Here is a 72,089-nt window from a genome sequence, read left to right as displayed (position 1 = left end):
TATTTATTTGTACCGATCTCCTATATCCAGACTTTTATTCTGCCTACACACTAGACAAAGTAACAGGTCATTTTCCCCTGAAAACATTTAATGAAAGTGTTGGAGGTTGGTCTGATGCTTGTTACTGGCCCTCAAGATCTGGTTACACCTATCCTTGTTTTGTAAACCTACCTCAGACAAGCCTGATTGGTTGACTAAGTTTCCCAGGCTCGGAGAAGACAGAAGAATTAGGAGGGACAGAGGGATAGGAAGAGAGGCTGAAGGAGGGTTCCATGATGCATTAGTGTGGAGAAAAAGCTATATGGGCCAAGAGGAAGGTCTCCAATAATGGTATGAAAAGACACAGATGAAGAACACAAACAAATATACCATGGGATTATGGATGGAGGTAGAGCAGATGAGGATGATTAAGGTGGATGACATTGGATGGGGACTGGTAGGTGGACGGTGAGGTTACTGAGACGGCATAGGTAAAATATGTGCCTGGTCCAAGGTAAATAAGGCAATTATAAAATCTAACAGGTGCCTGTGTCTTAGTATTTGTGATAGTGGCTTAGATACTACTGCCATGATAATCTTAAGGTTAATAATAAACATTATATAGCCCAAAACACTCATTTTTTTTAATTACAACAACATGAAAGCAAGACTTAAAACAAGGAGTTTTACAGAGCAAAGCGATCTTCAGGGCCTCTCAAACCCCTATTCAGAAGTATCAACTGTCACCCTAATGCCCCACACTTTCACACACACACACACACACAAACACACACCTACTATAATATGTCCTCTGTGCCACCCAAACCTCCTGTGTCTATTAAGGAATCACTATGGACCAGATAGCTAGTTAATAATGAGTTCTGTGTGCCCCTGACCGCATGGCACTTGTCCCCTGACACATGTCCACTTTCCATCCTGCTTTGTCAAGACCAAATCTACTTTCCAAAAAAGCAGCTACCATGAATGTGAACTGTAATGCTACCTGTTCATGTACAACAGTGTGATTGCCTTTCCCCGGGGAATAAATTCACTCCATCAAATGTGGTCTTTGAACAAGGCATTTACTTCAAAGCTTAGTATTAAATGTAAGATTACTAGCAAGGGATGCCCTCAGTCTTCAAATCAGGGTCTGGTCTGTGGCATAGGACACACTTGAATAACAATATTTCCATTTTTACCATTGTTTTGTAAATTCAAAAGATCACAAAATAGATAAGGTTGAAATATTTTTTTAAACCAAATGAATACATTTGAATGACAATTGTCCAGGACAAACTAGAAGTGACATATTAGTCACACTGGCTTAACTTTCTACAGCACAAAAATTTGACCTATATCCTTCTAAAATTTCACAGAAAATTTCAAGCTAATCATTTGAAAATCTATTACACAGATTCTATTTCTGATGATGTATTTTTATTGTTTGACAGTATATACTGACACTCTACTGTCCTGCAGTGACAGTCACACACACACACACACACACACACACACACACACACACACATTTATCCAGTATCACATTTTCTGTGCCTACCCCAGAAGCCTGCACCCAGGAAGGCATCACAGTGGGCCAGTCTGATAGGAAACAAACATCTCCGGTACGCTTAAGCTTACTGAAACTCTTGTGGCCTTTAAATTAATTACTTAATTTTAAATAATAGATCAGACTGCTTTAATATATAAAAGGATGTTTGAATTCAGAATGTTAGTATAGAGAGACATCATACATCATCTTAGTTTTTCTCAACAACATGATCAAAACTATAGAAAAATTCAATTTTAACATCTTCCACTAAAAAGGAAAAGATGTCATTTCAAATAGCACCAGTAAAAAGAAGCATGTTCCCTCTCATTGTGACACTCTTCACAGAGCACAAGTCAATGTGGAGACTGGCTGCTTCCAAAACTTCATATATTTCATAAAATTACTTAGGAAGTTATGTGAGAAAATATTCAGTTGTGATGTAAACATGGTGACCTGGTGGCTATTTAATGCATAGATGCACTGAAGATCTTGACATTTATCTCCTTAGAAGAGTATTTACATCTTGCCTGTTATTTATAACACAGAATAAGGCACATTGTACAACTTGCAAAACATTTTGTATCATTGAGGGAGATTACAAAAGAAGTCATCCAGAGAGGTAGCATGGGTAGGATGTAATGTATTATTACTGGAACCATAGCTGTGGCAACAGTTAAGTCCAAATAAGAGTACTAGGGAAAAACTGAGGGAAGGGGAGGAGCAGTTTACAAGAATCAGAGACGAAAGGCAAGGCATGGAGAATCCTGACATTGTGGAACAATAGAGGCATAAATAAGGGAATTGTAGTAAAATCATAGCGTGGAAATGGAGAGCAGTCCCAAATATGATAGCATCCAGTGAAAAATGCTCATGAACATAACTGCATTTGAGGCTATTTGTTTTACGCTTTTCTCGTTATTTTTTCCATACACATCTAAATAAACATTTTCAACTCTAAAAGGATCTATATGAAGTAAATAATACCTTCATGACCTTCATGATTGTCTGCAGAATTCTTGAGAAACAAATGATTTCCAGGGAAAAGGGAGGTGTTGAAAGATGACTTCAGGTTTAGAGACATTATTGTTCCATTTACGGAAGGAAATATTTATGTATTATTTTTATAATTTAATTTGAGCATATCAGTAAAAATTTTAACCATTAATTTAACCATTAAACCAGAAACATTAATCTCTATAATTTACATATGTTAGGAATAAACAGAAAAGGAAGGATAATGACTATATAGAAAGTATCTTCTTCTCTAGACATCACCTTGCTGGCCAACATCCTGGCCTAGTCAATCATTAAATAAATGGTCACTAACCAACAGTGCACCAGGAGCCACACAGCTATTGGTTCCTTGCTGGCCACTAAGTTTGGGGAAAGATAGGCAATTGCTATTCATCATGGCAAGATATTCTTTTCAGCATATGTTCTGGAGATCTGCATAGAAAAATACAATTTTACCTTTGTAGTAGAAGTTGAGAAGACAGTTTATGCCAGGGGAGGATTTAGAAGGACTTAGCAAAGAAGGAGTCGCCCAAGCTTCCTCAGGTCGGCTACTAGCCATGCAGACTTGAACCAGATCTCATGGAGTTGAACAAAACTTCTAGAAAGTTCTTTAATCTTCTGGGTTCATTGAAATTAGAATTGGTCAAGATGGACCACCATGCCTAGATTATGATGTGGGTCTGGGGGATCAGTCTCATGCTCTGTGTTTGCGTATAAAGCAAAGCAAACTTTACTAACTAAACTCTCTCTTTAGATCCTTACTGAATTTAGTATTCTGTCAGTGTATTTCTTAATTTTCCCATTGACTGAAATGCAGTATAGATTCCCCTACATGAGAAGTCCCTGCCAGATCCCAGAAAATCCTGACCAAAGCAAAGAAAATACTTGAAAATTAATTTGGAACAGAAACTGAGACCGAATATTAACGTGCAGGACTAACAATGTGCCCACAAAATTGTAATATATGGAACTTGGCTTCAGGTTCAATTTCCAGTTTAATGTTTTGTCAGAACCTGCCAATGTTGGAAATGCCTTCCCTCTCTTGGCGGTCTATAACTCATTTGCTTTAATTAGGACCAGATTACAATTATATGTACTTGGGATCAGATGATACTACCAAGTAACCAAGAGGTGGATTCTGGTTAAATATTGTCTCTAGCAAATTTTCCCAATCAAATGTAACATGTCATCAGTGGTATTTTTTCTCTTTCTCTGAAAGAAAACTCCAAATCTTCAAACATTTGACACGTGGAGACTGGATAAGAAGCATCATCAGGAAAACTCTGCCAAAAGGAAGGAGGCTACAGTTGTCTCGTTCTGCAGAAGCCTAAAACGAACAAAATTTTTTTTGGAGGATCTTTTTCATCAGTGGGAATATCTCGCAAATGATGGCAAGATAAAAACAGTCAGAAAACTGGCTTGGATGCAAGACTGAGGATATTCCCATCACCACAAAATTCCACTGAGTCCTCCACAGTGACGCCGTTCTCTCATCTTCTTCACCTACTTGATTCTGACATCATGTGCATATTCTCCATCTCTAGCATTTCAACGTTTCAAGAATATTATGCAATAGGGAGATGGAGGTGTGGCTCAGGTGGCAGCGTGCTGGCGTGAGAAGCATGAAATCCCAGGTTTGATCCTCAGCACAATATAATAGCTGGCATGACCGCACAGTCCCGTCATCCCACAGTTTGAAAGGCAGAGGCAGGATGAGCAAAACTTAAAACCACCTTTGACTAAAGTGTGTTGGAGAACAGCTGAGTTGCTGTCTCAAGACAGACTCTTGAGATAGACTTTTTCTTCACTCAGTATAATTTACTAGAAGTTCATTAAAGATGCTTGTAATATTTAACTCTTTTTTGTTTGTTTGTTTGTTTAAAATTGTTGGAAACTCCTGGATAAGAAATACTGGTTGATGGTTTTTGTTTTTTGTAATATGTTTGTCAGCTTTGCTATCTGAGTAGTATTGGCTTCCTAAAATGAATTGAGCATAGTTTATGATTCTTCTGCCTCGTAAAGACCTTTTGTTAAACTGCTTTTTAAATTTTAATTATTTTTGTTTTTATTAATTATAGTTTATTCACTTTGTATCCCCCTGTACCTCTCTCCCTCCTCCCCTCACAATCCCATCCTCCCTTTTACCCATCCATGTCCCTCTCCCAATCCCCTTCCCTCTGATCCTAGTCTATCAGGTCTCATCAGGGGTGGCTGCATTGTCTTGTTCTGTGGCCTGGTAAGGCTGCTCCCCTCTCAGGGGGAAGTGATCAAAGAGCAGGGCAATCAGTTCATATCAGAGACAGTCCCTGTCCCCAATACTATGGAACCCACTTGGACACTGAACTGCCATAGGCTACCTCCATGCAGGGGTTCCAGGCCATCTCCATGAGTGGTCCCTGGCTGGAGTATCAGTTTCAGAAAAGACCCCTGTGCCCAGACTTTTTGGATCTGTTGCTGTCCTCGTGGAGATCCTGTCCTCTCCAGGTCTTAATATCTCCCCCTTCTTTTATAAGATTCCCTGCACTCTGCCCAAAGTTTGGCTATGAGTGTCAGCATCTGCCTCAATACCCTACAGGGTAGATAGAGCCTTTCAGAAGCCTTCTGTGGTAGGCTCCTGTCCTGTTCCCTGTTTTCTCCATCCTCTTTGCATTTTTCTAAATGGGGATTGAGCATCTTAGCCAAGATGTTTTTAAATTTTAAAGTGGTCAACCTAATTTACTAGATAGTTTATGGTGAGTTTATATTATGGAAACAACACACTAAAAAGACATGATATTCCAGGCTACTTGCCATAACAATGTGCACCTACCATCTACGGGTATGTGGGTATGTCTTCATCTATTGCTTTCCAGTCTAATTGTGAAATAGATTCTCTCACCAAACCTGTAGCTCACTGCCAAGACTGGCTGGCTAGATTTTCCATACTCCTTCTGTATCAGCGTCCTCCCTGCTTGGACTACAGAATCTCATCATCATTCAGCCGTATTTTCTTTTTCATACCTGTTCACTTTGCCTTCCTCTATGAAACCTTCATGGCATAAACGTTGGTCCTCTGCTGTAGTTTATCAGCCCCTGATCTGCTTCCCCTGCCCAACACATTACTTCACCTTGCACAGTGTTATTTATACAGTGTCATTTTAGAACTTAATGACTCTTTCCTCTGGCTCCTGCATCCTTCATCGTGAACATTTACTGAACACTTTTGTTGATAATTAATTTTTTATTAGTTACATTTTCTATTTCTTTGATCAGGCTCAAAACTATTTGAATTGCATACCTGTTTATTGATAAATTTTTATCATAGCTGTCTGAAAATTCTTAATAAATTTTCTAACACCCCTCTTGTTTTTATCAATTGTTAATATTTTACCTATATTCAGTTTTAAATTCATAATATAACTTTTCATTGACTCCTGAGCCTATTTATATTACATTGTCAAATACTGCATCTTCTTTAAACTTTGCTTTGTTGGATTTCCATGACAACTCAAGCAGAGAAAGAAAAGCATGGACCCATTATCACCAGGCAGAAGTTCAGATTTCTTCCACTCAGCTTTAGGGTAAATAAGGACTCACAGATAATTTAGTAAAGAAATAATTATATTATCACAAGTGCTTCCAAAGTACAGTATCATCAGATAAATTTACATATTGATGGACTCTATGGACAAGAAATAAAACACAAATCTGTATCTGTCTATTATATTAACTTACAGCTGCTATATATTCTGTTCTATGACATATACTATGATCTATAATCTGTCGTTTATAACATATATTATAAAGGCAACACACTGGAGTCCCAAGCAGTGATTAGTCTTTCCTGCCTGAAAGGCCTGACATGATTAGTTCTTCCACCTGAGGTGACTATGATACTCTAGCCTAGCAGATCGTAGATAACTTCTTTCAAAGCTTGGTTTAATTTTCCAATAAACATGTGTTTTTAAATATTTTAATTCTTTCTCTTCTGGTACTAAAGTCAAGTTGCTGCCATATAATTTGACCCAGTACATCCTTATGATTGTTTTTCTTACCATTTCTTTTTTATTAAATTATAGATGACAATTACCTGTAACATATTCCTGTCTAGCCCTTTTTCATCACAGTAACTGTGCACAGTGAGCTGACTCATCCCTTCCAGGGCTTGTTAGCCTATTCCTGTGATATAATTCATGGTTACATAAAGCTGTGCTATTCTGTAACATGCACCTAAGCCCCAAATTTAGCTTTGCCCTGGAAGTTATATTTCCTCCCTTCAATTGGGTTAACTGAAACCCACTTATGAAGTACAAAGGATATGGATTAACAACAGGTCCTCATTAGAGCAATTTCCCACCACTCAGATCTTTGCTATCTTCCTTTATTAATGAAAGTGTTAAAGATCTGCTATGACTTAATTACTTATTAATTACTACAAACAGTGGGGGTTTTCAGTAATGATGTATTAATTACCTCCTACTTCAAATGGCTGAATCCCACACATAGACAAAAGCTTATTGCAACCCAGTCCTGCAAAAATTGGATTAAGGAAGGTGTGAGCATGTGACTCAAGTCCTTCCAATCAGAGTCTGTGTCTGAAATTTTTCTATTTTGCTTCATCACCCTTTCCATTGGTGATGAAGCTATCACAAATAGAGCTTGTCATGTCTCATCTACAAACATATAATGCAATGTGATCAGTTCTCTGAGCTAGTATGAAATCACAAAGGAAGGACAAGGGAAGAAAGAAAGAAAAAAGAAAACAAACAAGAAAGGAAGTATTACCTGCAGGTTTGCTCTGCTTCCAGCTGCTCCCAATTGTATTTCTGCACTTCGCTGTTTCAGTAGCTCTCAGTTTATTTAGGAGTGTTCAGAAAAAAAAGTCACAGATATGATTATTGTCACAATGGATCCTCTCCTTCATCTCACACACATATGTTTTTCTACTTATCATTGCATATATTTCATTTATAAATATATGGTATTCATCTTATATGTTATGCCAAGGTTTTAAACATTGTAATCTAAACAAATTCTATGAGTCATAAGTTACCAATGTGGTATGACATTCTATTTATGAACTGAAAACAGTTTATATGTTTTTGAAATTATTATGTGAGAAGGTTGTGTTTATTTTCTTGGTTGTTGGTTCCCCATAGCATTATAGTCACGTAAATTAATATGATTTTATTTCCCTAAAGGGTATCATCTATGCTATTCATTCATTCTGAAACAGAAAAAGTCAAAGAAAAAGGAGTATAATTTTTCACTGTGACTTTCTAGAATTTGCTTAGCATCCTGAATTCTCACATTAGCTTTTTCTCTTCAGTTCCATTTATAGTATTTCAAAACTGCTGAGAAATTATCTTCTCAAAGAAAATAAGTTCATATTCTTAATAGCTATGCTCAGACAAGGATACTAATTTATGCCTCACAGAATTCTTCTAAAGATAAAATGAACTGTCTTGTCTCTCCAATTACTCTGGCAATTCCTTGAGAATAAAAATCCTTCTCTCTGCTCTCTTTCCCTTTACACTGTGCACTGTGCCAGAAAAACAGTTTTCTCATATTTTTTAAATACCTACAAATTGCTGGCAGCCAATGAAAATCAATGCAGGCATCTTCTATTTCTCAACATTTAATTCTTAAATTTTTCAGGGAATAAAACAAGGTAGATGCTACAATGAGGATAGTGAGGGAACGTTTCATTGCTGTGTGGCAGGACTCAGAGTTCAAATAATGTGGAAGGATAACCCTTGTGCTGTATAGAAAGGAGATTGTTCCATGGGGAGAGAGACAAACTGAGCAGGGAAACATGGCATCCATACAGGAAGCAAGAAGAAACAGAGATAGGATGTTGCCTACACACAAGATATTTGACCAAATGAAGGAAAGTAGAGGACCTTGGGAAATGGGATCCATCCCAGATTCAAGACACTGAGAGTACAAGAGAACTCAGAAAGTTGGAAAGTGCACACAGAACAATGGGAAAATTTCAAAAGCCAAAAAAAAAAAAAAAAATCCAGAAAGTAAGAAGGGTTAGTATAACTAATTCAGCCAAGCAAAGACCTGCACCAAGGAAACGGAGGCATCAATGGTTTGGAACATGAAATGAAAGGAGAAGAAGTAACCAGCATTGCAGGTTAATAAAACTATAGGAATAAGGGGAAAGTCTGAAGAAACAGGGTATGATTCTATAATATTACAGAAATACCATAATGCTTATTAATTTTAAAAGGAAAAAACTAATATCTTTTAGGTTTTCTTTGAGACTGGGTTTCTCTGTGTAGCCTCGGTTGTCATGGACTTCCTGTGTAAACCAGTCTGGCCTTGAACTCACAGACATATGCCTGTCTCTGCCTCCCTAAGTGCTGGGATTAAAGGCATGTGCTGCCCTACCCAGCTTGAAGAAGCTAATTTTTAAAATTCACACAATTATATGGATTTAATTATAAGAACCACAATTGTGGAGAAATATTACAACATATCAATCATCCCAAAGGTTATCAAGGTTTTGATGTTAAAGTAAATCCAGAGAAATCAGAAAACTTGGAATGGACATATGGATTGGATATGTCACGTAGCAAGGCAACTTTATGAATTTATCATACTGTCACAAATGCTATACCTATACTTAATGAGATCAAGAACTATTTTTTTTGTATATCAATAAACATTGTTCTTGTTTAATTACTAAAATCAGATCTTCATTGACAATATATTTTGGTAAATACAATTAAAAATTTTGAGTAGAATTTTTACTAATCATTTTTTTTTCAGGTGCTTCTTTTTTTTTTTTTTTTCAATGCAGTTTATTCAGGAACCTTGAACAATCATCTGACCCTGGGGAAAGCCAGCCCACAGCTTAAATAGCCTCTGGGTAGCCAACCCCAGCATGCCATGTGGGCAATGCAGATAGGTCCACATACATGGAAGCAAGCCAGATCTTTGGCCTTAGCCAAATGTGGAATTGTTCGTGACAGAGAGCACTCACCATCGGGAAGGTGGAAGGCGGAAACCAGCTCCATCTTTAAGGCGCAGCATTCCGCAGCTCTCTACAGTTCCCCCTTTTTTGTTTTAGACGCCAATCAGATTATGTCAGAGGCAGTCCCTCTTCACATTACTATGTAACCCAATTGGACTCTGAACTGCCCTGGGCTACATCTGTGCAGGGGTTCTGGGTTATCTCTATGAATAGTCCTTGGTTGGAGTCTGAGTCTCTGGGAAGTTCCCTGTGTTCAAATTTTCTTGTTCTGTTGCTCTCCTTGTGGAGACCCTGTCCTCTCCAGCTCTTACTATTTCCCAGTTCTTACATAAAATTCCATTCATTCAAGAACTATTTTTTACTGTGCGACCCCAACTTTGAAATTGAAGACCCATTTGAGACTCCACTACTAGAGCCTGACATAGGATCTGGGCTTATGCTAAGACAGACTTCAACAATCAAAGCAGATGCTGAGACTTATGGCCAACTGTTGGGCAGAGTGCATGGAATCCTATGCAAGAAGTGAGAAATAGTAAGAGCTGGAGAGGATGTGAACCACACAAGGAGAGCAACAGAACCAGAAAACTTGAACACAGGGAACTTTCCAGAGACTCATACTCCAACCAAGGACTATTCATGGAGATAACCTAGAACCTCTGCACAGATGTAGCACATGATAGTTCAGTGTCCAAGTGGGTTACATAGTAAAGGGAAAAGGGACTGCTTCTGACATATCTGATTGGCCTGCTCTTTGATAACCTCCCCCTGAGGGGGGAGCAGCCTTACCAGGCCACAGAAGATGACAATGCAGCCACTCCTGAGGTGATCTGATAGACTAAGATCAGAAGGAAGGAGAAGAGGACCTCCCCTATCAGTGGACTTGGGGAAGGGCATGCATGAGGAAGGGGGAGGGAGAGTGGGCTCTGGAGGGTAGGAGGGAGGGGCTTATGGGGGAATACAAAATTAATAAAGTGTAATTAATAGTAAAAAAATTTTTTTTAAAAAGGAATAGGCCTGAATTCTCATTTTCCAGAAATTGATTGGCATTTGTTGGAAACCAAACAAACAAACAAAGAAAATGGGAAGCCAAACAGGCTGCCTGACTGTCTGAGGACCATCTAGCAAAATAAGAAGGTTGTTTAACTGTTGGGTTAGAAATGGTCTGTCTTATGATTAACTCATGATTGCTGACCAGCTCAAAAGTTGTCTGCCTTTTGAATGCTCCAAACATGCTAGAGATTACCTAACTCATCCTGGAATCCCCCTGAGTACCTTAAAAAAAAAAAAAAACTTCCTGCCCAATTTGGGGTTCTTCCTCATTTTGCTTTGCATAGGTGAGGACCCCAGTGTACTAGATTTCTGCAGAATAAAGTGCTCTTTGCTGTTTGTATACTATTTGAGTGTGGGGTGTTTTATTCAGTGAACTCCAGATCCTTACAATACATCTATCTACCTATGTATATTCGAAAATATTGGCTACCAGGTTGGTGACTTATCTCAGACGAAACCCACACAAACACACACGCTCACACACATGTTCATATTCTTAAATAACCGTCATGTAAGTTGATGATTGCTACAAAACAAAGACAAAGAGCACAGCTTACTATCATTGATGAGCACTGCGATAAGCTACCATAAAATTAAAGTCTGTACACATGGACCAAACAAAAACCACAAGAGGAATATTATTAATAGTGTACACTGACACTCTTCCAGAAAAGCTATGTTTGAATGTAAAATAAATTAACCACTAAGAATTAAAACCTAAACAATTTATTTGGGGAAAGCAATTGTTACATTGCTTCTATAAGGTGTGTGACATGTTTTGATTCTTGGTTTTATTTTCTTTGAACCAGAGGAAAGAACAGATCTGTGTCAATTCATTTCACTGGTACTTAAAATTAACCTTCTTTACTGATTGCCCAAGTAGCGAGTGCTCATGAATAGCATCCTGGTGTGATATGTCTTTGCCTGACCTGTTTAAATCTTTTTACAAACTATCCGGTATTAAACTGTGTTTAAAATGCAGGAGAAGGGTCTCAGTCAGTGTTTAAGATTATTTGCTGTTCTATACTGAGACCAGATTTCAGATGCTAGCAACAGTGTCAGAGGCTCACTAATATAAATGATCACAGCAATTCTAGCCTTCTGGGGCACTCCCACATATACATGTGCACACATTCACACAGACACACACGTAAATAGTAAACTGAAAGTAAATGTTAAAAGGCACAGGCACAGGAGATTTCATAGGTTGTTTGGCAGCCTAGCGTTCACAGGAACAACTTTCAGTGGAAGTGATGAGCTGTGCCAGGGAACATCGCATTCCCAAGTGAGTGTGAGGACAAAAGCAGAGAGGAGATTGTCTATGTTCAGTCAAAAGAGGAAACACAAATTAAAATGGACATGACAGAGTCTATGTGCTGTACATGGTCTTTTGTACTCAGCCTCTTCCATGAATCTGCCTTTCCCACAGAGGTGTCAACACGAGAACTTCATACTCTAAGGCTTGCCATGGCTAGAGTTCATAGAGCAGAACAGTATCAAAAGAGACTGTCACCCAAGGCTCAGCTTGTTTAATTAAATGCTCTTCTCAGAATGTGAAATTAGAGCAAGTAGAGTATCCATATCTTATGAGAAAAGCTGGACAGAGGAGTGTCAAAAACTATCCCTAAGAAAAAGGGAAAGAGAAGGAACAATGACATAAATCCAGGCATAAAGAAAATCAATCTCTCCAAGATTGCCACACTCTACAAGGTCAGTTCCTGTCCCAACACACCTTCTATTCCTGGCTTTTGTGGCATATTTGTGTACCTTTTCAAAGCAAAATTTGTGTGTGTGTTGTAGCTATTTTAAGTAAGTTATGTTATTCATAATCAAAGTATTGTTAGTGAAAAAGTGATAAAAGTGCAGTCAACATCCACCAAATTCAAAGACAATAATTAACATAGAAGTAATATATAAAACTGTAGCTTATTTGAAAACATAGTTAAAGATGAGGAGACGGAGACGACTTGGCTCTGGGAGCATGAATGTTTTGGGCTGCTCTTTTTTATACAGTGTCTAATGAACAGTAATGAACATTAAGGAAGGAGAAAAAAAACATAAAAACATGTTCACCCAGCATCTAGTACGCAAGGGTGTTTGAAAGACCAAAGGAGCCATCAACTCTGTTGAATGCCAGTGGTAGTTCTGTTAAATGAAGACAAAAATGATCATTAGATTTAACTATCTTAAAGTCATTTGGCAAGTAGAATTGAAATCATCTCAGTAAATCTCTCTCCTACCAAATATCATTTCTACTTAATGAAAATGGTCCTTTATTACAAAGTGATTACACAACTTCTTATTAATAAATTCATGTCTTCATCTATCATGTCAACAGATTATTTTAGGTTAGGAAAAATGATGTGATTAAATTAGTTTTAAAATGGTAATTATATTTTCTTTCTTCACCATTATCTTCAAGTTTGAGCGAAGCTTAATTCTACAATCTTCCTTTTTATTTTACCCCTTTTTTAAGTGACCTCTAAACCAATAGATGCCCTTTGATGATACAAACGGGTTCCTTTTTTCCCAATTTACAGTAAATTTTAAGTGGTACATTGTGTCTTTCCTTCCAAAGGCATTTGTATTTTGAAAGAGAATCAATGATTAAAAGTTTTAATACATACTGTTTCCTGGGAATGCTGAAGTTTTATTCATTCCTCTATTTTTGTTGCTTCTTTGTTTGACATGTGTAAAGACTTGAGTTGCAAAATAATCAGTGGACTAATACTATACTGGGCCATTTACAATTAATTGTGGAATAATTCTGTGCAAAGACAGGAAGCCAAGAGCTAGTTACCACAGTAATGAAAATTCAGTCTTGAGATGCATTACCAAAGTCTGCAAGATGATGACAATGGTGATGATGATAATGATGTTTTTGAAATAGAATTTCATGGAACATATTAGTCTGGAATTTACTATAGACAAAATGAACTTGAAGTTTTAAGCTTTTTTCCCTGTTTCCAAAGTGCTGGCATTATGGGTATGTACAGTCATACCTAGTTTACAAGATGCTAGGAATTGAACCTGGGATCCATTAGACCCAGCCTTACTAGGAACGTTAACTAATCTGTGTCATTTTTTTGATAGACCATTGGCACGTTATCATCAGAGCTTCTTTTTTATGAAATTTGGTAGTGAAAATGAAGGTTACCACAGCTCAGTTCAATATATTTTTTTTCCTTCTTGGGAAAAGTCTTCTCTTTCTACTCACTGCCAAAGAGTGATGCAGCTCACTTATACACAAATAACCAAAGGCAAGCAAAGTATCATTTGAAGTTTAATCAAGCAATGAGTTTGGTTATGTGGCAGGAAGTACTAATCACCATCTGAAGATCTTGCTTACAGTACTACCAATATCACTGAGCATCTCAAAATGGCTTCAAGATTGAGTGTTTTTCATAGGCATGTTCCACAAAGTAGTTATGTGCACGTGTGTGCATTTCCTGTTTATTGCACTGTAACTCTGAGTCAGACTTGAGAGAGAGGATAATTGTAGGATCCAGTCATGAGTCTAAAATTTTTCCACAATTTTAGAAGACCCAGCACATATGTTACTTATTATGTAGGATGCTAGTATTTAAGTTTATTTAAGAAAATTATAAAAATCCATATAGGAAATCAGAAACAGCATTTCAGAGTGCAGTGAGGGCACATACATACACACACACCAAAGAACAAACAAACAAACAAAACACCCAAAGCTTTGCCATTAAACACTTTGTGATTAGTACTAACTAAAGTTTATTTTCACTAAATGAAAAGAAGATCCCATAATAAATATGCTTTCTTTGAGGTTATAATATTATTGCATCATTTATCCTTTCCACTTCCCCTCTTCAAACCCTGCCATATACCACTCCTTGCTCTTTTTCAGATTCACTTTTATTAATTGTTGTTACATGCATAAATGTAGATATATATACATATATATTCCAAAATACAAATTAGTCTGTGTAATATTACTTGTATATATGTTTTTAGGGTTGACCATTTGGTACTGAATAATAATTGATGTGCTCTTTCCTGGGGAAAGACTGTTTCTCTCATTATCAGCATTCTATAGTTTGTACTTCTTCAGGTAGAGTTGGGACCCATGTGTTTTCCACTGTTTATGTTCTCATGTCTGTTCTTGTCATCTTTGTTCAGCTCTTGTTTAAGCACACATGTTAGTGAGACATTAAGGATACAGCTTCTGACATTACTAAAAGACACAACCTCACAAACTCTTATAACGTACCTTTATTTATTTATTTTTTTCTTCAATGCTCCCTGAACTTAGGTGCAAGAATGGGTCTGGAATCTAAAGTTCAGAATTTGATTGGTGGTTGTTTTCTGTAGTGGTCTTTGTCAGTTTCAAAGAGATGTTTTCTTGATGAGAGGTGAAGACTAAATTTATCTGTGAATATAAAGACAAATGTTTAGATTAAAGTTATGGATTATGTTGCTTTCATAAATGGTGGTAGTAGGTAAACTCTAAGATCCATGACTTACTAACATTGAGTGACTGGCTAGGATTTCAGTACCAGGCATGGTAGCTCTCTTTTTGAGTGGGTCTTAAGTCCAGTTAGAAAGCTTCTGGTTACCATCAGAGTATGCACACCACTAATTTATCCTTAGGATTTTTGTGTCATGCAGGTCATTGTTGTGGTTCATAGGCATCATAGCTGGGTAGGACTGTTAATGCTTCCATCTTTGGAAGCTTCCATGGCAACTGACCTGAATTCTTGCTAACACCTAGCTTTCTAGTTAGATTTCTGTTTTTAAAATGCAGAGTTGTTCTGGTTTGTCACAAATAATAGTTTTTTTTAAATCTCTTTTTGTTAAGAACATTAAATTAGCAAGTAAAAATTATTCTAAAATCAAAAAAGATAATTAACTTATTTGTTACCTAAAAGAAGTTTGTTTGTTTTAAGTTGTCCACATTCAGAGATTATTCTGCTGAAACAATGTCTATGCTTGTTGTAAAAACACTTGAAAATATAGTCTCTGGGGGTTTCATACACTAAGTGATATTTGTCAATAACTTAATTGACTTTCAGAAGAAATAAAAAAAATAAATGTTACTAGTAAAGCCACAATATTTATCTAATTTCTTCTTCAAGTTCATTTGGAATAACAGCTTCTAAGAAATTTTTGTTATATGTCTAATTCAGAAGTTTGGAACCTAATATTGTGCTCAAATGGTTTTATACTTAAGAAAAGTAAAACTGTCATGATACCTAATTACGATGTGGCAGATGGGGGAGGCACAATGGCAGGCCCATGGCAAGGTACACCCTTCTGAGGAATTGCATGCCAAACAACAGATCTAGTATAAGGAAGTTTATTGGAGAAGGGAGGAATGAGGGCGTAGCAACAGTGGGTGAGCCATGAGGTCAGCAAAAGGAGCAGAGAGAGAGAGAGAAAAGGGGTGCCAAGGACAGAGAGAAACAGTGGGAACAGTGAGAACAGAGAGAGGTTGTAACAAAGAGAGAAACAGAGAGGGATGAAGAGAGAGAAGAGAGAGAAAGAGATGGGGCGGCCAGGGTCTTTATATCCAGCACACACCTGGTGCACCTGGCCTTGGCTATGACTCTGAAGGCAGGACAGCTGAATTGCCGGTATGCTAACAAAAAAACTACTGAGTTATTTATTTTAAGTAATTTAATGACTGAATTAAAAATAACCCAATGGATATTCTGCACTATAAAAGTACTGTATGATTCGTATCAACTACATCAAAAATATAGAATTATAATGGGTTATGTAACTGGAAAAGAAAAGAATATAGATAATTGACTATTCCTGGAAATGAGGCAAAAAGAAAGATTAGGGCATATGCAAATGTGAGGAAAGATGATTTAAGGTAGTATTCAATAGCCTTACATCTTGTCCTGAATAAAGTCAAAACAGCAACAAAGAATGTACCTCTGTACACTCTTTCTTTTTTTGACCTTAGCTGAGGGAAGAATCTGCCTCCAGAAACTCTAACTACAAGCTAACCTTCATTTAACCTTCCGCCTTCATTCTGCCTGCCCAAGAGGTTCACAAAACGTCAACACATTTTATGTAGACTAGCCCCTGACCGGTAGTGCTGCTAAGCATATGGCTCAAAGCAAAAATTAGAATCTTATTGTAGACACACACTTTTAAAACAGGACTCTCAAATGCCCATGCTATATGGTTCCCAACTCTATGATCTCATAGTCATAAAATGCACAACAAGATGAGGTGAGGGATTAAATATAACTGCACAAATAGCTGCGCCAGGCATGTAAAATTAGAGTTCTATAAAAATGTCAAGAATTTTAAGTATCAGCATAGGCTCTGTATATATAAACGCATCTAAAAGATACTTTGGAATTTATTGCAACTAGATAAAATAAGACTGTATTAACTGAGTGTGGGATCTTTTGTTTAAATGATAATGCTTTATCTTATTCGGGGTGGCCTGAAATATGTGGGTAAGTGGTCCTCTATCTCAGCCTATGGAATGGCCGGGACAACAATGTGAACCACTACATGCAGCTCGATGGATACTTTATGCCAGAAACTCAAAGATCCAGGGAGAAATAAACTAATATAATTAAAAAATACACTAACACAAAGAAAAGAAAGTGGTAGGTGACAGGAATTCTTCCACCAATGAAATGAGCCAATTCAAGCTAGATTAGAGTTTATGAATTTAGGTTTATTGGGAGCAACTCTCCAATGGTTCACTGCTCCCAAGGAATGGAGCCAGGGAAGATAGAACAGTGAGGGGCAGAGAGAGAAACTGCAAGTGAAGAGAGAGAGAGGAGAGAGGGAAAGCAGAGAGAGGGAGGGAGACGAGAGAGAAAGAGAGAGGCAGAGGCAGAACCAAAATGTCTGGATTATCTATGGAAGCCTCCTGGGCCAAAAAGTTCAGGTATAAGCCATGCCCTATAATAGGTAAGGACAAAAGGCTGTTGGGAGAACCTGGAGGCCAGGTCTGTTTTTCTTCGGTATGTAAATAAGGTACTTCAGCCCTTTGTCATGGGTCTAAATAACAAAGGTAGGATCCCATGCTTTAGTGGATTGTGGTGGGTGGGTCTCTGCAGACATCACAAAAATCAGGGAAACAAACACATCTGAAAGAGGAGAGAATGAAAACTCAGTACAGCTAGACTTGGTGAGTCAGACTGGATCAAAACTTCTAGAGAATCGGATCCCATTGTTTAATTCTTAGACATTTATACACAGTAAAACTTTGTGCAAAAAGTGACAGTTCTCATAATATAGCGTCAGAGATGGCTTCAGGAATTTTTCTTTCAAAATACATCACTATAGCAAGGTGCCTAAGACCTGTATCAGAAGAATGAGTTGTATTGACTGAAAAAACAGTACTCAGGGGTAGGGCCTAGAGAAGAAGACTGTGCAACAAGGATGAATTCTTTTGACGGAAGGTGCAGAGGGAGGAGTTCTATTCACTAGAGACAAAGCCCAGAATTAGTGCTTAAACAATTCCCAGGCTTTGGGGTAAATTTGGGTAGAAGAGAATAGGGAAGAATCACCAGGCTATTTGATCACTTTCACACCAGCATTCTAGGGGACCTAACACTGTTCATCATTCCATTGAAAAGAGCTGGACTGCAAGCTGAACAAGCTTGCTTCCTGCCATGTCCTCTTTAATCTGTACCTACTACACAAATGAATGACCACACACTCATGCACACATGAGCATCACCAACTGTACTTAGTCAGTTATCAAAACAAAAGTCATGAAGTAGAGAGGGAAGCATATTGGGGAAAACTGCAGGTTGAAATGAGGGGTAAATATGAGCATGTTTCTTTGTAACACATATAAAACAAACAAGAATGAAGAAAAATAAACCAAATAAAATTTAAGATGTGAAAAGAGGGAAAAATGAAATAGATTGGTTTTAACAGATATAGAGGGAAAAAGAGAAGCTCAAATTTTCATATTAGTAAGCATCAAAGAGAGAAAGATAGACATTGAAGTGAGATAAAAATAAAACTTCCATTATTGTGGAAAACTCCAGTCGTCATACGTTGTGATCCCACAGAGTTCCCACTGAAATCAATAAAAAACATGTAATACCGAAATTCCTGAATAATAAAATAAAAGTATCATTAAAAAAACAGCCAGGAAGAAAACACAGTCAGAAGACATGCATACATACTCACTGGTCTCCATGGAAACAGTAGACTTCCCTGCTTTGTTGATACTAGGATTATGTGTGGTGTTCTGGTCTCACCATGGGCAGAATTTAATTTACTTACATTTAGTTTTCATTCAACTATATGACTTACTTTGGCCAATAGGTTTCAGCATAAGTGTCCCCTAAAACTGACAAAATATGATTGGACAATGGTACGTGATTTCTTGAGCATCTAAATAGTAACGTCAATGGGGCTCTTTCTGGATAGCCCAGCTTTTGAAAGAGTAAGACAAGGACTGAAAGCTCAGTTGGCAAAGTGCTTGTTTTAAAAACATAGGGCCTGACTTCAAACCCAAGAACCCTCACAAAATGGTGGGTTTAGTGAAGCATGGTGCCATCCCTGTGCTAGGGAGATAGAGCATCCCCTAATTAACAACAGCCTGGTCAATAAAGGTCCCTGTTTCTATATTTCTGGGAAGCTGAAAACATGATCACATCTCTTACATACTAGAAAAACATTCAATTAATATTCTGAAATTATGTAAAAGAAATGGAATATGTCCGAAATAGAGGCCCAAGCTGGTGGTGAGACTTAGGGCTGATTTTAGATATCTGTTGTTTTTTTATGTTTTATCACTTTTTTCTTCAGATGCTATCAGAAATTCTAAGATTGCATGAAGAATAATGCTCGCTAATTCTGAATCTCTTACAGACTCATGGAACATTGACAAAGAGGGGGCAGGAATATTGTAACAGCCAGGAATTGTTGTCCAGTGCCAAAACTTATATATATATATATATATATATATATATATATATATATGTAACATGTGGAGCAAATGGGCTATATTTAGGAATATATATAGATATATCCATGCAACAGCAATTAGTAGAACCCAGGGTGAGCTGAGCACTCCACCACTGAGCTGATGAACTATGCACTAAAATTTGACAGAATACAATTTAATCCTCCCTTAGAAGTAATAACGTTCAAATGTATCTCCTATTGTCAGAGAAGTATTGAGAATGTATCCTGGTAAAAGGCTGTAAAGTTTGTGTGTGTGTATGTGTATGAGTAAGATTGCTTATGAACTTGTTCTGTGTGTGTTTGGGTGGATTAAATGCCCAGAAAGTTACATCACCTTGATATCTGAACTATGATTGAAAATAAGTCCCACACGCTGCCATATTTTAAAATATTCTCTAAGTTTTAACAGGAGTGTCATAGAATATGCAATTTAGTGCTGTGTGTTTAGATGACTGTGTTTGTTCCCTATTTCCAAAACAAAAGCTTAGCAAACATAAAGGGCCAAAGACTTGAGCTCTAATCACAGGAATTAAGAAAATGACAAAATAAGCAAACAAAAACTTTAAACAGCCATGCAAATGAGTTGGGATAGCCTTGCTTTAGTATACCATAGAGCTTGGAGATGCCAGGCCATTCAAGGAGCTAGCACACATCATTTCAACCCATGAATTAAAATGTTCTACTTTTAATTAGAACATCTGTCTTTGAGCGCCAGCCTTGAAAATAATTCTGCAAATATGTGGAAGTCAAAAAAAGAAAAAGAATAAAAAGAAAAGAAAGAGAGTAACAGAAAGTACAACAGCAGCAACAAAAGCGTTCTTTTTATCTCATAAAATTAAAGGTTCATTTCAAAGATTTTAAATGTTTTACCTACCAGTTCCATTCATAGCTCTAGATTTAACATAAAAAGGCAGATGATCTGCTTTATTCGCACACGACATGTCTATATTTATTTTGTTTGCACCAAATAACCTGAAGTATCCATGAAATTAACAATATAGTGTTATTTAAAAGAAACCCTACTTTAAAATTCCATGGAGTTTACTGTGAGGCCATGTAGTTTGCCAATATTTTATGGAACCATTATCTTATATTATGGCATCAGATGCAAGTGAATGTAAGTAGAATTTATAGGGTCTGGGAGATATCTCAGGCTAATATTCATGAAATCATGAATACAATCTATAACACTTCAGAAACTAGATGTTTGTAGTGACACACCTATAAGCCAGTATTTGGAAGGTACAAGAAGGTGCTGAAGTTCAAGATCATTGTGACTACATGTTGAACTCAAAGTCATTAGAGATACAGAAGCCCCTTTCTCAATTATATATATATATATATATATATATATATATATATATATATATAAATTAAAACAGTATTTATTCATTTCCATTAATCAAGGATGTATGTCCTAACTGGAAGGTCCCTTCCTCAGACCGCTTTCATGTAACTGTTTTTATAGAGCTGAATCTTAACTCCTTATGGATGAGGTTCTAGGGTTTGCATATAATTCTCTTGATGATCTTGAACTTAGGTACATCACTAGCTCTTTCCAAATCTATTTCATTAAATGTTATAAATCAGACTTATTGTAAGAAAGTGACACAGCATTTAGAAAGCATGTGCAAGTTTTCTAAGTTGTTAGAATCATTTAGTACTTTACACACATGGGAGTCACTATAAATGGTCATAGTGAACTTTATCCCGTGTTGTGAAGACAAGAAAGGAAGCGTCTGCTTAATGTGTTTACTGCTTTGCTGACTTCACATACATTTCCTTCATCAAAACAGTGATCTTGTGCACAACTGTTTTACAAAAGAAAGAATTTAACCCTTGTTCTTCATTCCAGAAGAAAGAATGTTAACCTTGTTGTTCTGAAACAGTGAAATCTAGTAGGAATTGAATACCATCCCTCTTTAAGCCACAGCTGAGCAGTCTCAACTATAAAGATACTTGTGTAACCCAGAAGAGTGATGAGCAGTGTTGGGGACCGAGGTCAGCATGTGGTGACATCATCCATCTCTCTCTCTCTCATTCTTTTTTCAAGAGTGTAATGCAAACAGAAAAGCAGGCAGCTCAGTCTCCAAGTTGGTTCCCTAGTAACAGGAGCAGGGGCTGTCTCTGGCATGATCTCAGTGGCAGGCTCTCTGATCACCTCCCCCTGGTGGGAGAGCAGCCTTTCCAGGCCACAGAGGAAGGCAATGCAGCTAGTCCTGATGAGACCTGATAAGCTGGGGTCAGATGGAAGGGGAGGAGGACCTCCCCTATCAATGGACAGGGGGAGGGTCCTGGGAGGAGGAGAGGGAGGGGACAAGGGAGGTGCCACATCCAGGATACAAAGTGAATAAATTGTAATAAATGATAATAATACTTTTAAAAGTTTAAAAAAAGAAAAGCATATGGTGAGTTCTTTATTAAGAAGGCAATTATCTCCTTACTCAGAAGACCTGAAATCCTTCCAGGGAAGATATCCTAGCCTCCAGGATTCCTTCTTTTATGAAGACATGTATATGTCACTGGAGGTTTATGGCCAAATAATCCCAGGATATTTCATTTAGCTACTGCTATCAGAACAACACACAACAAATCAACTGCATAGATCACATCTGAATTACCAGTCAAACTTGAAGACAAACACCCTTGAGAACAACGGAAGTCTACCACCAGCAGCAGCCTCATTCTCATGCTTTGGAACTATCATTAACAATGAGATTTGGGATGGGGGTTTCTTAAGGGCTCCAAGGGATATTATGTCACTAGTTCATCTTCTGTGACACATAATCTCCAGTACTGTGGGAGATCCTTTGTTGATTAGTAGGATGCCAATTCTTTTGCTATAATGCCTATACAAAAAATACACAAGAACAGATATGCGCAGCAGTGTAAGCCCACATATTGAAGTGAGTGGATTTTCAACACTAGTTTATGGAGATAAGAGGTTTTAAGTTCTGTTAAATTCTCATGCATAGAAAGAACTAAGATCAGTACCTTCTCATTACATAGCAGAAAAAAAAAAGATTTTAGTTACTCATTCAGAAATGAAGGGTATATATGAAAAATACCTAAATACCTGACATTGTCTAAGTTTTTTTTTATGGTTGAGGACACAATCATAGCCCAAGAAATGAACATTAGTGCAAGCTGTACCATTTACTAGCTAAATGATTAAACTTGCTGCACCATAGTTTCAGCTCTAAAAAAATGGATACAATACAATAAGGGTTGTAGTTATAGAAATACAATTCTCAAAACTAAGCAAACAAATGAGAGAGCAAGAGAAGGTAACCCTTCTTAAAAGAGTTGTCTGAGTGGAGCCCTTGACTATCATATCAGACCCTGGGATACAACATGACACAGGATAAAGGTGTTAGTTTCCAAAGTTATGAACAAGTCATCAGAAAGAGCAAACATTTGGAAAGGAGTATTAAAGCGAGCTACCAAATTGGATGGGTTTTTTTCCCATTAGCTTTCAACAGACATCTAAAAGCCCATCCACACTGGAATTAACAGTATCTTCACAGTGCCCCATGATAGGGCTTTATTATTGTCTGTCAGTCGACCACTAACTTCCAAGGGCAGCAAACAAGCTACATGTTGATCAGGTCTTGACTAATAGCCATATGATTACGTTCTTACCATACACTTTATTGAAAAATTTCTAAGGTTAAAAAAATATTTAAACTGGAACAATGATCATTTTATCTTATTTCCAAATTGCAGAAAAAGAAATATTTTTAGTGCCTGTGCCATGGGCTCTACATGAGTATGCTGGCTAACTTTATGTCAGCTTTAGAGAGCTAGAATCATTTGAGGAGAGGAAACTCTAGTTGAGAAAATATCTTCACTACGTTGGCCTGTAGGCAAGCCTGTGATATACTTTCTTGATTTATGATAGGTGTGGGAGGACCCAACTCACTGGCAGCAGTGACTCCCAAAGGCTGGTCCTGGGGAATACAAGAAAGCAGGCAGAGCAAACCATGGGGAGACCGACTATAAAGAGTGCACCTCCATGGCCCCAGCTTTGCTTCCTTCCTCCAGGATCCCAGGCCTGAATTCTTGCCTCCCAGAAACTGACTTAAACCTCATTTCATAAGACAGCATTTAACTGTGAGGAAGCATCATCTCTGTTAAATAAAATTTAATCATACAGTAATTTAGAAATGTGTTTGTGTTTAACATCTTATCCAAAATGTTGATTGTAGTATTCAACGTTCTTCATAAAAGATAGCTAAAGTAGAATGAATTGTTCCAGCTTTCTAGCTTTTTTTTCTAGAATTTTCCAGAGTTCTAGCTTTTCTCAAAATGAAATATAAGATAGAAAATATAGATGAGAAGTATTAATCCCAACTTGAATGTTTAATGTACCGTTCATTTACATAGGGAACTAGATATAACAGCTGTCATAAGTGTTAAATTTATGACATTTTTACTTTCATAAATCTCAGCATTATTACACAGCGGTATTTTAAAAATATTTTCAACTGATTGAAAAATCATACTATATTCATAACCTATTAAAATAACATTTTATTAAAGGGTCTTTATCTGCTACCAAAGTTTTTACATTCTTTTTTTACCTCAAACATTGTTGAAGATAGTATTTGTTTAATATTGGAAAAGGATTATGCCACAACCACTTAGTCAAAGTCTTGTTCAGCGTCAGAATCTATTCAATTTTGCATGTCCCAGCTTGATGGAAACTAACTACCTCACAGCACTCCATAAATATTTATATTGTAATCCATTATTGATATCCTACAAACATTTTACTATAGCATGCTAATGGTTATAACATGACAGTTCTAGCTGGAGCTGAACCACTATTTCAGTTCTGTTTTCATAAGATCTGTTTTGCACATATAGAAAAATAAAAATACCAGGGCTAGCATTTGATAAAATCATGACCAATACAAAGCAAAAATCTATAATCTAAGGCATGAAAACTAGTGAAAAGATTGATTGTAAGTACATTTTAAGCTGGTGATTCAACTTCCCCTTTACAGTGAAAATTACTCCATTTATTGATAGTGGCCTATCATGCTACCATGACTTTATTTGAAGCTCATAATATCATAATACTATAGGCTATATTCCTATGCTCCTGCCTTTCAGATGTAAGAAATGAGTGGCTCTGCAGTTAAATGATGTAAGCAGAGGTACAAAGCCAGGTGGGATTCAAAACCAGGGCTTCTCACTGCTCTGCCTACAATGCTGAGAACTCAGTGCTCTCCCACTGACCCTGTTACCCATGTCTTGTTCTCTAGTCATACAAAAAATTCCTACCACCCTACACACGTAAGTAAACTGTCTAAAAGTGACCATAAAGACATCCTCATGTATACCCAGTGGTTGTTTGTTTCAGTCTTTACTTCATCTGTTTTTGTTTTTAGGCTGTTGGTTCACTGAATGAGGTAAGTGTCCTTCAAAAGCTGGGTGAGTGGTTTTCAGTATCAAAATAGAAACTAATGGATAAAGATAGGGTCAAGCTGGGAAGCAGCATGCTGCAGGATGTGAAAACAGCAGCAGGAGGAAACAGGCATATAGATGTTTCAATTCTAAAACTGCCTATGCTAGTTATGTGACTTGAAATGAATTAACCTCAATATTAAATAAGAGAGTATAATAAAAACTTGGTCTAAAAATAGCACAGAGTAACTCTCTGATCAGTTAGAGAATAGCCAATCCTTATAAACAACAAAAAAATGACCGTATTTTACTATCTGTAACAAAGATGGTTGTTAATTATCTGTTTTAGGAAAAATAGATGATTTATTGCTCTCATCATCACTAATGCTTAGCAAAGCATCCATGGTCAAAGCTGGCTGATAGTAGTGACAGCCAACACATGTAAATGGCATTATAAAATACAGCCACCTCTATTTCTCCATGAGACTCACTCAAAAGTTCTGCAAAATCAGACCATAATGTATCATTCATTGCCATCATCAATTTTTTTCCAAAATAAACTGAGTTTAGAATTAGCAAAGGACCGAGCATAAAATTTCAAACTCGATTTAAGAAGTGGGTCCAAGAATTGCTATTCTTTCTTCTCAATGAATCTATTCTCACATGGTCTCACCTCCCCTATTTTGAGAGGTGCTGGGTTTAAAAAGTAACAGGTTAAACAAAGAAGCATTAAAAAAAATCGTCATTCTTTTGTTTACAGGCATTTGTGTGTATAGTATACATATTTGCATATGTGTTCATATATGTGTAGATACATGAGTGTCTGCTTGTGTGAGCATATGCATAGAGGCTTAAAGTTAATATTCAGAGTTTTTGCTTGATCATTCTTTACATTTTCAGGCAAGGTCTATCATTCTGTTCCAGAATCTATTGACATGGTTGTTTGGCTGGAGCCCCTGACTACTACTGCCAGACCAAACAACAAAACAAAATCAGGTGTTTGGGGCTCAGAGTCTGAGAGTGTCCCAATTTGGATAAATTTTGTAGTAGGTACCCCAGAGTCGACAGAGGATCTGGTTTAGACCTGGCATTGTCCACTTCCCAGCCTGTACTGGAAATGAAGACTGTTGTGAGATGTCCCTTTGAACAGCCTGGAGTTGAACGGTGGGGCATGGGCACCTTCGAAAGGACATCTCCAAATTTCCACAGCTCTCTGGAACCAAAAACTTCCTGTTCCAGAATGGACAGGCTTTCCCTAAGGCTGGGGCTTGACAGGAAATCTCTGGGGTCCTGGACCCAGAAGAGGCATCAACTGTAACTGGGAAATAACAATTTACCCTCAGTTGAAAAATGAATGATGCCAGGCAAAAAGAGAAAGAGAGGTAGAGAGAGGGGCCTTTCCCTTTGCAGCCTGAGGCATGGCCCGTGGGGCTGGGGACTGACCTCCTTCCAGTTTCAGTGCCAAGGGAATAGGCTTTTTCTCTCTTTTGGTAACATAGGCATAGGCCTCAGTCTAAATGGCAACCAGGGGTCTCTTGACTAACACCCTCCATGATCTTGAAATTTTCTGCTGGCATATAAGCTGATGGTCTGAACTCCCTTTTGTCCAGGCTTTTGGGAACTGCATTCTCATCCCTCCCTCTGTAGGCAACATTCTAAGACTCAGGTCACATAGGCAGACCCCTTTGCCTCTGAACCCAAGTCTGCTCCCTTGACCCAGACACTCCTACCTTTCACCCTCCTTCACTGCAACACACTCACCTATTCCAGCTGCAAGGGCTGCTCAGAACCAATATGTGAATCTAACCCTCCTGAGGTGTGTGTGGATCATTTGTCTGCAAATTTGATTCCACATTCTAGAGTCTTGTTCCTTAGCCCGCTGTGTCCTCCACATGGCTCTGGCTTTTGCAACCTCCTTTTCCTTCAGTTTGTCTGAGCTCTGACAATGCTCCAGCAGCTTCCCTCCTTCCCCTTGTAAGCCCACCCCCTTCTCCTTACTTTACAGGCCAAGCCACATTCATTCCCACATCAGCCGTGCTGCCCATTGCACCATCCAGCCTGGTCTGGAGGGGAATCCTTGGTGCTCAGTACAGAGCATATCCTCCTCTGTAACACTTGTTAATAAGTGGTCATTTCTGTCCCTCCAGGAACTATAGCTTTCTTAAGCCCGTGCCTCACCACAGCTACCAGTTTCTTTTAGGCCCATGCAGGGCTACTGAAACCATCCCCTCAATCTCCCACCCCCTACCACCATGGGTACTAAAACTTGTTCTAGCTGTACTACTCAAAGAGCCCCTCCCTCTTCCCTCACTGTGTGGCTCCAAAATTCCCCATCCTTTCAGCCCAACCAGCACTCCCCTCTCCTTTTCTAAAGCTAAATTCTCTACTGTTTATAACCCAATAAGCTACAATACAAACATCTCCCTCAGCCAAGGCCCTTGCCATTTCCCAACTTATTTACCCTTTCCTGTCCAGACACTGCCTTCCACTTAAGTCTAATCATACAAACACAATATTATTAACTTACTATAAACTGTTAAACATAATGAAAACATGTTATCAGTTGCCTCATAAATAATCACATTTTTAATATGTTCATAACTATAGTTATAGTTACGATTAATTACAAAAATAAGTATTATTTGGCCTCCTATATCTATGTTATATATATATGAAATTCAACTCTTATATGTATATAAGTTGGATTTAACTATGTATATGTGCATATAATTTGGATTCAACTCTCACTTAAAATATGTAGATCTATTAGGAAAACAAATGTTTTGAAATAACAACCATATGGCTCTCCTTTATCTTGGCTGGTAATACCATCAGAATTTAAGCAGTCACAGCCTGGCAAACTGCTCTATGACTTCACCACCTTAAGAAGACCACATGGTATAAAGTAACTATCATAAAACTTATCAGTCCTAATGAGCTCTCTGTTTATTATTTTATCTTCTTTTAAACTAATAAAACAACAAGTCTCAAGTATTTTAAATTAGTATAGACTTTTATATAAATAAAAACGACAGACTGCATGACAGGCTGTTGTACCTGACTAGGCTTGAGTTTTAGTTTCAGTTTTGGTTTCTAAAAAGAAAAACCACAGGGAAGGGCAGCCAATCAGCATCAACCCCAAGGTCTGGCTGGGCCAGACAAAGTTACATCATAGCTGCTTGGGAAAGTCCCTAAGCCTCTGGCCAATCAACATTGGTCCTATACCCATTCACTACCTGCCCACCAATCAAGGCAAAAGTCACCTACTAGCCCCTAGAATTTCCCTTAAAAGACTGCCTAAGAGGGATAAATAGGGCCGAGAGCTTCTTCATGCTCTTTGACATTTTTGTTTGTTTGTTTGTTTGTTTGTTTGTGAAGGTGGTGAGCACAGCATGCTGGTGTTCTGCAGAAAATAAACACTCTCTGCTGTTTGCATACTATTTTAGTCTTTCCTACAGCGAGTTCTGGACTCTAGCAACAGCGCCCTTAATCTCCTTCAAAGAAGGTGGGCACAGAAGAACCTGGAGCTTGCCTTAAAACTGGCCACTGAGTTATAAACGGCCCTTTTACTGCAACGGCTGACAGCACCCTGTTCAAACTGTGGACAGACACTTGGGAGTTGATTGCCCACTTTGCTTAGACAGGTATGACAGTCTCCTGTAAGTTCGTACTCCACAAAAAAACCTATCAAATCTTCCTGACCTGGTAGCCAAAGACTGATGCCTCCAACAACCACAAAGGAACCCTATGTGTCCGTCTAGGTGGCCGATAGACTGTGTTGTTTTTTAATAGATTCAGAAGCTGATTGCTCTGCGCTTCCTGTTTACTCAGGTAAAATGTATCCTTCTCAGGTCTCTGATGGGTTTGAAGACTAAGGTAAGAAAAGATTTATCAGTTTAACAGCGGAAACTAAGGTTTCAGATGCCTTCTCAGTTTTCTTCATATGTAAAAATCAAGCCACAAGCCTCACTCTCCTAGATCTGCTAAGACTATGTCTAGACACAGTTTACCTCCTTACCAGAGTAAAAAAGAGATTTCAGTGCAACTTTTACTAATCCTCTAGTTAAAGGAACTCTGTTACATTGACTGCTCCCCACAAAATATCAAACACCTATACCTCATCATAAATAATTAGACTTTAAAAAAGATGTAAAGCTCATGTAAGGTCTGTGGATATGAAAACTAAAAATCTTTTAGGGCTAGGAAGATTTTTAAAGTAAATGTAGATTATAAAATTTGGAATGTCTAAGAAGATGTTTTAATGTTGGTAAATGCATGTTTTGAGGGCTGGAGGATGTGAAAGCTTAAATAATGGTAAAAATTATTTAAGGTATATAAAAGAAGTTAAAAAAAAAATTCCGAATCCTTTACCTAGCTATCCTACTACTGAAAGGGTTAGGCTAACTTTGTAACCTATATGTCTTCTAAAGCCTATAGTTTTGAGTTTTAGGTCCAGGTTAAGCTAAAGCCTCTTAGTACCTTTCCAGAGAATGGAGGAACATGACCCTATCTGTGAAGACAGATATAAAAAAAAGGCAAGCAAGCAATGACCTTCACTCACCAAAAGAATGACCAGACCCTTGTCTTTGAGATAGTGTTTCTTAGCAATGAACCTAGACTTCTTCTGAGTAGTTTTTGACCTCCAGCCAAGAGTCCACAGCCCTAATCTTCAAGGATGAGCTAACCACCCCCACCTTCAATTGCAGCTGCATCCACACTTGGCAGGACCGGCCAACCTTGAGCACCTAAGACTAAACAATTATCTTACTTTATAGCTTCCTCATCCAATCCTAAATTGCCAAGACTGCAACTTCAAATCTCCCGCAATTTTTCTTTGAAAAACCTAAAGGCCTTTGTCTCCCGGTGCCACTCTTTGCTGACCGGCAGTGGTGACCCCATTGTGCAATGGTTAATAAACCTCTTGCTTTTGCAACGAGTCTTGGTCTGGGGGAGTTTCTGGAAAGGGTGTGATCTTGAACTCCTGAGCTGTGAGACCCCAGGTCTTACACTACCATTTTATTAAAATGTCAAAGTTCATAGTTGTAACATTAAACAGTGGAGTTCTGATAAACTATTTAATCTAACTCTGGAACAGTACTGCTAATACTATCATGGTCTCAAACTCAAGATTTTAAATTTCCTATACAAAGATATAAATCCACTCCCTTTTCTCCAATATGGATCTCAACACAGAGCATAAATAATGGTAGTGCTAACCTGCATAAAACTTATCTTGTTTTTGTAAACGTTAAAAGATTCTTGTAAGTTTCAAAGGTCCTACAAAACTGGAAACCCTTGGCCTCCTCTTGGTTGATGTAGACGGCACTTACATGTCCCTGCAAGGGAAGAGCACTGTCACTATGTCAACAAATCTGGCTTGGCAGGAGATGCAGATCAAGTCACTCTAGAAGGAATAACCAAGCACTTTCCCTCCCTTCTTCTGAGAGTCCTCTTCCCTTTTGCCTGGCTTTACCCCTATTATGGGACCAGTCATTGTTGTTTGTCTATTTTCTTCTTCTAGCCCCTTGCCTTCTCCCCTTCTTCCAAGAACAGAGTCACGAAACCTCCAGGATGGCTATTTACCAAATGCTTCTACACCCATACCTTCCTTCAGGCACCATCCTACTAACTCCTGACTCCCCCTTGCCACATTCTCCCGTACCAGCAGGAAATAGCCAGATGTGACTGGTGCCCATATACCCGAAGACCTTGGGCTGTTTAGCTGGAACCCCTGCTAGCCCTTGGACCAGCTAGGAAAACCCATCTGCCCTCCTGTCTGCAACCCTGCCTGCACTAAGAAGCCAACTAACAAAAGAAAGATGCCAAAAGTCCATTCCTCATTCTTGGCAGCTGTAGCAACCTCCTCTCCTGATGCTGCCAGCCACCCAAATCCCTACCTCAGTGCTCAGCTCTTGACCATATTTGAACGCAAACTCAACTTATGTCTGATATGTCATCACCCTTTGCCTACACTCTATAATACTTCCCTGTCCTAGCCCAGAGGCAAGACTGACTTCCTAAGCGCCTTTCTTTGGGACTGATGAACCTTCCATGGAGCAGTGCCTGATAAACCTGCATTTATCTGCTTTTAGTCTGGTCTAGGCTACCTGGTAGATATGTCATCAGCAGAGAAAAAGCCTATTAATGGTTAGTGTCATTAGCCAGCTAGGTTCAGTGATACTGTTTGCATTCTGATATCTGGAGTTACAGGTTTAGTACTAACACTCAGCAGGCTTTTAAATAGATCCCGTGGATCTGAACCCCAACCTTCAGGTTTGCAAGGCTAGTGTTTATCCACTGAACCATTTTCCTAGCCCCACTAAGCCACTCAAGAAAGAAATAGAAATAGATAGCTGGAGAGTTTTACAATCCCTTCATAACAGTTTATCTAAATGGAATTCACCTTCAAATTTTGTAATGGTCAAATAAGGGTGGAAATGCAGATACAAATATTCTGCCAGCTTATGGCCACGGAGCGTAATGAGATAGCTAAACCAGTCAACCTGTCCCCCTGTCAATCTCTGTATCACATTTTCACTTTTATTTTAAGACTCTGAAATGGAGTTGCAGACATCTGTTTGTATAACAGAATTCTCTACTCAGAATAGCATAATTAAGAGGTGATTGCATTGAAAAGGAATCAGAACTATTCCCTTTGGCCCTTTGTCAAGATGCACTGGAGAAATATGATTTTGCAGAATCAGAAACACTCTCTGCTCCATCTAGTCTCCCTTAGTTAATATCTGTTCAGTCAGACATCCTCACACCATTTAAAACTTTAATGGAGTGTGCTTTTATATGTGACTTCTTTACGGATTCTTAATCTGCAGCAATCATTCGCTAACAACTTAAAATTCTCACATGCCTCATTTTTGTATTCCCTCAATGCAGAACCAGAGTCATGCATTTTGAAAGCCCACAAACCACAATCTTTCTCTGTTTTCTTGTTGTTGTTTGTGTTGATTTGGTGTTTTGAGAAGTATGACACTTGAGCACCTCTCTTTTCTCCATAATCACTTTCTCACATTCAGGAAATTGTAGAAACGTGATCTCCTCGAATGACATATGAGAGAGGGTGTGAATACAAACTAAACATGCTAGTGCATGACAGAGGTGAACTTCAGTGTCAGCATGTTCTTGGCGAATATGTTCATCAAATCAAAGGATGGGGCTGGAGAACTCTCACAAGTGGCATCAGTGAGTGCTACACTAGTGTGGAGAGTGCATTGGTCTCGGGCATAATTGAAGTATCTTACTATTCCATGTTTGATAAGTTCTGTCTTGTTTACCATGTCCAAATCAGAGGTGAAGAAGGTCCAAAACGCAGATTGCAATGAAAGAGAAAGTAAAGCAAGAACATCCATGTGCATTTGTTTCTTGTTCAGGAAGAATGGACATTTTAGAAAAAAACAAAAACGAAGAATGGAGTAACAGTTCCAAGGCAGGTGTTGTGATGTTGTTATGCAGACTCACAGCAGCTATGAATACTGGCACGTTACTGGCCTCACTAACTTTTCATTACAGATAAAGGATGTGCCCATGAAGGCCAGCCACTTCCTGAGGAACTGAGGACTTCTGTCGTTAAAGGTGCATCATTTCCTCTAATGGTGTAGTCTCTAAGTGAGAAGATAAGGTTCCAAGCGAAAGGGATAAGCACACCGTGGCATTATGAACACTATGAATACTCACAGTAAATTGTACATATATATGAAACTGTCAAAAATAAAGAAAATGAAATGTAACCATGCTTTAGAAAACTTGTTTCTGATAATATAAAATAGTTAAGCAATAAGCATAACAGCAGGGGGAGAGTGTTTTTACTGGGAGGGGTATTTCTGTGTGTCAGTAACTTAGAATATAGTTAGAAAGCTAGTCAGAACTGGAACAGAATAAGCTAAAAGAAAAAAAAAAGCCTGAGGGAGTAGTTATAAGGAAATTTATTCTAATTTAAAACAGTGTATAGAGTCAGTATATTATGCTGTCATACACATGCTAAGTAAAATTAAAAATTAAACAGTCCCTCAGAAAAATGTTGGACTCTTTTGGGGAAAGAAGAGTTTTTACAGGGTTTTTTTTTTTTTTTTTTTTTTTTTTTGGCGACTCAGTAAATTACCTGTAAGTAACAGTGTTTTGTCTGTGTTTACACTTATCTAAAGCCTGAGGGGAAATGTGAACACAGAGAAAAAGGAGATACTAAATTGTCGAAATAAAATCCATGATAAAAAAAAATAGCCTAGCTACTTATGCTATTTTCCGAAAAGAAAATTCTTGCCAGGAAAGAAGAAACATTACCCGGTGATTACTGGTGGGTCAGGAACTGCTCAGTGTTTTAAAAAATTGCTCAGTGTTTTCAAGAGCAGAATTTAATCACTACAAGGAAAAATGCAAGTGTAATATAAGAAAATTTCCGGTACTGGTGATAAACTATTCAAAACTTTGAGTGATTTCATCTGGAAACAGATAGAGGGCAGTTTAAAACAGAGGTGCTATCAGAACAATCTGAGCAATTACTTGAAAGCTTTCAGTAGATGTTAAAAATACTTCTATGTAATTACAAAAGGAAATTTGTCAAGAAAATGAAAAAGAAGAAAGAGAAAGAACGAAAGAAAGCGAAAGAAAGAAAGAAAGAAAGAAAGAAAGAAAGAAAGAAAGAAAGAAAGAAAGAAAGAAAGAAAAAGAAAAGGAAGGGAAAGGGAGAATGAAGAAAGGGATAGGGGGAGGGGAGAGAGGAATGGGGAGAGAGACACACAGAGAGAGAGATTTACAATGTTGAGTCTGTCTCTGAGAAATGTCTAAATCAAATAATGATTTACTGGAGACTGTTAAAAATATCTTTTGCTCTTAAATAAGAATTATCAAAGAGGTCATATCATGATCCATCCCCTCCAAAATGCATCATAAGAAGTTTTTTTTCTGCAAATTGTTTACATATTAAACACATTTCTGTCCCAATTGTCCATCAAAAGCAGGTTTTCTGAATAAGTAAAAACAAAGGGACCTTAAACTAGCCAAATAGTAAAGCAGCTGGTTCTGTTCTCACCGGACTAAAGCTGTATTTGTTATTTCCAGCCCTTAGTTTTTTTTTTTTTTTTTTTTTCCCCAGCTACAGATCTAATCTTCCAGATTAGTAACTATTTTTGAACATCTTACAATCAGCCAAATTGAACATGGACAATGTAAACTTTCAAAATGTCATGTCTAGCTTTCTCCTGGACAGATATTCTTTTTAGAACACATATTCTTTATAGCCTGACACGAATGATCTCTGATAACTCTATATTACACACGTCACTTGTCCATATCTTCTTGAATTATAAAAAAACATCCAGAGTCAAACCACTTTTCTCAACACTGTTGTCATAATCCTAGGATAAAAGGACAGTTTATTTTTTTCAGCTTTCAACAACTCTACTTCTATTTTTGTCATTCTAGCCTGTGATCCACAGTTAAGGAGAATTGACATTTTAAGGGGTAAATTGAATCATACATCTTACTTTCTTCCTGATTAGTTTTCACTGTCGACACTTAAGAAAAGAGGCTCAATGAAAGATTATCTAGATCAGGTTAGCCTTCCAGCATGTTTGGGGATTGAAGATTCCCTTTAGTGCCTTAATTGATGTGGGAACATCCAGGCTCAATGTTCGTAGCCCAAGACTGTATAAGAGCAAAGAAGGCCAGGTGATCACTAGGCATGCATCCATTCACTCTTTCTCTACTCTTGACTGTGGTTGTGACTAGTTGAAGCAAGTTCCTGTCTAAAATTCTGGCAATGATGTAATGTAGTGCAGGCTGTAAATTAAGTCAATATTTTCTTTCTTATTTCTTCAGAGTATTTTTGTCAGTGTTACAAGTAATGAAACTAGAACACTGATGAATAAAAAGTTTTTTAAATAAGTCCCCACCATCTGCTGCACCTAGCTGTTTCCTTCCCCTTCTATGTTATATCATGCCTAAAGTGTGAGATTTTCACAGAATGAGCATTCTCCAATATTTACCTCTCTTCTAAGTGAGGGTAAACAAGCAGAGAATCTGAGGGTTATCAGAGTATGTGTACAGATGCAGGGGTATAGGCTGCACAAGAGTACTTGTGGGTAGAAATCACAAGCAACCTACGATGACATTCCTTAGAAGACATCTGCCTTGCTCCACGTCTCTCCCTAGCCTATGCTCACCAAGTAGGCTAGACTTTCAGGCCTGGGGGCCCCAGGGATTCTCCTATCTCTGCCTCCGGGGCACTGAGATTAAAAAAACCTGCTAAAATAGCTTGCTCTTCTTTCTAGTTTCTTGGGATCAAACTCAGATTCTCATGCTTGCACACCAAGCACCACAGCAACAGAGCTATCACTCGAGCCCTTAGACTCTTAAGTAATTATGCACATACTTGGTATGTACTCTCTTAAAAGTGGGTATTAGACACATAATAGAGGGTAATCATATTAAAATCTGCACACCTAAAGAAACTAAGCAAGAAGAAGAACCCTGGGTAAGATGCGCAATCCTCATTCAGAAATCAAGTTGGAGAGACATTGGAAGAGGGTAAAAACAAGGAACAAGACAGGAGCCTACCCACAGAGGGCCTCTGAAAGATTCTACCCTGCAGGGTATTAGAGCAAATGCTGAGACTCATAACCAAACTTTGGGCAGAGTGCAGGGAATCTTATGATAAAAGAGGGAGATAGAAAGACCTGAAGAAGACTGGAGCTCCACAAGGAGAGCAACAAAACCAAAAATTCTGGGCACAGGGGTCTTTTCTGAGACTGATACTCCAAACAAGGACCATGCATGGAGATAACCTAGAACCCTTACACAGATGTAGCCCATGGCAGCCCAGTATCCCAGTGTATACCATAGTAAGGGGGACAGTTCATGCTCTTTGATCACCTCCCCCCTGGGGGGGCAGTATTACCAGGCCACAGAGGAAGACAATGCAGCCAATCCTGATGAGACCTGATAGGCTAGGGTCAGATGGAAGGGGAGTAGGACCTTCCCTATCAGTGGAGTTGGAAGGGGCATGGGTGGAGAAGAAGGAGAGAGGGCAGGATTGGGAAAGGATGAAAGAGGGGGCTACAGCTGGAATACAAAGTGAATAAACTGTAATAAATAAAAAATTTGAAAAGAAAAAAAAGAAATGAGAAGTGGAAACATTTTTGAAAAGAAAACAAAAGCCGCATATGTATGCACTAAAATAGTTAATAGGGAAAGTGGTAAGAGTGTCACATTGTGCAGAGTTTTCTCAAGGAAAACATTTAGATACATGAACAGTAGAAAACACTCATTATAAGGTTTAAAATGTAAAGAAATGACTTCCTTTACAAACTACTCATTTTATAATGTGTACTCCAGAAACAGCACCATAAAAATCTGTTGAGCAAGCAGCATTGAGTTTGCTGGTCTTACTTCAGGGTCCATCACCTGAGCAGTCCAGGGATGAAGTCTCACAACGTGGAATCATGAAGAGATCTAGTAGGTCTGCAATGGGGGATAGTTTCTACATATTTCCTAAGTCAGAGAAAGTGAGGATTAGGCAAAAATCTATGCCATGACGAGCTTTGGAGCCACAGGACCAGCAGAGCTTCAGGCTGAAAGTCTGGATGAAGCTGAGTGTTATCTAAGCTGGTTCAGTCTTTGTTATCTACTGAGGAAATTATTTTCTGGAGCAAGTTCCTAAGTTTTCGTTTTTCAGGTCTTCACACTATTTTTTTTTAACAGAGCTCTAAACGGTATTTGGTCTCAGAAATAGCACCGCCTTGGTTTTTGTTTTTACTCTGCAAGTTTATGGGACTCATTTCTACAAAATGCCTCTAGTAAGATTCTGAACTACTGTGACCTCAACCACTCTTGATTCTGAGTGCCTTGACACCCAAAAAACACAGGTTACCTTTTCACTTGGTATTCCTCTTCTGGTGCCACAGACATAAAGTAAATGGGCTTTTGTCTTTGAGGCTAAAGTCTTTGGAATGTGACATACCTTTTAACAAAGGCCCCATTTTTATAGATCAGGAACATTATTTTATCTTCTAAACACAATACTAGGAAAAAAAACTGGTTTCTTGAAATAGAACATTTTGTCTAATTCTAACATGTGAATTTTACTTCTTTTCTAGGATTTGAAATTTGTAAGTGGAAGGTAACTTGGAAAACAACAAATTACTCTTACACATGCATACACACGTACACACATGTGCATACATATATGTACATATATATTAAAGAAATATGAAAAGCTGACAAGCAAAATCTATCACCAGGTTCTTTTAGATATCACGATAAAAAAAAATAATATACACAAGTCCATTCTCTTTCCTCAATAGTTATGTGTTCACTTCATAGAGCTTGGTGTCTGAGGGAAGCGTTTCTGCTGCTTACACTAGCACAGCTCGTCATAGCGCCAATCATACCAAGCTCTGCATTCTCTTCCAGTGTCCCAGTTCCTGAACTTTCATGCTAGGAACTGTCTCCTGAAAACCCTCCAGATGAGCATCCTCCAATTTTAATTGAGCAACTCAATCCCAGCTCCATGGTTTGTTACTTGACATTCAGGTATATCATAAGTTATATGAGAAGATGGGACTCCGGAACACTGCCAAGTGTCTTCTGGGGAAGCCAGACATCTTGAAGAAACATTTCTGTGAAACAATGACAGAAATCCATAAGTGTGTCTCACTAAGCTTATAATCCTCAAGGAAAAGAGAAACTTACTATCATACAGGCGCTGTTGCCATAGACACATTTGAAGCATACAGGAAAGAAAGGCTGCAGTAGCTACTCTTTGCTAATAAATAACTCTCTGACACCATGAGACTAAGACAAACACAGAAACAGAAATGCAAAAGACCTTTGCACTCTAGCAGTGCAGCTAGATGATACTGACTAGAAGGCACAATCTTCTGGAACATTAGGGTGAACATGCATGTTGGACATTAACATTGAAAGTGAAATGCTCATTAGCAGGCATCACCAACAGAATCTAAATGAACTTATGTTTACACTGCATAAGAACCAAAGAAACTTGGCTTGCAAGTAAGCAAGAGCTTAGTGGGTTAGATGCTAGAACCCTGGAGAGCGCAGAGGAGGAGGCCAGAATGATGGCTTGAAAACTACTATTGACTGGTTTTCCCTAGGGTTCTAGACCTAAAGAAATAGAGGAGCCTAGCTTCAATCTTAACCAATGCATTTTAAGCATTTATAATTCCTCTCTTGAAACAATTTGTTCTGGTGGTTTCTTATTCTCATTCATTACACTTATTTCTGAACAATCATAAAATTAGCATTTATACAATTTTTAAAAATGAATGTATTTAAGATGGTTCTTCAGTGATGCAAAGAAATCAAGAAGGATATTTGGTTGTACTGAATATTAATTAAGAAGGGTAGCCTTTCATTAAATTCTGCACCATTGTTCATGTCCTCGGCTTTTCCTCAAAGACCTGTTTAATTTCACAGATATTGGACATATTACTTTGTCCTATACTCAAACACCTGCTTGGGTAGATTAGTTGAGAAATAAAAATGAAATTAGTCTTTGCTTTTTGCTTCAAGAATTTCCTGAAAACCAATCTGTCTTGGTAAAGGTTTGTTCACCTGAGCAAAATCAGATCCATGATTACTTAGCTGGGCAGATAGATTACTTAGTACACAAAAAGTATTCAGCAAATCTTGACTTAATACCCTCTTCTCATTTTGAAAAAAAAAAAGTCATAAATTATGCCACAAACTGTCCCATCTCAATCCATTCTTCTTCTTGGGAATTTCCATTACAACTCTCTGAACAGAAACCAGAAAGCCATCTAGGCATAACTGCTGTCCAAGTACCTTCTGAGCACCTCCTGAGATTCTGTTGAGGTTTTACCCTTGCTTATTTTTCTGTGACTGGTAAAATTCACTGCACTCAGAGGATAGCCCAGTTCTAGTTAGTACTTACCTTGCAAGCATGAGGACTTGAGTTCAGCCTGAAACTTACATGCTCTAGTTACTTTTCTGTTGCTGTGATAAAATATTCAGAATCAAAAACAGCCTAGGAGGTGTCAGGGCTTACTTGTTTTCTAAGTCCATGTCACAGTACTGTATGTCACTGAGGGAAGTCAGGGCAGCAACTGAAAGCAAACCATTGAGGAGCACTGTTTACTGGCCTACTTGCATGATCATGCTTAGCTAGGATTCTTATACATCACAGGGCCACCTGTCCAGGAAATTATGTCATCAACAGTAGGTTCAACCCTCCTGTATCAATTGACAGTCCCCTGCAGGCATGCCCATAGGAAAATCTGATCTAGGCAATCCTTCAGTTGGGATTTCCTTCTCAGGTGACTTAACACTATATTAAGGTGACACTTAAATCTAACTAGGACAACAAATAAAAAGAGCAATGCATGGTGGTCTAGCACTTGGGAGACAGAGACAGGTAGGTCTCTGTGGCTCCAGGCCCATTCATCTTGTCCTATTGTATGAACTCCAGAACATTAAAAAAAACTATCTCCAACCAAGGACAATTCATGGATATAACCTAAATAACCTAGAACCCCTGCTCAGATGTAGGCCATGGCAGCTCAGTCTCCAAGTGGGTTCCCTAGTAAGGCAAACAGGGACTGTCTCTGACATGAACTCAGTGGCTGGCTCTTTGATCACCTCCCTCTGATGGGGGGGGGCGCATCCGTACCACACCATAGAGAAAGACAATGCAGCCAATTGTGATGAGACCTGATAGAATAGGGTCATATGGAAGGGGAGGAGGACCTCCCTGTCAGTGACTTGGAGAGGGGCATAGGAGGAGATAAGGGAGTAAAGGTGAGATTGGGAGGGAATGAAGGAGGGGCTGCAGCTGGGATACAAAATGAATAAACTGTAATTAATATAAAAAATGAAAACAATAAAAAGAAAACTATCTCAAAACACAATCAACCACAAGGTAGGCAGCTTCTGAGGAACAACACCCAAGGTAAAGATATAGGCACATATGCACATCTCTACTCACAGCAACTCCAAAGTAGACACAAATAAAAATTATAAATACGTATAATTAGCATTGTTCAATTAGGATATCTCAGTAGTCATTTGGAAGGCAGCAGCCAGCACACGTGTGTGGTCCTCCCTTCCCCTGCGGGTCTTTGGCCACTGGCCCATGAAAAAAAAAGTAAACAGATGCAATGAATGGCATCTAGATGGCCATGAGTACGATGGACAAGATTTCTGGGAGTCAGCTTCAGAGGCAGCTCATTTAATTATTTCGGGAGTAAGGAATATAAGGTTTCTTGGGGTTACGGGCAATAAGGACTGATCTGTCATAACACAACACCTGATTATTCTACGCGCAGGAGGAGCTGATTGGTCATAACATAGCACCTAACTGTGATATGGGCAAAGGGACGGAATGGGACTCCTGTGCTGAGTCGCATAGTGCTTGCAAGAGGCTCTGTGCAGGGTCACTGTCCAAGCAAGGTCAGGTATCTGAGCCCAGAGAAGCGCCCTAGATAAGGTCAGGTTGAAAAGAGGAAGCCCTGCTGAGAAAGGAAGTCCTCCATTTGAGCCAGGCTCAGAGAGGTATCCAGACCCAGTGAATTGCAACCTTCACAGCGGGGCTTTCCAGCACACGTGGATATGTCACTAAGATCCAGGGGAGGCACCACCACCATCCGCACCATCGCTGCAGCTCAGACTAGAAGTACAGCCTCAGGGCCCTGGAGCTAACTCTAACTTCTCATTATGTTGAGTCTAAGCGCCCTCCCTCTCTCTTTGAACTCCTAATTTCAGAATTCATTTTTATCTCTTATAGAGTTTTTTTTTTTTAATCCTTTATCATCACAATTTTTACAACACGTTTCTTTGGTAGAAGTCTGCTTACTGATAGTACATGCCTGGCTTCTACCTGGTATTGTTACCTTTTGTGTTAAGTGTATAGGGAGAATTTTATAAGGAAAAAAAACCAAACAAACAAATGCTAAATTCATCTTCCCATCAGATGCCAAGAATCACAAGGCCAGAACTCATCACTCTTGTGTCCAGTAGAAAAAACATTGCCTTGCGTAGCTTACCAACATCTGTAAGAACTTTTCCTAAATTTGGCTTGTCACTCTGAAACATGTATCTCAAGGTTAGGATTTGAACTCAGGTCTTCTGGTTTGTACAGTAAATGTTCTTATCATCTGAGCTATCTCATTACCCTATACCAAATGTTTTAAAAATGAAAACAAACAAAAGTAAAAGTTACCTATTTTAGATTCGTAAGTCATAACTTGAACCTGACAGGATCCACCTACTTGTTTCATCCCTTTACTTAGGTCTGTCCTTGTAACCTAATTCTTTGTAATTTTGGATAGCCACTAAACCTAAATTCCAATTGTTCCTTCCGAATGAGTTCACCTTCCAACAGAACATTTGTGACAACAGCACTCTGAATAAACCTCAATATAGTTTTTATCATTGTATTGCTAATTTTGAGGTTTGGAGGTGAAAAGTCCCTTATAGGCTCACCAATTTAAATGTTTGACCTCTAGTTGGTGAGGCTGTTTGGGAAGGCTACAGAACCTTCAGCGGATAGATCCTTTCTGGAGGCAGTGTGTGACTGAGGATGGACCTTGGTGATCATAGTAAGATTCACTTCTGTCTGCTTCCGGCTTCCTGCCTGGAGATGCAATGTCACCATCTACCTCATGTGTCCTCCATGACAGACCATACTAAAACTATGAGTCACGATAATCTCTTTTTCCTTGAAACAGATTCTTGCCATGTATTTGGTCACAACAAAAAGAAAAGTAACCAATGTACTATTAGATTAATTAAATTTTTATGAGCAATTTTTTTTTTTACATTTATGTGTGTGCATGTATGGGAGTGTGCATATGTGTGTGTGAGAGCGTTTGTGTTTGTGTAGGTACACCATAGCATTTGCTAATGACAACTTTGAGGAGCTGGGTCTCTTCTTCCACTCTATTGATCCTGAGGATCAACTTCAGGACACCAGGCTTGGAGGCAAGGGCTCACTGAGCCATCTTGCTGGCTCACAAAAAAAAAAAGAAAGAAAGAAAATATCTTTATACTTTGTGGGGAATGTTGAGGTAAGCCTTTTAGAGGCCCATAGGAAATGGCAAGTGAAATGTCAGTGACTCCTACAGCCCCTCAAAAGGTCCTGCTCTACTGCACACGGTGTTGATCTACTAGGGACTCCTAGAACATGAGTGAAGTCTCAAAATAGATCCAAGGCTAGGGTGGTGACTGCTTCCCCCTTCTTTACGGAAGTCTCCTGAGGTGACCTTGTCCCCCCACATCTCCCACATTTCTTATAGTTGCAAGAACCTACTTGATTGTTATTGGTGTTGAGGCTAGCATGGGATGCTCCGATTGGACTTTCAGTCATTTAAAGGTTGTTACACTGAACAATAAAGTTAGATTTATTCCATTGAGTCTTGTCTCCAGAGTTTGATTCCCGGGATTCTGCATGGCCTTAGTCTCCATGCACCTCCTTTGCCTCAGTTCCTGATCCCTACTGTCCTAAATTTGATTTTACTCAGATTTTTGTAAAGGATAGATTTTCATTTTACACTGGATCCCATTTTACACCAGACTCTTACTGGAATCATACTTCAGTTCCACTTGTTCACCACCCTGCTGAGTGAACACGAGCCAAAGGCTTGTGGTGACACATGTGACCCCCCCATGTCTCATAGATGTGTGTGTATACATACACATTACACACACACACTACACATACACATTGCACATTACACACACACAATACACACACACATATACATATACTACACATACACACTGCACACTGCACATACACACATACACTACATATGCATATACATACATACATACACACACATACATACAAACACACATACACATACACACATATACATACACATAAATATTCATGCTATTTTTGAATGAAATCTCTTCAGAACTCGAATGCCCTTTGGATAATTTTGACACTATAGGCTTCCAGATTAAAAGTATGAACTGGCATCATAATCCTTGCATCTGTAGGCATATTGTCTTCAACAATGATCTTTAAAGGCTAAATGTCATCATACTACTACTGACTCAATCCTAACATAATTACCTCACAACAACCCAGAAAATATGTTGCTTATTTTCAAGCAGCAGCCTCTCTGGGAAAGTGGACATAGCCACAATGTCTTATCACTTCCTGAGTCGAGGGTAAAGAGGAGTTCTGGAAGGGTAGGAACTGAGGCCAGACCCACACACTCAGCTTAGCAATTTGGACAGAGAGCTGAAGATATTTTTCTCACCTATGGCATAACAATATTTTCTGAAAAGTGCCTGCAGGAATACAAGTGCATTGATCAATAAATAGTATAACTGCCTCAGAAAATTTCGGCAAGCAATTTGTCTAAGAAAAATAGTTTGTTCATCTGGGCAAACAGCTCACCTTTCCACACAATATATTTCTCACCTGGCCAACAGCTTGCAGATCAAATAATGGTTTATTTATTGAGATTCACTTTAATGCTCACATGGTGTCTATCAACTCAAAATTGTTATAACATAAAATTTGCTCACCCATAATAAGTTTTCTGCCTGGAAAGATGATAAGCTATTTGAAGCTTATGATTTTGTGAGGATTTTTCTCCATTTCCACCCTTGAGATACCACTGAGTTTGATAGGAAAGTACTTTACCTTTCATTGTTATGGTAGAAGTGGTAAGCTTAGGTTGGCTCAACAAGAGAGTTTGTTGGTGACCACAGCATACTCATCTCTAATAAACTGGTTCATTTCCCGATACAGATGAACAAACAAAAGCAGAAAGAAGAGCAATAATCAGACATTATTGTTAGAAATTTCTTTGTAAAATGACAATATAAATGAGCTTCTCTACCATCCTAAATTTTAATCCATGTTGTGTGAGGATAATTCAGTGCCACATGGCCACACTACACAAAGTGCTATATGTTCTCTCTCTCAGTTTGAACACGCATTACATTTACCATGGTAAGTTGGTAAACAATGCCTAGACAGAGAATGTCTCCCAGTTTCACCTGGGAGGTCATTGTAACTGAAATATCAAACAATTCCACAATTTTGTATCAGAAAGCAGATGAAGTTCAGGCTTAGCTAGATAATACTGGAAGAACTGCTGATTATATCTTGACTTCTTTGTAACCAGATTAAGTAAAATGTATCTGCTAGTCAATTACAATTGCAGGCCCTGCTCTGTATCAGACAATGCTCTAAGAAATGAGAATATACTTCCAGAACACACAATCATTAAATCAAATAATGTGATAAGATAAATTTACAAAACTAGTAATACAGATGTGTGATGATATTACCACCAGTTTCTTAATTTTTAATGTGGAAGTTCAAAACTGTTAAAGATGAATCTGGGAAGACAGCTTGGGGATTGATGACACATACTGACCTTTCAAAAGACCATATTTAAGGTCCTAGCAACCACTTTGGGTGACATGGACCATAAGTGCTGTAAGGGAGTCAATATCCTCCTCTGGCCTTTCCAGACAACAGCACTCACAGGCACCTAACCCTACCCAGAGACACATGTCTATACATTTTATTGTGTGTGATAATGGTGAGATTATAAAGTATCTCAGGTCTGGAGCATAGTTAAGAAAAACATCTGTAACTTATAATTTTAACAATACTATTTTATCAGGTTATTTTCAATTGAACTGCATTCAGTGCTTCTTTGAAGTGGTAAAAATGTGAGGAACATATTACAGTTTTCTAATCCTTGTTCTTATATAAAAATAAATTGTAAAGATTTGCTTTCTAAGATCGGATATATTTTAATTGTAGTAATATATATAAAATATTAAATTTACCATATAACTATCGTTAAGTATACAGTTTGCACAAATGCAACCATTACCACCAGAACTCTTTTATTCTGCCATCACTGAAACTCTGAACCTATCCAACACGAACTTATACCCAATGACTATTAATCACCCTTTGCCTACATGGTTGAGTATTCCAGTGACCTTATTCATTTCTGACTAGCTAGCTTTACCTGGATAATAACTTTAGGAATCATCCTTGTTATTCTATGTGGCAGAGTTTCCTTGCTTTATAATGCTGAGCAATATTCCACTTTTTTGTTTGTCTGTGTGTCTGTCAATGGATTTCGGGTGATGTATGCATTGGACTGTTGTCTTATGAACACGAGTCTAGAAATTCTTCTCCAATCCCCTGCTTTTATTTCTTTAAGGATTTTTCACCCTGTTTCCTATAGGAACTATAGCATTTTCTGTTCCTACCTATTGTGTACAAAGCTTCCTAAATTTTTCTCTATCTTATAACATTTATTATTTTCCTTTTTAAAAATAGCCATTCTGCTGGTAGAGGTAGTGCATGCTTGTAACCCCAGTGCTCAGGAGGCACAGTCAGGTGGGTCTCTGTGAGTTTGAGGCCAGCCTGGTCTACAAAGTGAGTGGAGGGCAGCCAAGGCTACACAGAGAAACCTAGTCTTGAAAAACAAACAAACAGCAGGACAGGAGTCTATCACAGAAGGCTTCTGAAAGACTGAACTCTGAAAGGTATCAAAGCAGATGCTGAGACTCATAGCCAAACTTTGGGCAGAGTGCAGGAAATCTTATGAAAAAAGGGGGAGATTGAGGAGAGAGGAGCTCCACAAGGAGAGCAACAGAACCAAAAATCTGGACAGAGGGGTCTTTTCTGAGATTGATACTCCAACTAAGGATCATGCATGGATATAACCTAGAACCCCTGAACAGATGTAGCCCATGGCCGCTCAGTGTCCAAGTGGGATTTCTAGTAAGGGGAACAGGGACTGTCTCTGACAAGAACTCAATGGCTAGCTCTTTGATCACCTTCCCCTGAGGAGGGAGCAGCTTCACCAGGCCACAGAGGAAGACAATGCAGACAGTTCTGATGAGACCTGAAAGGCTAGGGTCAGAGGAAAGGGGAGGAGGACCTCCCCTATCAGTGGAGTTGGGGAGGGGCATGAGAGAAGATAAGGGAGGACAGGTGGGATTGGTAGGGGATAAGGGAGGGATCTACAGCTGGGATACAAAGTCAATAAACTGTAATTTATTTTTTTAAAAATTCACTAAAAAAGAAAAACAAACAAAACCTGAAGTAGCCATCCTATGGTTTGTGAAGTAATAATTTATATGGGTTTTGTGTGTGTGTGTGTGTGTGTGTGTGTGTGTGTGTGTGTGTGTGTGCTGCTTCTATATATGTTTTGCTTACTTACTGAATTTATGTATCTTTTGCAGGAAACGTAAGTTAAAGCTCTTTGAGCAATTTTTTTGTCAGTCAGTTTTTTTATTTGTGTTGAATGAACATTTTATATATTCTGCACAGCAAACCCATATCATATGTGCTATATGGTATGCAGTATCTTCTCTTACTCTATCATTTGTGATTTTTGCAAATAACAAAGTGTTGTTATTAACTTCACTGCACACCTTTTTTTTTTTAACTTAAAAAGACTTTTTTTAAAAGTTTGACTAGATGGATGTCTGTATATCTGATGACTCAGTCTGCCTCCATCTTAGGCTTCAAAGCCATCTCATAGTAAAGACAAACCAGGCTCATTCTTGTTTATGATTAAACCTCTGTTTCTCAATGAGCTACGTCTCGCCTGTAACCTCAGTTACAAATTGTTCTGTACTGCCTGTTCCAGGAAACAGCAACCATGTCACCATTTCAAAACTTATTATAACCACATTGCAACCCTACCTTTGCTTCAAGAGGTTTTTATGACTTCCTTGTTAGGACAACCTTACAATCATTTCTTTGTTTTAAGAGGTCATTAAGACTAACTTGTCATACTTGCAGTCTGCTCCTGTAACTATGCCTGTCTTGCCCAACAAAGCCCTTATTTTGAAACCTGCGACTCCTGAGATATAAAAACCCTGTCTTCATCATATCCAATGGCAACTTCTTGAACCCTGCCTTCCAGGGAGGCAGCCCATGTACGTGAATTTGGCCTTGATGATATGGACAGGTGGGCTCTCTCTGCACATCTTTGAAATTTACACAGCAAATGTGTGCCTGGTGCCAGAGGTCAAGAGAGGCAGCCAGATCTCTTGGAGCTGTAGTTGTTTGTAGATGTGAACTGTTCTGTGGGTGCTGGGAACCAAAGCTGGGCTCTCTGCAAAATCAGCAAGTGTTATTAACCAATGAGCCATCTTTCCAGTTCCAGGTTTTATTTTTGTGCAGTTAAATTCATCTCTTTTAAAAACAAAAACACGTTTGTTGACACTTACCTGTGCAACCACAAGAGTGACTCCAATTTCCCCAAAATTTATGGTTAAAATCATGTTGTAGTTGTACTTGTTCTGAAAGCCAGAATTTATTCAAGCAGAGTCTGTCCGTTTACTGCTGTGAATGAAAAATAGATTTGGATAAGTCCGTTAAAATACATGTATTCATAATGATCCACTCCACTCTTCAATTGAGGATAAAGGGAAAAAATAATACCACAGTATTTCATGTTTAGTGGGAAATACAACTAAAAATATAAAACAGACAAATCTTTCCAAGCTGGAAGTGTGACATAATCACAAGCAAAAGCAAGACACCTCACTGTGCTGGTCTTGCTTTGCCCACAAGTCTGCTGTGCCTCCTGCTGCACTCTGCTGACAGCCTTTTATTTCTATGCAAACAAGTGGCATCGCTCTGTAAGATAAGTAGTACTATATTGGGAGACTGGAAATCTGCCTGCTTTGTTCTTGGAGGAGAGTGAGACCAGAAGCCAGTGGAGATGAGAGAGCTTTTCCACCAACAGCTTCAATACAATCGCATTTAAAAATTAATTGCTGGAGTTGGAGTGATGACTTGGTGCTTAAAAGTGCCTAGTGCTAAGCAGGGCACTCATGTTTAACTCCCAATATGCACACAGAAAGGCTCACAGCCAACCGTGGCTCCAGATTTCAGGAATCTGACTCCCACTTTCATTAGCGCTTTATTCATGCACACATGTATACACTCATACATAAAACACACACACACTCATACATAAGCACACACACACACACACACCAAAAAAAAAAAAAAAAAAAAAATACAACTGTACTATGGGGCTATCTCTTCATTAAAGGACATGTTCTAGAAAAAAAAATTCAAATAAAAGCCAAGTATGATAACATACACTTTTAGTTACCAGCACTCTAGGAGCAGAGGCAATGTAGGTCTCTAAGGTTGAGACCAGCTTGCTCTTCCTAGGGAGTTCAAGTCTAACCAGAGCAATATGGCCTCAAAAAGTTTTAAAGTACACACACACAGCTTTAAAAGTAGCTATTACGGAGAAGCAACAAAGAATGTTGGTGACATAAATGGTCAAGAAGTCAATGTGGGGACAACTTCAACATGTCTATAGTGTGAAGCTTATCGTAGGAGGCAGGAGACACTGTATGGGAGTAAGCAAGGGAAAGGCAGATCAGACGGTAGAGGGGGAAAGAGAGAGACTCAGCAGCCAAAACCCCAACTCTACAGATACCCTTAGGTACTAAAACAAGGTACAAAACTCGCAATGATTTGGGTGCTGTGGTGATGACTCTCCTCTTGACTTGTGGTTTTCACAGTTGCACAGAGACTGTGGCTATCTAAACAGTGTTGGAAGACAGCTTTGTGGTTTTTATTTTATTTTATTTTTATTTTTTTTACGATTATAAAATAGACCTCCTGCCTAAAAACTGCTTTCACTCTCTTTGTTGAAGTCCAACGTTGGCCCCTTAGAAGTTTATATTTATATAAATTTATGTATGTCATTATGTAAATATATAGAGCTGAAATTTCTCTCTCAAGAATTTCTCACTCTCTATGTACTAGGAAGTGCAGTTTTCATAAAAGGTGAATTATTGTTTGCTTATATCAATAGCCATGTTTTAGACTGTTTGTGGCTATGGAAGAATCCCTGAGATAAACAAGTTAAGGAAGACAGATATCTTTTACTCACACTTTTGATATTTTTCACCAAAGGACATTAGATTTTGCTACTTCTGAGCCAGTAGCAATGCAAAACCACATGGCAGGACAATCAGGCTCGCATCATGACAGACTGGGGTGGGGGGAGGTGTGCAAAATAGAACAGGAGAGTCTGAGACAGGGCAGGGGCCCTGGGCAATGAGGAGGCCCTGAGAAGTAGGCCCCAGTGACCTCCTTCTTCTAGAGAGGCTACCTAGAAGGTCCTACCACCACACAAAGTCTATATAATTGAGGAGTAGATCCACGGAGGAGGGAGGCACCATCACAGTCCAAGGACTTACCCGTCCCTACTCCTAGACATCATTGCATTGGCAACTGAGCCTACAACTTGAAAACCTCTGAGGAGACACTTTATACCCATATGGTAATGAGTTACAATGGGCTTTCTTCTTATATCGCAGTGAATTCATGGCTTTTTGGTGAATTGATGTTTTCGTTCTTCTTGAACTTTTTCTTCCAGATGCTAAAATTGTCCTGATGCAGGAGTTAAGATGACTCCCATCAAACCATTCCCAGTGACATCAGGAGTGATTCTGGGTATCCTGATCCATTCTCATAGAGGAGAAAAGCTTCACAAGAGGCTGCCTGGTCAAACCTGAATATTTTCTGCCAGTACTTGGAGCCAGTCATTGTGTAAGATGCCGTGATTGGGGAGGTAAGGTTAAGAGAGTAGAGTTGCACACCACCCTGATATGAATATTGCTTTTAGGTTTTTTTTATGGTAAGACATTCAACATTTTGTTTAATCCTGAGGATTCCTCTAATGCATTTTTGAGACATATGTATTTCACTATTTGCTAATAAAGATATTTCATGATTTTATTAAATTAAGGTGATGAATTATGTTAAGTATTATATCCTTCCTACTTTATACCTTGATCTTTTTGAAGGTAGATTAAAATATCCAACTATTATTACATTCTCCATTTCACCATTCCTTCCATTACTTTTTACTCTGAACATTTACAGGTGTGTGTGTTTGTGTGTGTGGTCATCTTTTGGAACTGAAGATATGACCCAGCAGATAAAGTTTCTGCAACACAGTATAAGGACCAGAGTTCAGATCTGGTACCTTGTACAAATATGGTAATATGCATTAGTAAACCCAGCAGTGTACAAATGAAACAAGCAGATTCCTGAACACACTGGACAGGAAACTTGGCCAAACCAAAGAACTTCAGGTATAGCATACTGTCTCAATAAATGTGAAAAAGTATTGAACAACACAACCAGCATCCACTTCTGGCCTCTACATGCAGACCACATGTACCTGCACACATAAGACACACATGATCTCTCACACACTAATATGTACATATACCACACCAAGGCACACATTTCACACACTCTAAATAAGTACATTGCTTCTCCCTGAAGGGGGAACAGCTTTACCAGGCCAAAAGGTTAGGGTCAGATGGAAGGGGAGGAGGACCTCCCCTATCAGTGATCTGGGGGAGGGGCAAGGGAAGAAAAGGGGGAGGGGTGGAATTGGGAGGGGATGAGGGAAAGGGCTACAGCTGACATACAAAGTGAATAAATTGTAATTAATAAAAAAATAATTAATTAACATTTGAATATCTTGCATTACTAACTGTGCTTTTATCTAAGAATATTTCTTTCCTTCAAGTAAATTCTGGCACATACTACATTATCATTCTAGATCAACTATTGCTACTGTTGGCCAGTGGACAACTAGTAGATGGACTGTAGATGAGCTTAAGGTTTTCATTTATTCATGTTTGGATCAGAATCAGATTAGGGTACTCAGCCCATCTTCTTTTGTGTGTGTGTAATTTTTGGGATGCCTGCCATGTCTGCCATGCCTGCTGTGTTGTTCTATACTGTCTAATCACATAGTGTTGGACCTCACTCTCGTTAGATAAGGGCACCTGTTTTCACTGGGAAGTTCTTCTCTGCCTTTTTAGGTTCTTGTCATACTCTGAGGGCTCTGAAGTAGATGTATTTGATAAATTGTTACAGGCCTGTGGCTGTCTCTTGATTCTACAAATGCTGTAGAGTGGAAATGGCTTGTGAAATAAATGTGAAATAAAAACAAAGGGATGGAAAGGCTTCCATCAAGGGATGGAAGCCAACAGAAATTATGAAATGCATACATTTTAAAAGACTGAAACAGAGAAAGAATGGATAGTAATTGCATTTGAAAAGTGAAGAAAAAGGCATCTGAATGAATTCTAGGTTAATCAAAATTATTGAAAGTATGTGCATTTTAGCACTATGTCACTTTAAACAAAGCCTAAGAATATTCATTCTGGTGCAAGAACTTAGTACAAAAATAGATATAAAATTATTTACAATGCCTCTATGTTATAAAACTTTTCCTGGGAGACATGAACATCCAGTGATACTAGGCAGAATACCAATGACAAATTCCAGCTTGGTCTGTGAGATGTTTTCTTTTCAGGGTAGGAGCATAGTTACTGACAGGAGCATTGATAAAAATGAATGAAATCAATATGGATGACTCAAAGTCAGTTGCTTTACTGAAAAACCCACTTCAGCATGGATAATGACTTACAAATTTGCATCTCTGGAATTCCCTGCCCATAACTATCTCCTATCCACACCAACTGCTTATTGCTTTTATAATGAAGCTGCATTTTTTTTTAATCCTATAACTTTCTTGAGTTGATGGAGCCTTATGAGTTCTATGAGCTTCCCTTCTTCTCCCTGGGAGAGGAAATTTAAATTCAGAGTAAATAACTCTCTATATGTGATATGAATTCAAATCACTTAAAACTGTAATGATCTATTCCTATCAGTCCTGTAAAGTCTTTGACGGTGCTGTTGAATGTTAACAGCTGCCACTTGAACGTAAGCGCTCAATAGCAAACTAAGGAACTTCAAAATCTTTTTTTTATTGAAAAATTTCTTCACACAATATATGCTGATAAAGTTTTCCCCTCCTCCTACTGCTCTCAGTTCCTTCCCACCTCCCCAGCTACCCAACTTTACACCCATTCTTTCTCTCTTTAGAAGGTAAACAAAACAGAATTTTAAAAAGAAAGAAATTCAAAGAAACACAGAACCAACTTCTAAATCTTGTCAATCACCAAGACAAACTTAAGTAACATTTTTAAAACAATTAAAAACATACTATTTTTATACTAAAAACTCTAAGTGCATTATGTCATGACTGCCACAAGTAATAAGAAAAATGATGCTTTTAAGAGGAGCTGTCAATTATCTTTAAAAGAGCTGTCAAACTTTCCTCCCTATGCAATATATTCTAAGGGGGTTTTAAAAATAACGCTTATTTCCTTTCCAATTTTCTTCACTCCTTCAGCAAACACTGATTATTTTCCCTGGTGTCCTGAATAAAGATTGAAATCAGTGTGGATCTGAGGTTTATTATTTGATTAGTGCACCTGAATCATTAATGATATGAGCTCAACCCTTAAAATAGTTTGAATAAAGAGCTCTTGTCACACAGGTCACACAAAGGAAGGCCAGTAAGGCCAGCCTTTATTTCTAGACATTAATATTTACCACTAACCTTATTTCAGAAAAAAAAAAAAAGTGAATTCTAAAATATGTTATGGTGGCATTTTCGAACCATTTTTTAACATTAGTTTTTAAACACATATAATGTAGTAAAAGATAAACACAAAGAGGTGGGGGACAAGTCAACAAAAGGGACTTTGGGATAATTCTACCCAAAGTTGGGGGTCAGAAGGTGAACAAATTCTGTCTTATAGCTTTGACTTCCTGGCAGTTGGAAGACAAAATGAAATAAGGCATCAAGTCTTGCCATCATGCCGTAAGGAAAAAGCAGTTCTTGGAGACAGCAGGAGCACATCTCCCATTAGAAAGAATTTCAATTTCAAAAAGCATCATATGAAACTCTGTGTGTTTTGTTAGACTCCTCAGTAATTTGCAAGGGATGAAAATGTATTTTCCATGTGATTATTGTTCCATGTTTACCAAATCAAAACACAAGAGGGTTTGCAGAGATCAATCGATGGTTAAGACCACTGCTTACTCTTATAGAGGACAAGGGTTCTGTTTCCAGCAACCATTTCTGATGGATCACAACTGCCTGCAACTCTACCAACGGGGGAATGGATGTCATCTTTTGAGTTCTTATTAAACTGGATAGTATTAAATATCACCTCAGAGAATGTACTTAAAGATGATGCAATCCCTGGCCAATCCAACCGCACATGTGGGTCAAGGGCCACCACAACACCAGTGAAAACAGTTCACAAGCGGGAACCTTGAGCACACTGCAAAGCCTGCAGGCAGCACAACAGATGGGAGAGTGTCCTTTCCAAGTGACTCAGTTGTTCTAAACTTGTCCCAGAGAGCTGGCCTTCTGCTAGCTATCTTCACTGCAGAATCTTCATTGCATTTTTTCTAACAGAAACCTCAGCAGCTTGGCTAGTTTTCTCTAGTGGGGAGGAGGGGCCTAGTGAATCTGGCCAGTTTTACGGACTTCCTGGAGCTATTTTTAGTTGTTTGGCTTACTTCTAAAGAAGAATGGTGGAACGAAGGGATATTATTATCTTGGAGGAAACTGTTACAAAACAGATGGCAGCAATGAAAAGACACATTCTATCTTCAGAGATGTGAAAATGTAAACAAAACCAAATATATTTCTAATTAATTAAAAAAATATCACTATCTTCTAAGATAAATTATGCTATTTTCCAATGATAGCAAAAGAAACTAATGGAGTTTAAAAGCCTCATCTAGATGTGGGACATGGTGATAGGTGGATCAGGATCTGGGGCATGATGAAGAATAACCTGTGCAATATAAGACCCTGTCTCAAAAATGACAAGAGAAACAGCAACAAAAATACTCAGAATGACACTAGTTTCTTTCCATCTGCTCTCACTGTACAGCCTTGTCAGCTCAGTTTGAATAGTAAAACTGTGTATTTTGTTTTAACTGAAACAGGCTGCTATCTCTTTCTCTTTCCATGATTCTATCAAGATTCTTTTATGTGGAACTCCTGCTTCTTGGGTTTTATTCATTTTAGACAACTTGACAGTAAGAACTAGAGAAATGAACTTACTTTCTTAAACATCCTTGGCCCGAATGTTCTCTTCTGTTGTCTTATAATCACTTCATAGTTTGTGATTCACCTTTAGTTCTATGTTCAATTTAGACTGAAATTTTTGGAAATATGTGCATTCTGTCTTATTCATCACTTTACATGTCCAGTTGCTACCACATCATTTACATGAAACAATACTGCACACACATTCCTCCAGCCTCTTCTCATTTGAGTTTCGGTGAGGTTTCCTGTTTATGTTCTTTTCCTTTTGTCGAGCTGGCATGTTTTTATTAAACTGAGGCAAAGATAATGAACAGGAAGAGTCATCTCATTTTAGATGTCACTTATTTGAAATTCCTTCCCTTGTTAGTGTCTATACTCTCCCAAGATGTAACTAATTCTACTATAGAATGGAGCTCTTCACAGAAAAGCAACCTGCATGCAGTTTGCGCATCAGGTTAGCCTGTTGTTTCCATTCCTTTAGACCACTGCATGGCCAATGCTAGCATGGTTACTGTGCACATAGTAGGTGAGCCATGAATATTTGTGAAAAGTAACTGTGTTACATATGCGTCCTCTTCTAATTACATCAAAAGCAATTTCATTTCAATATTGTCAAAACCATTTCCGCTATCAGTCATTAAACTCGCCTGGAAATTAACTTTACCAATGAAGCAAGTTTATCTCACATAACACACTGAAGAAATTGCAAAGCAAGAAAAACCAAGCTTTTAAAACCTCTTTTAAATGTTCCTTATAATTTTGGTGAAAATAACATTAGGAAGTGTGGGGGGTTTTCCCTTTTGTTCTTTCTTTCTCTCTTTCTTTTTTCTTTAATTCTTTCTCTTTAAGCAAACTCCAGGCAGGAATGAAAAGAAATCTTTTTCTCCATTTTAAACTTGCCCTCATGATTAGAGATTACAATTAGTATCTTTCATTTTTACTGTGATCCTAGGTAGAACTTAAAGAATTTCCCAGAGTAGAATAGTTTTTTGTTGTTGTTGTTGTTGTTTGTTGTATGTTTGATTTTTACATTCTTATGTAACCACATAACCATAGCCTTTACTATTGGCTGAGTAGTTTGAAGACTCTACATCTCTTAAATTTGAAAATCCAAAAGACTCCAATGCTTCATTTCCTTAGTAAAAGAAGAAACTAATCTGAAAAGTGAACTTTTTTTCACATCAGTCCCTGTCCCAAAATTACTCAGCCAATAGTAATGGCAGAAAGGGAGAGGACGAGCTAGGAGAGGATACCAGTTATAAAGTATATTTCCTGACAAAGGCAGAACACATCCTTCATTCACAGTGGTACTTTTAGTATGAGTCAATCTGTTGGAGTTGGAATGCCAGTTCCTGTAGTCTCCTTCCCTAGCTATCTTCTTATCAGAGTTGGCCATGGGAAGAATTTATGAAAGATTTGGATGCTAGAGGTCACCATTACACTTGAAAGTCAGGCGATTACAGATGTGGAAATGATGCACAAGGCCAGGAAATCCAGAGAACTCCCTTTGTACTCCACCTCATCTGCTTCTCTTGTTGATGGCCAGCTGTCCCAGAAACAGCAATGGTTCTGGAATGGTTCTGCAGGCCCTCTCTGGAAACCTTTTTCTGGGGTCTGGCTTTGAGTATCTTTGGCAAAGCCCATGAGCTATTTTCTCTGATCCTCTAACTGCTCCTTACAAACTCCTCTTCCCCTGTGACTCTTACACTTGTGGATGCTGGCATTTTTGCAGAGTATGCTTTATTTCACAATATGCAGAGTGCCTCTGCTGCCGCCTTTGCTAATACATCCAATTAGCACGTTAATTGCCACATCCTACACATCACTTTTATTGGTGAAAAAGTTTGCTATGCTGATACTTTGAAGATGTTAATTATAATGGAACAGCTGTTATGGCATAAATTGTCATACACACTTTCAAATAGAGTCTAACCTTTGACATTCAAATATGTACAATAAAAAACTTAATGTAATGCTTTTACTTCTCAAAGTATCAACAAGTGAGTCACATAAGCTAAAGCTATGATTAAAGAAAAGCCTTTTCACATTAAAGATCCGAAACTGGGTATTACAGAACATGCCAGTAATCCCAGCCAGAGGGAAGCTTCAGCGGGAGGATTACCTCAAGTCAACTGCACAACACAGGGAGGTCCTGTCACAACAAACAGAAAAACAACATAATCTAGGAACCTCTCCAACTTCGTATTCTCAAACCTTACTAGTGAAGAGAAAATGCCTTACTTTCTCCTCTTCCCAAATGCAAAGGTGACATATACCTAACAATATTGAGCAAACTAAAGCATAAAGCTGAACAGGTCAGGAAAAAACAGCATTTGTTACTATAAGGATTATTTCTTTTTTTTTTTTTTGACATAAGGAGGCTACTAGCTCTGTAACTCAGCACCAGTACCACGAAGGAATCCCACTGGATTTTAATTGTAAAGGAACCAGTTCTGTGAGAGGTCTTAAAGATACAGCTTACCAGTTGCTGCCCACATGTGCCCACTCGTCTGGCTTCTGTTGCAGTTTACTAAGTGGATATTGACCTGTTGGTTGGCTGAAGAAATGAAGAAATGAACAAAGAGCATCTCTTTCTTGCCATTAGTATGTAGGAGACTGATGCTATTAGAAGTGAGTCTTTCTATTATGTGCTGCCAATCTGCTCTCAGCCAGGCTGTTTCTGAAAAATGTTGGTACGAATACAACCTTCAATATTTCTTCCACATTGACTGTAAATAAAATCTAGGCATAAATCATCAAAAGTAAATACCAGTGAGCACTTTAATCCTTTGTAATAAATCAGGGAAATGGGGAGCCTGTGCCTGATGATGAAGCTTTAGTGTAGGTCAAAGCAGCAGTTTGCTGAAGAACCAGCACATTAGAAAACATAGAACGTTTTGCTAAAGACTGAGAGTTTCTCTGGGATGCAGGCGTGCTTTGTATTTCTTCCTGTCTTTTCTAGTTATTATGTGGGAATGTTTTCCTTCTACAAGCCTCATCAAATGAGTGCAAGCTTGTGTTCTCAGAATGGCTGCCATCTCAAGTAGTTTAACTAAGCGATAGACATGATAGAAAACTGCTTACAAAACCCCTCTGCCCTCAAATCTCTCTAACAGAGGAGATGAGATACATTCATAAAAAATTTTAATACGAAGTGAAATACTTTCCATGGCATAAGTAGATTAAGTTTTACCAAAGCCTCAGATCATGGGACTCTTCTGGCACAGGTAACAGTGATTCACCTCGTAGAGCTTCTGAAATTATTTTAACCTAGTTTTATCAAACCAGGGTAGACTGTATGTTATGAAAGTTTACAAAAACAAAACAAAAACCAGATAATTTTAAATTCCAAGTAAATAACCACAAACATTTACAAGACTGTACCATGAATTATTTAGGACTTACTTACACTAGAATTTACTTGTTTGTTCTCTGACTTTTAACTGTAATCAAAATACCGTTGGTTTGGAAATCAAAATAACCCTTACATTTTCTTTTTCAGAGTGATTACAGCAGATTGTTAAACTGCTTTGTGCCAAACCATTGTGAACTCAATGTTAGTATTTTTCAACCAAATCTAGAACCCATAACAAAAACAAAAGCATCGATATAGTCTGCCTTTGGACTTCTGTAGTAGTCAGTCTTGACTGTCAGCTTACCTAGGTTTAGAATCATCTAGGAAACAGACTTCTGGGAATGGCTATGAGAGTGTTTCCAGTTAGGTAATGTGGAGAAACACCCACCTTGACTGTGGGCAATACCATCTGTGTGTTGAGGCCCCAGAATGAATAAAAAAAGAAAAGGAGAAATAAGCATCAATATGCATATATAGGACTTCCTGACTACGTAGATCCAAGGTGGTAAGCTGCCTCCTACTCTCACTCTTAATGATTTCCCACCACGAGGGCTACATTCTTTCTAAAATCATGAGCCAAAATAAATTGTTCTTCCTGTAAGTCATTTTAGACAGATATTTGGTCACAGTAATTAAGAAAAGTAACTTCCATGTGCAGTATGGCATTTCAAGTTTAAATATAGTATTAAAACATCAAATGTAAGCACTAGAAAAGTAGAATGAGGGCAAATCAAACCCATCCCACTCGGAGGAGGGAAGAAGTGGAAAAGGAAAGTGTGCAAAAACATCAAAATAAATGCAAAAGATGAAAGAAATACCGAGGGGGCACGGCAAGTAAAAACTGTAAGACAGACTTGGGGTAAGAGCAACCCAGGAACAGCAAGTAGAATTGCTTCAAAAGACAGAGAATAAGACTAAATTAGAAAACAACTGTGATCCCAATATATCAATGAGAGCTACAATAAGGTACACTGCCAAAATGATTTATAATTACAATGCTTAATGAACATTTTTCATAAAAAAGCACAAATTAAGCATATTGCTTAACTAATTTTTATAAAAGAATATTAAAAATTATATTAAATTATATTTTAGACTAATTAAAAACATGTCCTACCAAGAAAACGTAACAGAAATCTCCTTAACTCTCTTTTTAAAAGAAAACAAAAATATTCATTGAGAATAAGAACAAAATCATGCTAAGATTTAAACAGATCTATTTGATGCAAATAGATTAAATTATATGACATATATATATGTATATATGAATGGAATAACATAAATTTAAACATAATATACAGAGAATTGTATATGGTACAAATATATTCCATGTCTATAAAGCGTTAAGATCTCAACGAAACACAATCAACATTGTCAACACAAAATATCAACATATAATCCAATGGGACATTTTAACTCAATTTGAACAGTGAATCAAACATTCTGAAGATCTAAATTCATAAGGCTCTGTGGAAGAATAATCACTCTGACAAACACTGTAAAATATACCTTTATATTAGCAGATGATACTAAAATAAATTCAAAAAATTAGAAAAATACGAATAGAAGAGAAGTGATACATGAAAGGTGGTTTAAATAAACGAGAAATGGAAAAGAAAACCAGGATACTGTTGCAAAAAAAAGTTTTAAAGCTGGTAGTAAGTATAGCAGCAAGCCTGGAAAGTTTAGACAATTTCTGGTAGTAGCCACCCACCCCTCAACAGAAGAAACAAAATCAGAGAAATGAGATGGGTACAGACAAGGTTTCACCATGACTCAAAAGGATACTTGGTAAATTATACTCAGATGTGTAAATTAATAACAAGAGATTGATTTTCTCTGACTTAAAAACAGGTAGAAGAAATGAATGTACAAATAGAGATAGACACTGAATTATAGAGTTAATTAAATATTTACCATGTTATATAAAAACCCTTAGCCCAAGACAGTTTTATGAGAATTTATATAAAGATTTGAAGTTTCAACTTGTCAGAATTATTACAGGACACAGGGGAGGGAGAGGGACTTCAGAAAACTTTCATATTCGGAGGTCAGTTTAATTTAAATGTATAAAAGATAGGAAATAGGAAAAGCAATTGATATAGAATTGATATATATGGAATTGATATAGAAATGCCTTCAGCTTACAGACACCTGTGGCTTACTATATGAGTTTTACTCCAAATTAGATGGTAAACCACTGTGGGGACCCACACTATCACCTCAAAATCTCAACCTTTCTTAATTATTAAAAAAAGAAACTATTGGCCAAACTTTAAGTAGAGTGCTGGGAATCTTATGAAAGAAATGGGAAATAGTAAGACCTGGAGAGGACAGGAGCTCCACAAGGAGAGCAACAGAACCCAAAAAATCTGTGCACAGGGGTCTTTTCTGAGACTGATACTCCAAACAAGGACCATTCATGGAGATAACCTAGAACCCCTGCACAGATGTAGCCCATGGCAGTTCAGTGTCCAAGTGGGTTCCCTAGTAATGGGGACAGGGACTGTCTCTGACATGAACTGATTGGCCTGTTCTTTGATCACCTTCCCCTGATGGAGGAGCAGCCTTACGAGGACATAGAGGAAGAAAATGCAGCCAGTCCTGATGAGACGTGATAGACTAGGATCAGAAGGAAAGGAAGGAGGATCTCTCCTATCGTTGTCTAGGGGAGGGGCATTAGTGGAGAAGGGGGAGAGAGAGTGGGTTTGGGAGGGGAAGAGGGGGGATACAAAGTGAATAAATTGTAATTAATAAAAATTAAAATTAAAAATAAAAAAGAAACTATTCTGAATGGGAATTCCTCAGCCTAAGAAAGGAATTACTTCAAGAACATATAACAGATAATTCTCCTTGGGAAATCCACACAATGAGCAAATAAAGTTAGGGAAAGAATTAGGAGGCAAAGTGCAATTAGAAAATGTCTTTACAAGACAGGGAAAGCAAAAATGTAAAACTCATTGGGATTTAGGAACATTAAAAAAAAAACTAAAGAAGAAACAAAGACAGGTGTAGTAGTGCAGGCCTGTTACCATAGCAACAGCACTGTGGAAGCAGGAGCATAGGGTGCTCAAGGCCAACCTCGTCTGTGTGAAGAGACCAGAGAAGGGCAAACAAAAAGTGTAAGAAGGAGGAAGAAGGAAATGGCGGCAAGCAGTACCTATGGACAAACTCATAAATAAATACTATAAAATACTGAAAAATCTAACATAAAATGAACACAGAAATCTAAATACTGAGAGACAGTTTCTCAAACCAGTTTTAACAATTTAAAACTATGCTCCTATAACCTATAAATTCAAGGCATTACCAATCTAAGCAAGATTATTTTCATGAAAATTAGACATTCAAGAGATTAGTTTAAAAAGGCCTTTTATAAATGGTGAACAACATTTAGAGAAAGAAGAGACAAGGGATGTCCCAATAATCAAGTGTCTAAATCAAGGCTCTGTGAATTCGCATACAATAAAGAAGATTATTAGCAGGGGAATGAGGAAACACACTGGGTCCATATGTGAGCACAGTTTATGATAGGGTCACATTTCAAACTACATGTCCAAAGGCTCAACGGTTAGCAGCCCATCAGACAGATATAACTTTAAAACTTACTTTTGTTAAACTATAGGAGTATTGGTATTACACTGTTCTAGGCATTATCTTGTAACTGTATTTTTTCATAACGGTCAGATTAAGCTGTACTTCTTAGCAGTCGGTCTACTTACTAATAACCATAATAGGAAGACATGGTTGTGCTTGTAGGAGAAAATCAACACAGTTCAGGAATTGGTGTAGTTTATTAAATTCATCCTCTTGACTAAGATGAACAGCCTGATGGCTCATTTAGGGAGTGGAACACACAGTCCAGGAAAGCATATATACAGGTTTCTATCTCACAGTAACAACACAAAATGACGCTTGGTAAACCCAAAAACCATAGTTGCCACTCGCTAAGCCACAGTCGCCATGGATCCCAGATTGACTCAACAAAGCTAAGCGACCCACCCCACTTCTGAGTTCATACCTTCAGAGTACCCTAGATGTTCCTTGAGTGAAGCATTTCTACTCAAGTCGACTCAGGTTTTTTAATCTGACTGTCCCTGCCAGCACAATCCACTCCACAGAATGACTACACACCTCACCATGGATTAAAAGAATAAGCCAGATACAAACTTATAAGACAGAAAATACTTTATTTTTTCTTGTAAAATTAAATTCTTTTAGAAATAAAATTAAAGGTGTAAAGTTGGAGTAAAAGTATTTACATCATATTTACGAGGTTAATTTAATTTAAAAAAATAATTCTTATGCATAACATAAAAGAGAAAAAAAACATTCAGTAGAACACTGGACAAAGAAACCAAAACAGGACATTTACAGAAAAAATTGTTTGAGAAATCAGAACAATACAAATAAAAATAAAAGTTGATATTTCCTCTATGTCTGAGTGTTAAAACAAAATGAAAAATAAATTAAAAGACTAAGGAATGGAAATAATAGAAGAACTAGAGAACAGAGCCTTGTCAGGTACAGTGAGCACACAGGCCTAGCTGGAGACAGCCTTTGCAGATTTTATTAGATCAAAACATGAACACGGACTGTGAAAGTCAATTCTGCCTCTGCGTATCTGTTTTTCTAACAAACTCTGTGTGTGTGTGTGTGTGTGTGTGTGTGTGTGTGTCCATTCACATCCACAAGTTTCTCTAAAGAGGATACATCAATCAATGTCAAAAGAAAATTTTCAGCTTCCAGAGGGAAAAGTAGGTTGTGTAGCCTCACTCACTGACAGTTTGGGCACACGTAACCGAACACTTCTGAGCTGATCACAGGCATTTCAAAGCTGGGAGGAATTGATATGATGGATCTCTGAGTTCCGAAGGGTATCTGAAGGTGAGATATTAAATGTTTCTAGATGCCTTTGAAGCAAAGTGATTTAACTGCCATGGATATGTAATTAAATTAAGGAAAAACTGAAATCAAAGGTCTACCTAAAGTTAAAAAGCAGAACATAATCCAAGGTGTTTTGAATGTGAAACCAAATTATGCAGGTAGTTCTGTGAAGAGCCCCAAAACAACCAAAAATAATAATAACAAATAGCGAGGAGCCAGAACATTATATATTGCAACTACTAGCCAGAGGAGATTCAGAAGCATTTAGATTTTGAATGGAGGTAGGTGCTTATAAGCCTAAAGCTTAAGAAACACAATGGGAAATACATGTGATCATTAATTTACAGCTATGCATGCATGCTGAATGGAGCAGTTATTTTTCAATTTTTCCTTTAAACATTCGCTCTAACATTTGTTTGTTTGGTGTTGCTGATATTTAACGTACTTTCATTTATTCTCTGGGTATTTAACACACGTATACAGTGCCTTTTAGTTATATCCACTACTAATCTTTTTCTCAGTAGAACTAACTTATGAACTTGCTATACTACTCTCGGGCATAGTCTCAAAGGAGTCCGTGTCCTACTACAAAGATGTTTGTTTATCTAGGCTTATTAAGGTTCTGTTCACAAAGTGTGTGTTTAATTTGGTGATGGTCCTTAAAGCACATAACTTCCTACACCATGGCACAGTCTGTGTTCGTCAAACGTTCTCCCACAGGGAGGAGCAAACTCACTCAAAAGGAACATGGCTTTTCTTTTCTGCCGAGAGAACCTACCCAGTTAAACAGTGTTAATCGTTGCCTTTACATCAACGCTCTCTACTGCTTCACTGGCTTTATTATTTTTTCTAGCAATTACTATATATATTATTATATACACACAACTGATTTCTGTTTATCCATTTCCATTACAAAGTAGACATGTGTTATGACTATTGCTTTTGTCTTCTCTTCATTTTTTTAAATCCTGGACAAGTAAACTATACTTACTTAATATATAATAGGTAACCAACGGGTATTTCTTGAATGAATAAAGTGAAGGGGTCTTGGTATATAGTAATACAGAGAATAAGATAGATTCCACTCTTGGAGACTTATTAGCTATTAAATTCTCTAAGATACAATCCTTCAAAAGCAACCTAGATTTTGTTAATTTTTCTTCACTACAGTTAGTTGGTAGTGACACATTTCTTTTCCTCACATAAAACTAGCATACAATAAAACTACCAGTGTGCAGAAGAACACATGTGTCATCCCAACTCTGAAAAGGCAGGGCCCAGCTGGGCTTCCATAGCAAGGCCTTGTCTCAAGAATAATACAATTAAAGTTCTGTGCAAAGCATTTTTAGGGAATAGGGTATAGCCTAAAATCCTATTGAATTGTGTGACTTAGTACTGCACCCATGTGTTGATGCCTGTTTAGCCTGTTAAATTCTTTGTAATGTTAAAATATCTTTTTAATGTCCCCCTTGTCTCTACTATACACTTCCATTGACGTGTGTGTGTGTGTGTGTGTGTGTGTGTGTGTGTGTGTGTGTGTATGTATTATTCTTCAGAACCAGAGTGCCCATGAAATCTGGCATTTGGGACCTAGAATGCAAATCCAAAGCAAAGCTGAGATAATGTGAAGAATGTGTAAAGCTACAGATTCACAAAAACTTACAGATACAAAGTGGTTCTATGCTAAGTGCATTTTGTATGAGGGTCTTATCATGGAGACAAGTTCTACCAAGGAAAAGGAAACTATTGATGGTTTTTGTAAAAGATAATATAAAATTCATGAAAAAACAATGGTTGCAGAGATCAAAGAGAAACTGACACATGAAATAAGGAACAATAAAGTCATCCAAAGATGATCAACACACAAAGGCCGGAAACACAAGAGCCTGAAAATCCTGGAAGAAGGTAAACTCCAGAGCCCAGCCAAGGGAAATCTCCAGAGAGAAGATGCAGCCGATGCTACCTAGCCAGCCTCTACTTCTTTATTTTCATCATTTGAATCCACCAAATGCCTCTCATTTATTGAGTCAATGGAGACTAGATTCTGGGAGGCATGGCTACAGGAAGCATGGCCCATAGGAGACTTGGCCCACAGGAGGCATTGCCTACAGGAGGTCAGTTCACTCATGATGTTGAACATAGCTGGAAGAAGGGTAAAGATGAATGGTCTCAGGACTAGCTCAATTTTGCATTTCATTTAATCTTAGCCACATGAGACTACGTGCCTTGATTTTCATTTATTACAGTAAGTCTAGCAGTCCAAAGGTTAAAAGCAAAAATAAAATTGTACTAAATGCAACTCACCCTAAAAGTTATATTATCCATTTTGATATACATTATGAGCTTGTCAGCATATCCTTATAGTTGAGTAAGCATAAGTTATCAATTGCATTAAGTAAATGCAGAAACAATTATTGATAAATCTATATTTTAATCACATATGTCAGCACAACTAAAATGCTATCATAATTTTTTTTTCAGCTATGGGAGGGAGTTCTATCATCTCTGTACTGAAGAGGTTGATACAGAAAGATTGAGAAAATGCAGTAAGAGCCTATCACATAATTGCAAAAAACCACAACTGTTCCAAATACAGAGACCAGTTGATTGTGAGGTGCCTGGTCCCACTGGATACATTCGTAACAGAACTCCTGCACCTGAGGCTCAGGGACAGCAGCAGAAGAAGAAACAGAAAGATGGTAAAAGCCAGAGGAGGCTGCGAAATAATGTCTCCTTGAAATGACAAGGAAGCTCACTTAGGATACTTCAACTATATGGCTACCGAAGCAAAACCTGAACAAGGACAACACAAATAGACATGCTAAAATGGAAGGGGAGACCTCAAGGGGACCCAGTCCTAGATGAAGAATCACAGGCAACTAAAAATAAAGGGTAGGAAAATTAGTGTGCCTCAGGAATCAGCCTACGAATTGGTGATCCAATGCCAAATGGTCAACGCTGAAGTCACAAACATGAAAAAAACACTCAACATCGTATTTACATATTTATGTTTAACATACATGCAATAACAGCAATTACAGAAAAGGCAGCATGAATCTGAGGGAGGGAAAAGAACACATGGGGGAGTAGAAACCTATTTAATTTAATATTTTAATTTAAAAATTAAAAGTTAAAAAAGATCCAGTCTCAAAAGAAGACTTAAGTTTTGTTTTGTTTTTTTTTTTCAATGCAGTTTATTCAGGAACATTGAACAATCCTCGGACCCCGGGGCAAGCCAGCCCACAGCTTAAATAGCCTCTGGGTAGCCAACCCAGGCGTGCCACGGGGGCAATGCAGATAGGTCCACATACATGGAAGCAAGCCAGATCCTCGGCCTTAGCCAAATGTGGAGTTGTTCGTGACAGAGAGCACTCACCATCGGGAAGGTGGAAGGCGGAAACCAGCTCCATCTTTAAGGCATAGCATTCCGCAGCTCTCTACAGTTCCTTCTTTTTGTTTTAGACGCATCAGGCAAGAGTAGAGGTCTGATCTCTGATATTAGAAATAAATTGGGACTTTGTACAAATGTTCATTTAGGTGTCATCCACTCTCTTCAGACAGAAAAGGGATCTTGGAACTACAGCCACCATTGTTACTACCATCTCATTGATGGCTGTTGGAGCTACCACCAGGGCATTAGCCATGAGTCATACTGGGCAGACTGCTCAGACTCTGAATAATCATTTAGCCAATGTAGCTCATGCCTTAGTTGTACATAAAGGAATTAATGCTCAACTAAAAGGAAGCTTGATGGTGTTTAATCAGAGGATTGACCTCTTGCAGGAGCAAATTGATACCCTATGGCAAATCGCTCAACCTGGCTGTCAATGAAAGTATGCTGGACTTTGTGTCACTAGCATACAACATGAGAATTTTTCCTGTGCTGCAAATCTGTCTAAACAATTGTCGAGCTATATTTTAGGTAATTGGACTGGAGAATTCGATACTACGATGGAGCAGCTGAGAGTGGCCATTGTCACAGTAAATTCTACCGGAGTGGACGCAGGACTAGCCACAGGATTATCAACATGGATTGGTGCAGCCATGAATCATCTGAAGGAATGGGCGGGCATGGGAGTGTTAGCAGGCCTTCTGGTGTTGGCCTCCTTGGTTTGCCTGTGGTATATATGCAAGATTAGAGTCTCACAACAGTGTGATGCAGCCATGATCATTCAGGCCTTTACAGCCATTGAAGCAGGACATTCTCCCCAAGCATGGTTGGATACCATAAAAAGCTAAAATGATACGCTCAGGATGCGAGGCTAAGCACTGCACTCAGGGTCAGCCGCTTTGGACCCAGAGAAGAGCATGTCTGATTGCATGCGGGTTGATGCCCCAGGTCCCGCCTCTGAGAAAAAGGTATCGGACGGGTCCGAAGACTTAAGTTTTGGTTTAACTAAAGAGCCAGGATCTATAGTTGATATCACTTTAAAATTTTTAGTTTATTTCTAGAACATTCTCCAGTCTGTCTTTTAATCAAAATGTATTAAATCCTGCTTCTCTTTACTCAAACTGTGCTTCATGTAGAATCTTCAGGATCCGTTTAGAAGCCATATGCAGCAGAGCAGGCAGTGATCCAAGAACTTGCTGTTGACCATGACTTAGCCCAAAGTAGCTCATAGACAGTTCTTGGGGAAATGTTAATGGCAACAAATTAAAATAATTTTATTGAAAATACTTTGAAAACGGATGTTTGATTTTTAAATATCCTAGCTGAGAGATAATTCTATACACTCCAATAAAACAGTAAGGTGTTACATCGTAATGGGAAGAGGGACTGCCTCTGACATAATCTGACTGGCCTGCTCTTTGATCACCTCCCCCTGGGGGGGAGCAGCCTTACCAGGCCACAGTAGAGGACAATGCAGCCACTTTTGATGTGAACTGATAGACTAAGATCAGAAAGGAGAGGAGGACCTCCCCTATCAGTGGACTTGGGGAGTGGCATACCTGCAGAAAGGGGAGGGAGGGTGGGATTCGGAGGGGAGGAGGGAGGGGCCTATGGGGGGATACAAAATGAATAAAGTGTAATTAATAAAAAATTAAAAAAAACAATAAGGTGGCTTCCACATTGTTCTGTTTTGTTTTTGAGGGAGTTAGCATGCTATTTACAGATAAAGACACATGCCATCACAAGCAAAGTACAGCTTCAGTTATTATCCAGACGAAGCAACCACAATGCATTTGTGGACTTAAGTCACAGAGACTTCCAAAGGAGATTCAACAAGAACTAAGATGAAAGCATAATACAATAAAGCTGACCATCGCCTAAAATTAAGGACATATTAATAATACAGGTGTAACAAGTAAAAATGTAGCAGGAAACTAAGAAAAAAGAAAGAAAGAAAGAAAGAATATTCCAGAGTTTGCTAGATGCTGAACTGATGGTAAAATAACTGGGTTTTCAAGTTCTCAGAGTCAAAGAAAAAAAAAAAAAGTCTATACAGCCTTGGCAAGAAACACTACTTATTCCCAGTCACATTTCAGCCTTACTGGGAAGAACAATGACAGCAGCTTTACAAGGAAATGTGACAGCAGACGTTGGCTTGGTCGCAATCACAAGGCTAAAGGCCTCTGCAATATATTCCAGAGAGTTTCATGTTTTGTTCAAGTCTTGGTGATCCTTGACTGAGTAGTCGTTATCACAATCTTATAGAATTCCAAGCCATTGTCTGTGGCTTTTGTAGAAATTCTGATTGTATATATTGATTTTCTTTTTCGAAATTATGTTAGTGCTTCCAGGAGCGCAAAGCGATTACTTTGGATCTCAGGGAAGCTGTCATGACAATGCTTTTTTTTTTTTTTTTTTGGTGAAATTCAGGCTGTGAATGATTCGAAACAACTTAATAACTCAAGAATTTAAAATGGGTAATTTTGCGTTGGAGAATTGTATTGGATAAAACCAAACCTTTTGGCTCTTAATTTTGGTAGAAAGAGCTCCTTTACACAGCTTAACATGGAAATAGATCACTATTGCCACCTCCTGGCAAGGAAACCACACCGCCGAAATCAAACTCCTTTGAGGGAGCCATATATTCTGGGAAAGCGAGATTACTCCATAAATAGGCAATAAAGTATGGAGTATTTATTTTAAGACGATCATCAGAATTTTATTATTTATTCCGTTAAGACCTTTACAGAAATCCATTAGAGCTGATAAATAGTAGCATTTGTTTTATGAGTGCTTTATGTTCAATAGAAATTCTGCTTGTTATGACTTTTTAAATTAAATGCATATGATGGGTCTACCTGTGATTGAGACAAGTGGTAGAGGCTTTTAAGAAGAAAGTTCAAAAAACGTTCGCTGTGCCTTGGAGGAGAGGAGCCAGGATCGGAGCACTGCATGCAGTCAAGAAAGTGACAGGTGGCTTTCTACCATATAATAAAGCTGATGGCATGGATAACAACTCTGACAGTGTTAATCCGTCTTTCTGCCAGGGGGGCTTTCAGAGGAGATGAATGATAGCAGCCCCTTCCCACTCGCCTTGTCATCCTGCTGCATTTCTGTTCAGTTCTCCCTTCCTCCTTATTGTTCTCCTTTACAATCAGTTGGCACTGGTGCTTTGAGCCCCTTCCTGCCTTCTTCACATCTGGACATCAAATCCTCAGCTGCATCAGAGCCTGCTTCATGGACTCCCTGCCTGGGATGCCAGCTGAGCCATTTAGGAAATAGATGTCACTCAAGCTGCAGGTGCACTCCAGGATGCCTGCCTGTCCTAAAGGCTCCAAACACCTGCTGCAGGTGAGTGAAAGAGAAGAATAAGAAATGGCTTCATGCTTCTACCCTCCAGATCAGGATACCATACCCACAGTGTTCTGAGCCTTTGGTCTTTAAGCTAATAATTTTATCAAAGGTGAGCTTAACAACCAACTGTCTGTGGATGAGTTGGAATCAACACCAAAGACAACTGAAAACTTAAAAATATAAATAAGTACTCCTCAAAAGAGGGGGAGGACGTTTTAGTTGTCATTGTTTATATTTTACCATATTTTACCCTAAACTTTATATAAATTCTATTCAAGTATAACACACATATGATTGTTTTTGGTTTACATCAAGGTGAAAGAAGAGTGAACACTGTGAAAATCAGCCTGGACCTGAGCTTTGAAGCATGAAATTACTCCAATTTAGTATCTTGGGAAATGTTCTGCTGACCTTCCACACTGCTCTCTTGTTGAATTGCTGGTTAAGCCAATTTCCTGAAAAACCAAGCCTAGAAAGCCATCACGAGGGTGGACCCTCTACACCTCTAGAAATAGAAATAATAATGTCACGTATGAGAGACAAATCAAGGCGAATAACATTCTCCTGTCCTAGCTGACCACTGACTCCAAAAGGCTACTATTAAAAAGAATGTCAGATGGGAGAGAAGCCATACAGAAATAAGAAATGGATTTTGAAAAGGAAAAGCAGAAAGCAAAGCAAATATATAATAAAAATAAGTCAAAACCTCACATATAAATTAAGCTCTATTTTCATGATAATCCCATCTCCACCATGTAGCAGATTTTTATTAAAAAATACAAAGTAATACTAGGAAACACCCAAGGCAGACATAGGATTTCCATCAGGTGGCCTGACTGTGTACTTTGCTTCCTGTGTCTTGACATAAGACATAATTTGTAGACATAATTTGTACTTTCTTTCTTCCCCTTGCTCCTTCCATTTGTTTGCCAATGGCAGTATGTATGACATGTAGTCAACTCCCATTTTACAGAAAACTTAATCTGCCCAAGTCAGGCACTGCCCAAAGTCTAAGTGGCTGGGCTAGCATGTAAATCCCCAGTCTACTTTCTTCCATCCACACCTCATGCTCCCCTTGTAGCAGGGACAGCTCTCTGAGAACCCCGACTTCCTTCCCGGACTCCTTCCACAAAAGCCAGACCTACAGCATATGTGGGACTCTCTTTCACGATTTCTGTACTAACCACCCCCCTGTGCTCTCTCCTGTTTAGCTTAAACTTGGCACCTTATGCTCATCTTTAAATATGTACAGCATGATCTTTTTCAAAAAAAAAATTTATAAGGCACATACAGCATAGTGTTTAAAAGTACAGATGCATTGTGAAATGGCTGAATGGAGGCAATGAACATGCATAGCACCTCACATAGTTATGTCATTCTCTATGGCAAAGAGAGATGAAATAACTTGGCAGTTTTTGAGTATAATATACTAGTATTATTGAGTGATAGATTTCTTGAGATTAGGCCTCCTTTCCCTACTTATCTTTGCCTGAATTTTCTCTAATAAATCTCTAGCATATCTAGTCCCATCTCTGTTTTTCAGCAAAACAAAATTAAAACTCAGGCCAATAGTATCTTCAAAATTTCATTTCATTAGTACACAAAAATAGAGATAGTTATGATTTTAGACATGTTCTTTACATTTATTTACTCAGTTGTTCAGTTCATTTGAATTCAGTAAATTATTTGTATAAATGAGACAACAGAAGGAAGCAAACATAATCAGCAAGCAAATGAATCAATTGCTCCCTGGCCTGTCGTAGACCACAAGACCTAAAGCATGACTTCTCTCTAAGATAAAAATCAATGAGAGTTTATAATACTTGGCTTATAACCAGTACCAAGAAGGTTGCATTGGCACTGAGTCTGTCTGTATCTCAAACAGAACTGTGAATATTTGGTTCAATATTTATGTAATAAAGTTTCAAATGCACTAAAGTCCTTCTTCAGAGGAAAAAAACTTGGCATTCTTTTATATTATATCCCTCATTGTGATACACAATGAAAAGATTGTTGGTCAAAAGATACAATATTTCCATTGAAGGACATCTAGGTTGTTTTCAGATTCTGGCTATTACAAATAAAGCTTCTATGAATATAGTTGAGCAAATGTCCTTGTTGTATGGTAAAGAATCTTTCTGGTACATGCCCAGGAGTGGTATAGCTGGATCTTGAGGTAGCACTATTCCCAATTTTTTGAGAAAGCACCATATTGATTTCCAAAGTGGTTGTACAAGTTTGTGCTCCCACCAGCAATGGAGGAGAGCTCCTTTTCTCCACATCCTCTCCAGCATGTGTTGTCTCTTGAGTTTTTGTTCTTAGCCATTCTGATGGGTGTAAGGTGAAATCTCAGAGTCATTTTGATTTCCATTTCCCTAATGACTAGGGATTTTGAACATTTCTTTAAGTGTTTCTCTGCCATTTCATATTCTTCTGTTGAGAATTCTCTGTATACCTCTGTATGCCATTTCTTAATCATATTATTTGTTTGCTGGTGTTTAATTTATTGAGTTCTTTATATATGCTGGATATTAACTCTCTGTAAGATGTAGGATTGGTGAAGATCTTTTCCTAGTCTGTAAGCTTTCGTTTGTTCTGTTGACAATGTCCTTTGCTTTACAAAAGCTTTTTAGTTTCATCAGATCCCATTTATTGATTGTTGATCTTAGAGCCTGAGCTATTGGTATTCTGTTTAAAAAAATAATGTCACAATATTTCAGTTAGACAATGATCTATTAAACAATAGATTATTTTTACAATTAACAACAAAATATATACATTAAAATTTCTAAAATAATAAACTTCAAGCATTCTCATCCTAAAACATACGGTATATAAGGGGTCACTTATCAGGCTCAGCAACTCAAGTCTTGCCATACAAGTCTGCTGATTTGAGTTTGATCTAGCACCTATTTAATAGTAGAAGGAGATAAATAACTCCATGGATTGTCCTCTAGCCTGCACAGATGTACAATGGAATGCTCCTCCACAAACAATGCATGAACACATATTAATAATAATTTAAATTGTTAATAGTATATGAGTCTATTGTTATGATAATTAGCTTGGTGTAGTTATTCTATATATCTATAAACATCAGTACCAAATTATTCCGTTACACAGTAAAATATATAATGAAGTTATTTTTGTCAACTACAATTAAAAATAGAATAGTAGATATTTCAACTAGACAAAGGAGATGAGAATGTCAACTTAGTGATGCAATAAAAATTATCTTA

General features: G+C 38.1%; 2 long non-coding RNA genes across 2 annotated transcripts in view; both read right to left on the bottom strand.

The window, feature by feature from the left end:
• The window catches only part of LOC132652198 (uncharacterized), a 9,283-nt gene extending 1,904 nt beyond the window's left edge, over positions 1-7,379 (bottom strand). The window contains exons 1-2 of the long non-coding RNA XR_009589676.1: positions 7,307-7,379; positions 2,999-3,869 (exon numbers count right to left, since the gene is read on the bottom strand). This is a non-coding gene — a long non-coding RNA (uncharacterized LOC132652198). The remainder of the gene's footprint in view (positions 1-2,998; positions 3,870-7,306) is intronic.
• Positions 7,380-13,114: 5,735 nt separating this feature from the next.
• On the bottom strand, positions 13,115-56,399 carry LOC132652197 (uncharacterized). Its single transcript, XR_009589675.1, has 5 exons — positions 56,346-56,399; positions 47,121-47,235; positions 43,546-43,632; positions 14,800-14,958; positions 13,115-13,323 (listed from the first exon to the last, which is right to left on the bottom strand). It is a non-coding gene; the product is annotated as an uncharacterized LOC132652197 (long non-coding RNA).
• Positions 56,400-72,089: the final 15,690 nt, after the last annotated feature.

Source organism: Meriones unguiculatus, chromosome 2, assembly GCF_030254825.1.
Source record: "Meriones unguiculatus strain TT.TT164.6M chromosome 2, Bangor_MerUng_6.1, whole genome shotgun sequence".
NCBI lineage: Eukaryota > Metazoa > Chordata > Mammalia > Rodentia > Muridae > Meriones > Meriones unguiculatus.
Note: the sequence above shows the minus strand (reverse complement) of the source record. Positions and strands in the feature narration are given on the sequence as shown.